The sequence below is a fragment of the Amphiura filiformis genome, chromosome 18 (genome assembly GCF_039555335.1).
Source record: "Amphiura filiformis chromosome 18, Afil_fr2py, whole genome shotgun sequence".
Classification (NCBI taxonomy): Eukaryota; Metazoa; Echinodermata; class Ophiuroidea; order Amphilepidida; family Amphiuridae; genus Amphiura; species Amphiura filiformis.
Genome location: NC_092645.1, coordinates 14,419,136 through 14,491,224, shown reverse-complemented (window position 1 = coordinate 14,491,224; position 72,089 = coordinate 14,419,136). Strand labels below are relative to the sequence as shown.

General features: G+C 36.1%; 1 protein-coding gene and 1 long non-coding RNA gene across 2 annotated transcripts; one reads left to right on the top strand and one right to left on the bottom strand.

Moving 5' to 3' along the window:
* Positions 1-12,941: 12,941 nt before the first annotated feature.
* On the top strand, positions 12,942-20,671 carry LOC140139375 (uncharacterized). The gene is made up of 4 exons (XR_011857099.1): positions 12,942-13,255; positions 13,297-13,462; positions 13,870-13,965; positions 19,416-20,671. It is a non-coding gene; the product is annotated as an uncharacterized lncRNA (long non-coding RNA).
* Positions 20,672-22,373: 1,702 nt separating this feature from the next.
* LOC140139903 (transient receptor potential cation channel subfamily V member 5-like) lies at positions 22,374-45,101 on the bottom strand. The gene is made up of 18 exons (XM_072161675.1): positions 44,963-45,101; positions 43,071-43,286; positions 41,722-41,866; positions 40,955-41,098; positions 39,548-39,791; positions 38,137-38,477; positions 36,965-37,190; positions 36,417-36,532; positions 36,040-36,159; positions 35,481-35,588; positions 33,934-33,985; positions 33,014-33,113; positions 31,522-31,631; positions 28,503-28,621; positions 27,331-27,492; positions 26,527-26,711; positions 23,370-23,553; positions 22,374-22,528 (listed from the first exon to the last, which is right to left on the bottom strand). The coding sequence occupies exons 2-18, from the start codon at positions 43,259-43,261 to the stop codon at positions 22,406-22,408; spliced, it is 2,670 nt and encodes an 889-aa protein (XP_072017776.1). The 5' UTR covers positions 43,262-43,286; positions 44,963-45,101; the 3' UTR covers positions 22,374-22,405.
* Between the last annotated feature and the right edge of the window lie 26,988 nt (positions 45,102-72,089).

The window sequence follows — 72,089 nt, the reverse complement described above, 5'->3', positions numbered from 1 at the left end:
ATCTACATTCCAACAATAGGCTTACAACCGCGATTTTTACTTGTTAAAAAATTAATAATTTCTTAACAAGTAAAAATCGCGGTTGTACAAATAACGGTTACAATGAAAGCTTTTTGGGGGTATAATTATTGTATTATAATAATAGGTTGGCTCCCCCACGTCAACAAGCAATATCCATAAAAGAATTTCACAAGCAACACGAACACTTGCACCTGCACTACCTTATTAGTCATGAAAAGTGTCTTATTTGACTAATCAATTAATAACTAGTCATTACAAATTAAAGATTGATCACCCAAGAACATAATTGGACTTTCTGAAAATAGCTGAAAATTATTTATGATCATTTATAGCCAGGTGACAAATCACTGTTTTCGAGCAAATAAAAATGTACTCGACTTACCAAAATAATTTGTAATAATCATATGTTAAATTATATATTTTCAGCATTATAAATCATTTGCAGACTTACAAATATTTTATTGAATGATACATATTCCATTTGTATTGGCTAATTATAATGATTACTCAAATAAGACACTTTTTGTGACTAATTAATATTATCAGTGCATGCATTTGTCTTTTAGTCCTTAAAATGCCACAATTAGGAATACAGAATATATTTCGATTGTGCTGTGTCTTACCTTGCTTACATTCTGCATATTGTAGCACATAAATAACTCTTACATATTATATACCCATAGGTTTAAACACTAAATAAAACAGTAGTAGAAAAACATTTATATAGTATAAGTATTAACGCTATAAACGGAAATGTTAATAGACGGATAACGTTTTTTTAACACTTCAACACATCTATAAAAGAATGAGATGTGTTGCTTACTTACGATTACCATAATAACACGTTCACAAGGGCATTTTCGCCAACAGTTACCAACGCTCCAACATGTTAATTTGCTGAAATAAACGTGTTATTGTTAATTGTTAGCAACGTCTCTTATTCTTGTGTTATATTAACACTTGTGACATATTAACACTTGTGTTCTATTAACACCTGTGTTATATTAACACTTGTGTCATATCATCACTTGCGTAATATTAACACCTGTGTTATATTAACACGTGTGTTATATTAACACGTGTGTTATATTAACACGTGTGTTATATTAACACGTGTGTTATATTAACACGTGTGTTATATTAACACGTGTGTTATATTATAACTTGTGTTATATTAACACTTGTGTTATATTAACACTTGTGTTATATTAACACTTGTGTTATATTAACACTTGTGTTATATTAACACTTGTGTTATATTAAAACTTGTGTTATATTAACACTTGTGTTATATTAACACTTGTGTTATATTAACACCTGTGTTATATCAACACTTGTGTTATATTTAAAACACTTGTGTTATATTAACACTTGTGTTATATTAACACTTGTGTTATATTAACACTTGTGTTATATTAACACTTGTGTTATATTAACACTTGTGTTATATTAACACTTGTGTTATATTAACACTTGTGTTATATTAACACTTGTGTTATATTAACACTTGTGTTATATTAACACTTGTGTTATGTGTTATATTAACACTTGTGTTATATTAACACTTTTGTTATATTAACACTTGTGTTATATTAACACTTGTGTTATGTGTTATATTAACACTTGTGTTATATTAACACTTGTGTTATATTAACACTTGTGTTATATTAACACTTGTGTTATATAAACACTTGTGTTATATTAAAACTTGTGTTATATTAACACTTGTGTTATATTAACACTTGTGTTATATTAACACTTGTGTTATATTAACACTTGTGTTATATTAACACCTGTGTTATATCAACACTTGTGTTATATTTAAAACACTTGTGTTATATTAACACTTGTGTTATATTAACACTTGTGTTATATTAACACTTGTGATATATTAACACTTGTGTTATATTAACACTTGTGTTATGTGTTATATTAACACTTGTGTTATATTAACACTTGTGTTATATTAACGCCTGTGTTATATTAACACTTGTGTTATATATATTAACAATTGTGTTATATTAACACTTGTGTTAGTAGTGTAGTATTGAAACATAATTTTTGTAGTTCATTTTAAAATAGGCGTATACTTACAATTATGAAGTTGCCGCTATAATAATTCTGTATGATACCATTAATTGTTGATATTGTTTCCATATCGCTGAAAATGCTTTCAGTATTATCAGTCTGTAATTAGGTATTGCTATAGCAGTCTGCCGCCTGGACAACCAATTCTTTAGAAATGCTTAGTCGCGCTAAAAGTCGATCGATACATGTAAAAATCAGCACAATTCAGAGATACACCTTTTTGCTATGAAATTAATTTTCTCGGTCAAATATAAAGCAATATTTTTTTTTCTTCAGTAATGTCAGTTAAAAACTTGGTGCTTGGATATACATTTTTTTAAAATCCTGGTGTTAAAATTAAGCATCAAATTGTGTCTTTTAGTGTGATATTTTTGGCCTTGAATTCGCCTGCGAGCTTTTTACGGAATTCATGTTTTAGCGTCTCAAACTAACATAGTTTGCTAAAGAAAGATATTTCCCACCTCTGTAAAGCACATCGTGTGGGTCTATATGTTATAGTTTTGTCAGAATTTCCGTTTTTGTTTTACCCTATTTCCATTGATGCTCCGAAAATGTCAAACTAAGTAAAAGTAGGCAATGGTGAGTACTTTTATCTCGAGAGCAACCAGCAGAAATAGTCGATATTTCCTTTGTTGTTATCCAGGTCAATTTTTCATTGAAAGCAAATTGCCCGACCAGCGATTAAATCCCCAATTGGGTGTTCTGGTTAAACATGATCAGTAGGAGCGCTATTCACCATCGAAGTGGTTACGTAATTCCCTTGGTTACCGGATCACGCTATTTTGGTATGCCTTCGAGTGCTATATACTTTACGTGGTGATTGTTTCGATCGTGGTTCACTACTCAAGTGCGTGATCTCGTTGACATAGTAACATTACGTAACTTCGATACTGAATTATAATAGGTCTGGGAATTTCTTTGCTATATTGAAGTTCTGGCAACACTATAGCCATGCCGGTATTCCTATTAAACCCAGGGATATCGATCCACAATGCTAGTACTAGCCTTTAGATTTCACGTGTTGATTTAGAAATTTTTCAGCCGACAGTGAAAGATGGTGAAATCAAAACGGAAATTCTGACAAAACTATGATATATAGCTCACGGTGATGTGCTTTAGAAAGTTGGGGAAAATCCTTCATTAGCGAACTATATTACTTTGAAAAGCTAAAAGGTTGATCCAAGAAAAAGCTCGCGGGCCGAGCTGAAGCCTATAAAAATCGAATATCTTACACTAAATGACTGAATTTCAGGCCTAAGTTTAACACCAGGATTAAAAAAAATCAGTATCAAGCATTATAGTTTTTCCAGCCATTTACTGAAAAAATGAAAATTATTGCTTTTCATTTGGCTGAGAAAAAATTTTTACACTGAAAAGGTGTAACTCAAAATTTTGCTCATTTCAACACCAATTTCGATCGTTTGTATTGCCTCATTAAATGACTGAGTGAGCCTTGCAGAACAAAAGAATCGGTTGTGCAGGTAGCTGACTGATAGAGTACTTTACCTGCAATATGATGTGAATTGTACATGCTTGCTCTGAAGCGTCATGTATCCAAGACGACCGGGTCAGTTACAGCCGCTGTAAAATTATGCCTGAATCACTTACATAGAGCCAAAACCCTGTTGCATTTATTTCATCTGACTGTCTATTCGATAAATTATAATTTATTTATTATATTTTCAAGCCCTTAATGGCTCTGGTAGCAACGCTTGGACAGTATTTTTATTGGACATGAGAGCACATCAGACATATCGAATTGCATTCTGAATACGAAGAATGTCCTTCTGATAATAATTTTGATTTTTTTTTAAATCCGCGATATAATACACATTTTATGACAAATGATTAAAAATTGATATTTTAACAGTCCTCGGAGTAAACTTAAGGGCTGGGGTATGAACGTTTGGACAGTATTTATTTTGGGACATTAGAGCACATCAGACATATCGAATTGCATTCTGAAAACGAAGAATGTCCTTCTGATATCAAATAATTTTGATATTTTGAAATTCGCAATTTAATACACATTATATGGCAAATCATTAAAATTGATATTTTTGATATTTAACAGTACTTGAAGTAAACTTTATAAATCTGATGATTTATACTTAAAGTGTATGTAGGTGGGATAAAAGCCGACGATCAATTGAAAATTTTGACCTTTCGTATGTATATATGATATTTTTTCCAAAAACACCAAAAAAATTAGGTCTTTTTGGGAAAAATCCATATCTTCAATATGAAAGGTCAAAATTTTCAATTAACTGTCGGCTTTTCCTCCCAGCTACATACACTTTAAGAATATATCATTAGATTTATATAATTTACTTCGAGGACTGCTATATATAAAAAATATTTGAAAAATATCAAATTTTTATAATTTGTCATAAAATTTGTATTATATTGTGATTTAAAAAAAATGAAAATTATTTGATATCAGAAAGATATGCTTCGTATTCAAAATGCAATTCGATAGGTCTGAGGTGCTCTCATGTCCCACAAAAAATACTGTCGAAACGCAATAAACGGTCATTCTAGATCCCTTAATAAATGAATTCTGATGAGTGTATGTCGACCTAGTCTGCTGGGCTGGTCTTCATGAAACAACGTTGTAAACAACAATGCTTTAGTAAACCGCCAAGTTCACTTTAAATACAAATCTAATGATAATGTACTTAAAGTGTATGTAGCTGGGATGAAAAGCCGAAGATTTTGACCTTTCGTTTTGAAGATATGGATTTATAAAATACCAAAAAAGTTTAGGTCTGTTTGGGAAAAAATCCATATCTTCAATATCAAAAGTCAAATTTTTTAATTGATCGTCGGCCTTTCCTCCCAGCTACATACACTTTAAGAATATATCATTAGATTTATAAAGTTTACTTCGAGTACTGTTGAATATCAAACATTTTAAAAATATCAAATTTTAATAATTTCTCATAAAGTTATTATACCGCGAATTTAAAAATATCAAAATTATTTGATATCAGAAGGACATTCCCCATATTCAGAATGGCTTTTAATTAAGCGAAGTCGAATTAAAACTAAATTGTCAATGGGGAGAAATTTTTGGCCAGGTGTAAAGATGGGAGTTTTTTCCCCCTTGTGTATAATATGGGTTAAGCCGTTGATCCACTTGGAATTATGCACATCAGTGATTTCAGTTATGCGTTCACCCGTGTTAAAACAGGTGCATGGTTATAATGCAATCATAATGGTTTTGTTAAATGCTTTTGTTGTTGCTATGATGCAACCAATCACTTGGCATAATTGTAGGTGGTCAATTGCAAATGGGTTTTTGACTCATATCATGTTTTATCATCGAGAGATCAACTTCTATTGAAAAATGGTTAAAGCATCTATGGTTAAATAGCTGCATGTCAATATAAAACAGTGGCATGTTTAATGCTTGCATTCGCTCTATGGCAATGTATAGGAATCTCCTAACAGGATATTAACAAAATGGCAACAGTAAAACAATCAGCAGAGTGATCAGGGTATCGAGTGCAAGTAGAATGTTACATAGATTGTGATTGTAAAGAAGGACGGGCGTCATCATGGTGGAATCTTTGTCTTTCGGCGGTATGGAAGAGACAGAGGACTTGAGTAGGCAAGTTATGATTAATCTGTTAATTATACTATGAAATAATAATGATAATAATAAATAACAGAAATGGCAATAAGGAGGATCACCACGAAGGACAGCGATTAAGTTATACGGGTAACATACATGTAGCAAAAGATTAAGCAACTATTATACTTATCTCGTATCGTTTGAAAATTTTATTAAATGTAAGCCTACTCGAATAACATCTATACGCGTATAACATCTATAAGCAGTGCCAAGAAATGAGCGCGTAAAGGCATAAGATAGGAGTCGAGTTAATTAAAACATTAAATAGTGCCAGCGTGGGCATTTCAGTTGATCGAATAATTATGAATAATATGAATTAATATTATTATGTGGTTAAATAGATTAATTTCAAACATGCTCAAAATACACGCGAGCACATGGTATGTGTAAGACGGAGGGCAAGTAGTAGGACCTATAGCTATAGTACCTTCTGTACTGGGGGATCAAATTATATATATACAAATGCACGGTCAGATTCATCTTCGAGTTATTGCGAGTTGATAGAGTACGTAAAAAACCCGAAATAGTATCACACAAGTTCGAAGTAATGACGCTTCAGATTGACATGGTTTCGTCAAAAAATAATAGGCCTAAACACGAATATTTCAGGATATAAAAGTTGTATTAATTATGGTAGGCAATAAGTACAAGGATAACTAGCGGGGAACAAATTTAATTAAGCAACAAATGGTAGGGTCAAGGAGGCTATACTAAATTCATGTTTCTATTACTAATGCAAAACAGAATAACGAAAAAGGAAAACTATTGGTTATCAAGGGAGATAGACCAGCTCTATATAATGGCAGAGTCGAGATCTCATCAAGTAAATGAAAAAAAAACCAAAAAAAAAAACAAAAAAAAAAACAAAAACAAAAACAAAAAAACAAAAAACAAACGGGAAGTAAAGAAGGCCAACAAGAAAAATATCTTATTTTTCTGGAGGTAAACAAATTGGGATGGTCACTTAGGAAATAAAGAATAGGCCTAACATAAATATAAAAATAATAAGCATACCAGATACAGTAATAGCATCTACGTGTATTTAGTGGATTGAAATAAAACACATTTGTGTAGGTAATGATAGATATAATATATATATGCAGTAAAATATATAAATAGTCCTTCAAATACATAGATTAGTAACACGGTAGAAATGACCGATCAAATTAGTGGATCTGCATTATACAATTTAATATAACAATATCAAATAATACATACAGGTAATATAATGGAAAAAAATAAAAGTAATTAAATAAATGGAAGTGAGTATATTAGGTTTAGGCCTAATATCAAAAATTTATAGTTTACATGCGTTTAAAGAGATTCCTTTGGGTGGTTGTCAATTAATACCAGTTATATTGAGTTAGTGCATTCACACAACTCCATCGATGGTTTAAGACGTTTGAAGTGCAAGTATAGGGTAGCGAGAGGCCTAGTTAAAAAGAATGAACAAAAACTGTCTTGTACAATGGGCAAAATATGAAAACATTTAAGCTTATTACAGTGTTAGCAGATACCTTATGTACTGGCTAAAATATGGAACATAGGCAGATCACATGACCAGGTTAGCAATATTGGAATATATTCGTATCATAGGCAAGAAATATAATTTTGAGTATAGGCCTATACTAAAAAATGTGAACTTATGTAGTTAGGCATTCATTTATAGGTGGTATTGTAAAATATGCTGACACATCAAATATGCAAAGGTATATAAATGTAGGCACGAGCAAGGAATACATGATTGTATAAAGTAGATGAGAAACAGGTTGATTTTAAGATGGAACAAAATAGGAGGAGCAGTAGATGAGGAAGCCACAAATTGCATAGTGCGTTCTGATGTTGACCCCCCCCCTTTACATGATGGTTAAACAACTAATGCAGTAAGAGAACAAAACAAGTAGTACGTTTGCGAGTTCATATATGCATTCAATGTTAAACAAATTGATAACAAATAGGCGTTTCAAAAATAAGGAGTAGGCCTATATTTACAATTATAGGTGCAGCTAGACGTATATCAAAGAAACATGGCTGAACAGACACCAACAGACAAATCATATCTCCATAAATCATAAAACAGTAGTATAAGACATACAGTGTATAGCATCAGTCGTCTCTTGCTGTGTATTTTTGTTTCATTTCAGAAATTCATAGTGCTGAAGTTGTGGAATTAGCGTACTTGGTGGGATATGGCAAAATGTGTAGTGGACATCATGCATGGTATACAGTTCAGTCTATAACAAGCGACAATGGGCGGTACCTCACAAGGCAGAGCTCCTGAGCTCAGGGAAATTAAAACAAATTCACGCATAACGCATGAACGCTTGGATCAAACTGCGGAGGATATCAGCATTCAAGTCTAAGGCCTACAAGAAGTTAATAATACCGAAGTTCTTGAATAACATACCACTGAAGATTATAATACGAACATGGATAATGATGAACAAGGTATGGCAAAACGAAGTTCCTAAGCTCATCGAAATTAAAAACAATTTCATGCATGAACACTTGGATCAAACCGCATTAAGGCCTACAATGTACAGCTCATACTACTACTACAATATGGGCTTAAGGACAGACGCGGTATTGGGGTCGAAGCAGCCAAAATATTGATTTCGTTATCTAAATCAATATATCATGGAAAAATAACACGTTGATGTTTTGCAAAAGTACATTCTACAAATCATATACCGGGAAAACGTGCCGGATTATTGTATCGTTGTTAAGGAGTTGGGTACGTTTTACAAAAGTGTTGTTGTTTCAGCACTCTTTACAACATAACTCAAGAAGTGCACATGATATATCTGTGATAATTAAATTCTTCTACACACTCGCTATGAAATGATGAATGCTATTTTTGCAAAAGCCCATCCACCAGTTGCAAGATGCTGTGAACTACCAAATCGTAACGGCCGGAGGTGCGAATGTGTCTCAAATGTGCAGCAATTATACTTGCTTAGGTGATGTTGTAAACCGTTAAAATCGAAGCACAGTCGATAAATGTATAATATTAATAGCCGCATCAACGCCGCATCATCAACATAATTGTCAGGGGTGTGTCAGCATGGAATTGGCATTTGATGAAAGCTCAGATAACAAAACTTGAACCAATGCAAGTAGTTTGTAGTCACAAAACAAAATCAAGCAAACTTTATTCTGGAAATGGCATGATCATCACCAGAGTTAAACAATGTCCACAAAAGTACAATGAACTACAAGTACACTACAGGGTTAAGCAGTCTTAAGATACATTTAATTGTTTTCCCTGGGGATACAAAGTGAAACTTAATTTGTCAAATGCATAAAGCCAGTAGGTAACATAACACTCTTACTATGAACTTGACAGTTGGCAAAGGCGAAATGATAAACCAAGTTCATAAAAGAAAAATTGTATATAGATCCTGTATGGAAATCCTTGGTAAATATTGAAACGATACACGCTGCAATTGGAAGGTTTTCCTGCTTTTATCCCACGAAGGTTTTGATTAGGTTTTTCTACGTTCCAATTACATCTATTCGGTATCAGTGACAGTATTAAATCCAACGGATTGGTATGGGAATTTGTAATTGTATGAATTCAAAGTATGGGTTTAATTTAGTCAACAATTATTTGAAAAGCCGTTAAGAAAGATAAAATATACAGTAAAGCATTTAGCCACTCCAATGCTCAAAATCAGTTCTCGAGGTGCTAACCGCTTAACCCACAAGTAATTTGGGTATTATGTTGGGCAAACTTGTGGCATTCTAAAGTCACAATCATCAACTTATGCTCCACAAGTTGAAAAAAAAAAAAGTATCATCCTATATTAATCTGGATAGTGCCAGCTAACTTCAGGCTGCATGTTTCACACGGCATCCTGGAATATTGAATCATTGAAATTGAAAAAAAAGGGCGGGGGTTAAGCAACTTCCTTCTGAAATGAAGGAACTTGTTTGGCAGTTATTTTTCGGCTTTCAATGATATTATGCATTAATTATATGCATTTATGACAAATCATGGCAAATGACATGATCATTATTTGAAATCTGCGTAAAGTTGGAACTTTGAGGCTTTGGTAACTTGGTGCCCTTAATTAGTGCAAATTATGGTCATGTTTGGCTTTGGGGCATTATATAGGGAATAATATGTGCCCTGAAATGGCTGCGGATTATGGTCTTGTCCGGGTCAAGGGTCACTTTCCCATGGAATCTAGAAGTGTGCCAATTGGCGAATATTTATGGTGAACAATGGTAACTTGTGCCCTTAATTAGTGCAAATTATGGTCATGTTTGACTTTGGGGCATTTACCATAGGGAATAATATGTGCCCTGAAATGGCTGCGGATTATGGTCTTGTCCGGGTCAAGGGTCACTTTCCCATGGAATCTAGAAGTTGTTAAATTAATAACGTCATAAGAAATAATGTGCCTTCAAATACGCGCAGATTATGGTCATGTCTGGTGTCGAGGCATTTTTCTTTGGTATGAGATACTTAAGAAATCCCATAGAGGATATTCTTTATATATAAATAAACCAAATGATCTCTCGGTTGGTATAGAACATGACCACCACAAAATTGTGTTGTCTCCCATGCTTGTTTTTGAGTCCAATGACAATGGCTTTTAATTAAGCGAAGTCGAATTAAAACTAAATTGTCAATGGGGAGAAATTTTTGGCCAGGTGTAAAGATGGGAGTTTTTTCCCCCTTGTGTATAATATGGGTTAAGCCGTTGATCCACTTGGAATTATGCACATCAGTGATTTCAGTTATGCGTTCACCCGTGTTAAAACAGGTGCATGGTTATAATGCAATCATAATGGTTTTGTTAAATGCTTTTGTTGTTGCTATGATGCAGCCAATCACTTGGCATAATTGTAGGTGGTCAATTGCAAATGGGTTTTTGACTCATATCATGTTTTATCATCGAGAGATCAACTTCTATTGAAAAACCCACCCTCCACACCCAATAAATGTACATGTATTAAGTGCAAGTAAAGTAACAGCGAGTCATGTATAAGTTAACATGTTTTAGCGGAAAATTAGTAAGAATAATCAATTGGTCATAAGTTTTACATAACTGTCAAAACATGTTTAATGCTAAATTATGCGGCTTAAATTTACACAAGCATTAAATTAGTAAGAATAATCAATTGGTCATAAGTTTTACGTAACTGTGAAAACATGTTTAATGCTAAATTATGCGCCTTAAATTTACACAAGCATTAAATGTTTTATCAGAGCGTTAAACGTTTCAATGTTAATCATTTGAAACAAAAATACCTTAAGAAATGTCAAATACTCACAAAATGAGTTAAATTCGAAGTCATGCATAACAATATAAGAATTGAAATCAATATTAACAAGCCGTGCAGGCTTAATGGAAATTAAGTTAATGCCTTAACATGTTTAATAAAACATGTTTATCATAATAAGTGGGGACACGGATAAGATAATAACTCGCAAGTCAGCAAGTTATTATAATTTTGAATTCAAGTTTAAGTCTTAAAGCTTCCACTTGTATATACTTGAGCCTTAAACACTGCATATAGCGGTCGTGTTAAACTAAGAATGTCTCCAAGCGCAAAACACTGGAGAAAAATGGTTCACAATGTAAATAGAGAACTAGCTGTATAGACATAAGATAACAAGAGTCAACAAATTCAAAATAAGTGTGATATGACGTTGAATTCATAGCAAATTCTGAAGTCTGAGACTTTGTATGCTAAATAATTCCACAAAAAGAATGTTTCTGTCGGCATCAAGGAGGCACTTTATCATAAAATCAAAAAGTAGAAGAAGAAGCACTTTACCACATAGTTAAAAAAATAAATTAATAAATAAAAATAAAATAAAATAAAAACCAAAACAACCAAAAATGGTTGTTGACGTTAAAGACACAAGCCAAGTATGTGACTATGTCACCATTTCCTAGGCAGGGTGGTAAATACATACCAATTAACTGTGCCAAAGATGGGAAATAAATACATGTATTTGAAATAAGTGAAGCAAAACTTTTCATGTCTATAAAAGAAGACGCATATGTGCAGTTATTTTTCGGCTTTCAATGATATTATGCATTAATTATATGCATTTATGACAAATCATGGCAAATGACATGATCATTATTTGAAATCTGCGTAAAGTTGGAATTTGGTGTTATAAAATACACTTTGAGGCTTTGGTAACTTGTGCCCTTAATTAGTGCAAATTATGGTCATGTTTGGCTTTGGGGCATTATATAGGGAATAATATGTGCCCTGAAATGGCTGCGGATTATGGTCTTGTCCGGGTCAAGGGTCAAGGGTCACTTTCCCATTGAATCTAGAAGTGTGCCAATTGGCGAATATTTATGGTGAACAATGGTAACTTGTGCCCTTAATTAGTGCAAATTATGGTCATGTTTGACTTTGGGGCATTTACCATAGGGAATAATATGTGCCCTGAAATGGCTGCGGATTATGGTCTTGTCCGGGTCAAGGGTCACTTTCCCATGGAATCTAGAAGTTGTTAAATTAATAACGTCATAAGAAATAATGTGCCTTCAAATACGCGCAGATTATGGTCATGTCTGGTGTCGAGGCATTTTTCTTTGGTATGAGATACTTAAGAAATCCCATAGAGGATATTCTTTATATATAAATAAACCAAATGATCTCTCGGTTGGTATAGAACATGACCACCACAAAATTGTGTTGTCTCCCATGCTTGTTTTTGAGTCCAATGACAATGCAATTCGTTATGTCTGGTGTACTCTCAGCTCCCACACAAATAGTGTGCAAAGATTAATATCCGCTAAATCCAAATTAATTAGATTTTTGGATCAACCGTCAATCCTTGGTGGATAATAATTATACAAATGTTTTAGCAATTTTGTTAATTAAGGAAATGTAACGACAATAAATGTCAAATAACTTTGAAATGGTAAATAGGACAGATATTTAATGACCTTTTCATTATCTTCATGAATTTGAAAGTTATATATGGTGTTCAAAACACCGTATGTCGTGTAGAAAGGACATGACTACCGGTACCTACCGGTATAATAAGGTTAATACAAGAAATCAATGAAAAAAGTTTGTTTAGGTAAATGAGCATGAGCAATTTTTTGACCCCTGTGGAGGTCAAATCGTGACCTTTAACCTTTTTGCTCCAGATAGGTAAAGGTATACCGTACTTTTTCGGGATCGTCATGACAAGAAGAATAATTTGGGGAACTGTTCAACAACAACATTTGAGCAGTTTGAATTTTGACCTGTGAACTTTGACCCGTCATATCTCACAATGCTCAATGCTGACAAAGGTCCAGTAAACTTATTTTTGAAGTTGGTGGTCTTGAGAAGCAATATCTATCAAAAACCAAAACAAGCTTCTGTGGCAAAATTGAGTTTGGCAGCCGGACTATTTTGACTCTTGTGGCTTGCCATATTCGTCGCTCCCAGTAAACGACAGAGACTTGATCAATATGGTGATTCGTTTCTTATAAACTGTGTGCTGGGAAAGAACGGCCCATTTTATTGGTCAAAAACAAGGTGCTGGGAAAGAACGGCCCATTTTATTGGTCAAAAACAAGGTGCTGTTGAAAATCTGATTATAATTTTCTGGCTACATAAATAAAATATTGAATAACGGTAACATCAGTGGCTTGAAACTACCGACACAATAAGCTTCAATTCAGCTAGAATAGACCTACCTCGGTTTTCAACTTATCATCTTAACTGGGACTACCACTGGTTACGGTAGGTGTATATCGCATTGGTTTTTTTAAGTAACATTTCGAGAGGGAATCGTCAGATTTTAAGAGTTATCTTTATGAGATTGTGATGAAAGTTGAACTAGGCTATATGTCATATGAATAGTCTCTTTATTGCAAAAAAAAATTCGAATGACTATCAGAGAGAGACATATATTACAGGCACGGAGAACACATCGAGAAATGAATGAATGATTGAACGATAAAGAAAAAACTTGAAAATGACCAATGTCATGAATGTACACGATGTTAACTGCCCGGGTTAACTGCTATGCGTTATGCTCTGCATAAAAAGTTTTGAGATAAAGTTTTGAGATATTTAACGGCACTGTAACTGTTTTTCACGTAGTTATCGGGATTACTTTCTTGTTCTTTTTTAATACTGACTAATAGAGGCTTCATTTACCGCTTCACCAGCACAAATACTCAGCTAGTCAAAAATCATTTGATGTACACCAGTTTGGAGTTCCATTATACTCTGTCAACATGGTAAGTTACCTAAATAAAGTTGATTTATTTTTATATATTATCAAACATCACTTGGCAATGTTATAAAAATGAAAGGTAAGTGTAATAGGCCTATTCACTCGGTCGGACATCCGGGAACATTGTCTCCTTTGCCCGCACATAGCAACCAACTCGAGAAAGGGGGACTGCACATGCGCACACTGGTTTTACAAGACTTTTCCCCCTGTGTGACGTCAGCCCGACCAAGAGAATACTATGTTTTCTGGCCAGCTATGAAAAAAATGGATGCTTAATTACTTTTATATTCTTGTATTGTGATAAAACCAAAAAAGGAATTTATTTTGCCCCATTTTTAGAATAGCAGCATTCATACGTTCCCAACGAAGCAGACAGCTTTAGAAATACATTAAAAGTTTGAACAAAAACCTTGAATCTGTTTTAATGTTAGTATTGAGTGCGCCTAGATTAATACCAATCATTTCAACACCTTTCAAAATTCTTTAATAATAAATTTACGTAACCTGCAAAATCAATGCTTTCCTCCCTATAAACATACAGCACTACATTTTGGGGATTAAAAAAGTATTATCCTGTTTTGCCAAATTAAACATGGTTAAATCCTAATCCTAATCCTTAAGCTAGTTCTAACTGATAATAAAAGTCAAATTTTAATATTTTTTGCAATCTGAGGGAAAACGGGCCTAAAACGTGCATTTTTGCACGTTTTCTTACAATTATGGTGACAAAATTCTAAGACTGGGCACAAGTCTAAGGAATCAAAATCTTGAGTATTAGACTATGGGCCATGCATCTCTACGGCCCTTGGTTTTTCCACTTTTGTAGTCCCCTCTTGGGCAGAACATGAAAACACAACAAATCAAGAGTAAAGATATGTCTGAATTAGTATCCAAAAAGTTCCCACGTTTTACTTTGCACATTTAGGAGTTATTTGGGGTTAAAAATTAGTTTTTCGTGTTTTTTTTCCATTTTTGCCAAAAAAATGTCAAATATTAAAATAGCTGTAACTTTCAAAATAAATTGAGTAGAAATTTCATTTCTATTGTAGATGTTACATATCACATGGATGTCTAACACTGGTGAATAAAAATGTCACAGCACAACTCTAAAATATAAAAAAATGGCAAAATCCATATTTTTGTGCTATTTTGGCAATTTTTGAGCTAAAAATGTAATTTTTGCATGGGGAAAAAAATAAATATATATTTTATTGATTTCAAAAATATGTCATTATGTCAACCTAGTTATTCTGAACAAAAAAGTTAATGATGGTGAATGTCTGTGACCTATAGTTTTTGATCTATGGCCCTTTCAAATTCACATATGGACTAAAATAGCATGTTTTTGTTCAATTTTTCCAATATTACCCCAAAAATGGTCCTTTATGGCCATTTTAACCAACTCGTTAGTTTTTGGAAAGTGGAACTTCACTTAATAATATGAACATGTAATTGTACTTTAATGTTAAGCTATTTCAAGATCCACTAGTATGCCCGCTACCGTGGTAGCAGCATTTATCTACTTTCAATGCAGTAAAATGATGACTAAAATGATTTTGCTGCATTGAAAGTAGTAAAATTGACGATATAATTGCTTCTGCCATGGAAACCGAGCTACCAGTGGATCTACAACTAGCTTAAAATGAAAGTACTATAATATATCCATAATATATGTGAAGTTCCCACTTTCCAAACACTGAAAATTTTGTTAAAATTACAAAAAGTACCATTTTCAGCCTAATATTGGAAAAATTGACATAAACATGCTATTTTAGTCCATATGTGAATTTGAAAGGGCCATAGATCAAAAACTATAGGTCACAGACATTCACCATAACTTTTTTTTTTTGTTCAGAATAACTAGGTTGATATAATGACATATTTTTTAAATCCAGAAAATATATATTTATTTTTTTTTCCCATGCAAAAATTACATTTTAGGTCAAAATGGCCAAAATAGCACAAAAAATATGGTTTTTGCCATTTTTTTATATTTTAGAGTTGTGTTGTGACATTTTTATTCACCAGTGTTGGAAATCCATATGACATGTAACATCTACAATAGAAATGAAATTTCTACTCAATTTATTTTTAAAGTTACAGCTATTTTAATATTTGACATTTTTGGGCAAAAATGGAAAAAAATCACGAAAAACTCATTTTTAACCCCAAAAAACTCCTAAATGAGTAAAGTAAAACGTGGGAACTTTTTGGATATTAATTCAGACATATATTTACTCTTGATTTGTTATGTTTTTATGTTCTGCCCAAGAGTGGACTACGGAAGTGAAAGATAAATGCCCATGTCTCATAGTCTATATAGGCTAAGAGTTGGCTCATAATTTTAATATTTTATGTTATTTTTGATAATTGGTCATGAAAAAGATTAGAAAATGTGTTTCCAAAAATTAGAATGCATAACTTTTAAAATTTATTCTTTGTACAAGTCTTTGGGCTTGATTGTCACAGCATATGAAAAACGCATGTTTTTGGCTCTAATTTCCAAAAATTGACCAAATATTAAAATTTGACTTTCAATGCCAGTTAAATAAAGGATTATGATTTAGCTAAGTTTCATTTGGCAAAACTGGATAATATTTCTTAATTAAAAAAAAAATAGTGCTGTATTTTTCTGGAATGGGGAGTAGGTGCTGTATTTGTGACAAAATTATTCATACGATTGAAATATTTTAGTGGAACGCGTGTACGCGATGTTCTTAGCACATGACTTATGGTGTACGAGATGCTTATGCATACATCAGACCTCCGTCAAGACCGACGGAGTGACACGCATATTGGTGACATCGGCCTGAAATTAAAAAATTTTAAAAATCGATTCGACAGTGAAAACTAACATTTAGTAGCAAAGAAATAGGCATACTACAAATTTTTTTTTTATGGAAACGTTAACAATATTGCTCTAATTTCGTATCTGTATCTACAGGGTGTCCCAGAAAAAATAACCGAGTGAATAAAATTGAACGTAAGTCGAGAAATAGACATCAGAATCAAAACAAATAAAATGTAGCGCATTGCCTATTTTATTGTGCATCACATACGAAAATTATATTTGATTCGGTTGACTGGTTGCGAAGAAATTAACGATTACATAATGCGGGCATTAATGAAGTTCATTCCAAGTTTGATCAACAGGTGCTTTTTCATACTCATTCACCACTTCCAAAAATGTGTGTATCTCATTGAATTAAGTCCACATTATCTATTTTATAATCCGACGGCGTTATGTTTTTCATGCTTTCACTGAAGATAAATAACAGTTTGTCCGAGAAAACTTTAATTTCTGTAATTGGAAGCTTTCCAACTTTAATTCTTTAGGTTGTACAAATATGTTATATTTTAACTTTCCAAAGAACATTTGAGCCAAGAATGACAATGATCAGGTGCTTACAGTTTTACGTGTGATATTTGATACCATGCAACATTAATGTTTTGTATTACAATTTCTTGGAAATATTCCAAAAACATTGATGTGTTTGAGAAATCTTTAAGCCAGCTGGAATTCTTTATACAATAATTCTTTACGAAACATTTATATCAACATTAACGAAAAAAAGATATTTACAAGTACAATACCGAGCATCATCTTATATAATGTACATGCAAAGGTTTCATTTTCAATATCGTGCAGGTTTTCAAATTTGAACAAAACCTAATTAGATGTTTTGAAAGAAACAGATTGTTTAAAAAGAACGAAAAGGATTTCACCGAACAAAATATGAAACCCATTGACAGTGTTAACCACTAGTGCGCATTGTGTTGAATGATCTTTCTTTCAAACTTGTAATGAAGTGAATTGAGGCATGCGTTATGTAATCGCTCATTTCTTCGCAATCAGTCAACCGATTCCAGTAAAATTAGCGTATAAGATGCAGAATAAGATGGGCTACACGATGTTTAGATATTTTGATTCTGATGTCTATTTCTCGACTTACGTCCTAATTCATTCGCCCGGTAATTTTTTCTGGGACACCCTGTATACTAGGCCATCTGGCTCAAAATCAAACATTAATTAATCCCCGGGTATTGAACTCTCTCTATGCGGGTGTCGAATGCAGACAACAAGTTTAATTTTTTTTAATTTCAAAATTTCAGAAATGGTCATAATTGAAATTAGAAATGCATTAAAATGAGTACAAACAAGCCTAGTATTGGTTTAGTGGTTCTTAAGATAGTTCTTGATATTTTGAGAAAATATCATAAAGGTTGGCTAGCACGCAGCACATTAAGCGTAGTCTGGTCCTATTGATAAATCCCGGTGATAAATGCCAACAGGAAGTACCGTGCGATCTACAATCTACGAAAAAAGTCCTTGGAACGCTTGGTACACTCTGTCGAAATGTCGTGCAGAATTTTATATGATCATGGAAATGACGTATATTTTGCCTGGGAACAAGCATGACATCTACAACAATGATTTACCCTTCCCCTCTCCCCATCAATCAATGTTGGAACACATTGGGAAACCCCTGAAGACTTTGGTATTTCTCAACATTGCACGGGGGAGAGGGGGTGACAGTTTTCCGTTATTTACACGCAAGCGTTCCAAGACATTTTTCGTTGATTGTAGGAAACTGTAACCATGGTAACGGTGTTTTGGGATCTATGGTCTGATTCGCTTGCTCGAGGGAGTGGCGTCATATAGTGACTAGTCGTTCGCGCATGTAAAAAAAGTTCGTTCCCCTTGTATTAAAAATCGGCGAAGGTAAATAATGCCGGTCTTGGTTGAGACTAAGAAGTAAACATGACCGGTGAACACATTTTTTATATTTTAACAGTCTATTAAAATCTGATGAGTGTAGTCGACCTAGTCTGCTAGGCTGGCCTTCATGAAACAACGTTGAAACAACAATGATTTAGTAAACCACCAAGTTCATTTTAAATATAAATCTAATAATGTTCTTTCAATATGAAAGGTCAAAATTTTCAATTGGTCGTCGGCTTTCATCCCAGTTACATCCACTTTAAAGAGGAAGCCCCGCTAGAGCAGTTCTTTTGGGGTGAACCAAACCTGCCTCAAATTAATCAGTGACAAGGTTATCTCTGAATTTGACAGGTGCTAATTGATGTTTTAATGTTATTGCATCAACTAGTACCTGCCAATTTCAAAAATAACCTTGTCACTGATTAATTTGATACCCAGGCAGGTTTGGTTTACCCCAGAAGAACTGCTTTGGTGTGGCTCCCTCTTTAAATACATATCATTAGATTTATAAAGTTTACTTCAAGGACTGTTAAATATCAAAAATTTAAAAAATATCAAATTTTAATAATTTGTCGTAAAATTAAACAAAAACCAAAATTATTTGATATCAGAAGGACACAGGATGCAATTCGATGTTTGGTGTACTCTTCAGCTCCCACAAAATATACTGTGCAAACGTTAATATGCGATTCCTTAAGGTCTGTTTTCGGCGTTTTTCTGTTAATTTCCAGGTTTTCCAGATGCTAAACACGTTCTGTGCCATTTCAGTTCTCATCTTCTCTCACAATATCTACAGCGCCCACTCAGACCTCTGTTCCTGCAAATATTCCGCTTTCACCGCAGTGGCGACTGCCATTCAACTTCCAAATAATGGAGATGTTATAGCATTCCAGGAAACCATCACAAACGTCGGAGATGACTTCGATCTTAGCACTAACATTTTCACCTGTCGCCTTAGTGGTCTCTATGTATTTAGTTGGAGCATTCGCAAAGGGGGCGATACCACCCAACCGGATATCGAATTGCAGAAAAATGGTGTGAGAGTGGCAAGTGTTTATCTTCTCAATGAAGGAGACCCGGAGCAGAATAGTAACACAATCACACTGGAGCTGCAGCCGACCGACCAAGTGAAATTGGTGGCAAATAACTACGGTGGAGGGGCGAGTCGAATCTATAACGATGATCGTCGTTACACTACGTTTACGGGATATGTACTTTACCGTGAGGAATAACTTGTTACATGAGCTCTATGCAATATCGCAGTAGGCCTACTTATTGTAGGCCCTAATGTAGGCATGCGTAGTTTTGTTTCGGAGGATAAGAAAAGCTACAGACTATTCCTTCCTATAATTAGCATTATCCTGCCGTTGGGGTGAACATCGATATCATGAATTATAAACTAACGAAAGCGAGGACAAGAAAGGCGTGATATCGATGTTCACCCAATCAAACGGCAGGAAAGTGCTAAATTATAGGAATGGTCTATTATAGTAACACAGACCGCAAAACATTATAATAGAAAACATTATATTTTGTAGATTAAAAAAACAAGGTTTCTCGACCGAAAAACCAGGTTTTCATAAACATAACTGTCTCAAATCGACAAAACTGGTTTATCGAATTTGGAACAACCTGGTTTCTCGGCTGAAAAGCCTGTGTTTGAAAGACCGTTGCATTAAAATCATTTTAGATGTCTTCAATATGTATTTTATTTTATTAAGGGATCTGGAATGAGCGTTTCGACAGTATTTTTTGTTGGACATGAGAGCACATCAGACATATCGAATTGCATTCTGAATACGAAGAATGTCTTTCTGATATCAAATAATTTTGATTTTTTGAAATTCCCGATATAATACAAATTTTATGACAAATTATTAAAATGTGATATTTTTCACATTTTTGACATATAACAGTTCTCGACGTAAATTTTATAAATCTAATGATATATTCTTAAAGTGTGTGTAGCTGGGAGGAAAAGCCGATGATCAATTGAAAATTTTGACCTTTCGTATTGAAGATATGGATTTTTTCCCCAAAAAGACCAAATTTTTTGGTGTTTTGGGAAAAAAAATCCATATCTTCAATACGAAAGGTCAAAATTGTCAATTGATCGTCGGCTTTTCATCCCACCTACATACACTTTCAGTACATATTATCAGATTTATAAAGTTTACTTCGAGTACTGTTAAATATCAAAAATATCAATTTTTACTCATTTGCCATAAAATGTGTATTACATTGCGAATTTCAAAAAATCTAAATTATTTGATATCAGAAGGACATTCTTCGTATTCAGAATGCAATTCGCTAAGTCTGATGTGCTCTAATGTCCCACAATAAATACTGTCCAAAGGTTCATACCCCACCCCTTAAACTGATGATAAATGCAGCGATTCGCCGTAAAAGTGATGATGTAACAGGATTAACTACCTTGGCAATATATCGCCCTGCACTACAAGCAGGATGAACTCATCATCTGTGTATATCTGCAATCATAGACTGAACAATTATAATACCGCTCTTTTCAAAATATTAATCTTACAGGTTCACGGTTGTTTGATGGCATCTAGAACTGTATTAATTTTTAGCAAAGTTGAACACTGATGGTGCTATTTATCTTAAAACTTGTTTGGATCTTTATAAGGGTAAACACTTGTAAAATGGCATTAAAACATCATAAAAATGAGTAACATATAGCAAAGAAATTTTCAAACTACTTTTTATCATGAATGAAAGGAATAACTCATTTTATTGGGCTAAATGAAATTTAAAATACATGTAAATACTAGTAGCACCCTCAATTTGCACACAAATATACAATTTATAAAATAAAAATCACCACAAAAAGGCAGAAAAGGGTGAACACTGGATAACGAAAAGAAATCTAAGTTAAAATAGCTAAAAAACATATGTGCATATTACTATTGTAAAGGTCTAGAATTGAAAATTATATAAATGATCCCATCAAACAAGCGTGTGTTGTCCATTGTTGCTTAACATCTATGGTTCAATGCAGAGGTACCGCGTGAATGTACTAGTGCAGTGCGATATATTCAAAAATTGTATTCACCTATTGCTATGGTAATCCTGTTACATTATCACTTCTACGGCAAAATATCATAATATTATATTATCAGACAGCTCTTGCGCTTTGCAAGCTTGTTTAATAATGTGCTATATTAAAGGCAAAACAAACTCTTTTGCGTCATTGATTCATAGGCCATACTCCGTATCCTTTAGTGTCATTGGTCCATGCATACTATCTTTCCTATGTCATTGATATCATAGGCCATACTTCCTGTCATCAGGTGTTATTGATATCATAGGCCCATATTCCCTTTCATCATGTGTCATTGATATCATAGGCCATAATCCCTATCCTTATGTGTCATTGATATCATGGGCCCATACTCCCTTTAATCATGTGTCATATGCCATACTGCCAATACTCATGTGTCATATTGGTATCACAGGCCATACTCCCTATCCGTGTGTCATTGATATCATAGGCCATACTCCCTACTCATGAGTCATTGGTATCGTAATCCCCCTTCCTCATGTGTCATAATCATGATAATTGGTATACCCATAGGCCTTCTTTCTTTCCTCGTGTATCACACGCCCTATCCTCATGACAGTGTCAAAAGCCATACTCCCTCTCCTGTGTTATATTGGCATCAGGCACCCACAGGCTTACAACTTATCAATGGCCCGTACTTTATTTCCTCAAAACCGATGTCATTGCCCTGAATGCTACCGACTGATCTTTTCTATGATCACTGCTGCCCTGGGTTCCAAGTAAATCTTTACCTTCTTTCTCGTTGATTATCTCTCGCACGACCTGCAAAAATAACAATATTATGCTATTAAAAGAAAGTTACAGAGGGTCGGTGTACAATATCAATCATTGTAAACATGGCAAACGACACCCTATTGCACATGCACATAAGACCTGTACTTGGTGGCTAGACAAATATAAGACAATTATAAGAACAGTTAACTCTAGGGTAATTGGTATGAACAAGACTCGAGCAGGGTTTATTTACAAGGGTCGTGATGATGACTTGCTGAACGCGACGGTTGAACATGAACACTTTATTGGTGGCACAACCAGTCAACATGGTAAATGTTTACAGTCAACATAATGAGTCAAGTTCTTGGGAAAATTTTCTGGACACGTGACCAATGCGTATCAATGTGAGTGTAGCCTCGAGCCTAATCCCTGGCCCCCGGTGGTAACCCCCGGTGGTAACCCTCGGCGGCGACCCCTGCGGCGCTATTCAAGTCTTATTCATTTTGAATTGGAGTAGTATTCTTGGCCGCAATTTCGATAGAAATTCTTGCATAGCAAATTTATTGAATATTCAGCAATCTCAATTTCTTCACAATATCATCAAAACGTAATTTCAAAAATATCTTTCTACGGAAAAAATATTTATCTAGGCCCTACTCTCACCATAACAAAATGATAACATTAATAACTTGCGACAACTTGCGACAAGTTACTTATTTTGCAATAAATGAGGAATTCTTCTTATTCAAATACATTGGTATAGACCACTCGCTGTGCTCGGGGTTATATGCCATAATGCTAATATGTCTGCGCCCATGGGTGTCACGTGTCCAGCAAATTTTCTGTTGACTGGTTTAAGTTGTACAGGACGGGAAATAAAAGTACTTACATTCCAGTTATATTTGGCGCGCTTTTTCGTTTTATTTTGACACCTTTCCATCGATTTCATAATAAGCAATGCTTTGATAGTTATGGGTGGTTCCTCTTTGATTTCATCGTGATTCGACCAGGCTTTCTTGCTGACGGAGTTGTTTGTAATTAAAGTTTCTCTGCTTCCCGTTATATCCTCGTCCCTGTGGATATAACACAAAATTCGTTATGATTTTGGCGGAATGCCGAATATCGATTAAACATTTTGTTAAAATCATAGACGGTAGAGATACGGAGGAGCAGTGGCGTTATCAGTGGGGTCCAGAAATCACGTACCGGCGCTACATCACAGGTTGTCCGTACAAAATGATGCCCGGGCCGTGTTTACGGATAGTCCAGGGCAATAGCCATATTTGTCTACATACTAAACAAATCTACGATGTGCTTCTTCCCCTGTTTTGGTCCAAATTTTGGCATAATGCTTAATAGCAGACGGGTGCCCATAAAGCAAATAGCCATTCAACTAATTGGGTCAGCCAGAGGTGACTCTCAATTTCGAACAGAGTACTGGCGGAAACTGATGATTGTGATAGACATGAATTATAATAGGTATGACTCTCTATACACGGGACCACGGACTTATCGTCCCCTCCGAAGGACGGAGTAGTCTCATGTTTAATTTACTCAATTCTAAATCAAATGAGGCCATTGTGGTCCATAGTGTATGGGGGAGGTCGCTGACGTAATATGCTTGACACAAGAACACTCGTCGGTGATATCATGGTTTTTGTAGGTTATACATTCACAACTTTGTACTCGATCCTCCTTTTCTGAAAAACAGGCTGTGCCACTACGCCAGTGAGGAGGTAGACTGGCCCCCAGTCTCGGTTCGGTTCCATCTCTGGATAATGTAACAATAAATAATTACGTAATGCCCTATGAAAAAAATGCCAACTCCCCCCTTATTTTCTTCAATGCCAAAAACCCATTCCTCTTCATCCACAAATCGACGCCACTAATTACACCCACCACAGTCAACCATGCAGCAATATAGAAATATACTCGTATTATAAGTGAACGCGAAAGTCCATTGAGCGCTGATTTTTAATGCTATGTAATCTACATTACCAGTCGTTCTCCACGGACCCGAGGGAGGGTCTAGTGAGGAGGAGGTCAGCATTATGTTTATCAATAATATTTAACGGTTATTCAGCATGATATGTGCGCTCCGGAGCGCGGCATAACATGGTTAGTTAACAGTAGGCTACGCGGTACAGTGTCATGTTGTCTGATCATAGTGTGCAATTGAATACGGAAGCCATGTGTAACATGATTTTAACAAACAGACGAATGGATATTCGGCATTCTGCCAAAGTGATAACGATATTTTTATGTGAATGCTAACTTTTAAAAAGGTTTTATATCATTAGGATTCAAATAAACAAATAGAGAAGCTATTAATCAGCCATGTGTCGTTTGACAGAGAGGCAGAGTTTTTGTTTGACCAGAAGTAAATTCATTGTAAGTTCAAACTTATTCATTAGGTATCACTGCCTTAACAAAATTGATCATGTGTCACCTCCTTTTTCAACCAAATTGACGGTAATCAACATCAACATTAAACCACAAATTGCCGCAGGCAAATCTCACTTCCTGGGAACTAAATACCAGACAAGGTCATTTTTATGCAACTCATTGACCCATGTGTATCATATACTGCCTCTAGCTATAATGATCGACAGTCTGGTGATCTGGGCAACTCATTGACAGATACCATGCTCAGGAAGGAATTCAATTTTTGTTTGATCAATTCACTTCAGGTAGTGAAACCTAATGTTGCCGGCAGTTGATACTAGTACCTACAATTACGAAAATTTCATATTAAGTTTATTCTTGCGACGATTAATAGAATAAGTTTACACCAGAAAAAATACAAAGGAACAGCCCATAGCAAAAAGAAAAGTTTCCCGGTGACCACCCGGTGACCATTCGGTGGTCATCAGAAACCTTTCGGGTACCTTTTCCAGAGTTATCCGAAAGTTCCCGCTAGCGGATACCTTGCGGATACCTAACTAAGTTATCCAAAAGTTTTCGGGTAGACATCCGGAAGTCTCCCAAAAACTCAAATATTTCCAATGAGTTACCCAGAAGGTTCCCAGAAACATAGATTCTTTAGCAGGAGTTACCCGGTGGTTATCCGCTTTTAATTTGACCTTGAAAATAGCATAAAGCATCTTAAGAATCCATTGTGGGTGGGTATATGGTCAAAGGTCACTGAATGAATTCAAAATGGAGCAGCTAGCTGTTGGCAGTTGAAATATATTTGTGCAGAATATTCAAGTTATTTGTGGTCCAAAATGTATGGATTTACATGTAGGACATTACAAGATGTTTACTAATTAATCTGGAACATGCTGTAGGAATGATAAAGCATTGATTGATTGATTTCATATGATAATGCAGGTAGGAAAATGTGTATGAAATGATTTGTATATTGATGCAGTCTTTATACATGTACCTAATATATATCACATTTGAATGTTTTAGTATATCTTTTCTAGTAAATCATACATGATTTTGACAGTAAATTAATGTCAATTAAATTACTAATCATCAGCTAATGTGTCAATTAACTGATATAAGCTATTTGTTGTAAATAAATTTTTGTACAATAACTAGAATTTACATTGTTATGTACACTTTCAAGTTTCTTATTGCAAGTAGCACTTTATACACTCAACTGCCATGCCTAAAGAGTTGTATTTCTCCAAAAACTACAATTCAAATAATAAGCTTACTAACTGTCTAATAAATTTGTGCATACTCATGAATTTGTATTTCTGCATTCCCCAAAAGGTCAACAGGAAGTCTCCAAAGAGGTCACCAGGTATATTGTCACCAAAAGTTATCCGCTAGGTCCCCGAAAAGTTATCGGGTAGTTATCCGCTAGTTCCCCAAAAAGTCACCGGGTAGTTACCCGCTAGTTTCCCAAAAAAGTCATCGGGTAGTCATCCGGTACCTATTACCCGAAAGGTATCCACTATGGTTTCCCAAAAATTTATCGGGTAGTCACCCGCTACCTATCTAATTTGCATGTGAAATTTGCCGGTGTCTACCCGGTGACTATCGGGAAGTTATCCGGAAAGGTCTCATCAATAGAAACCTTGCAAACTTACAGCTCATAAACAGGGTTAATATGTAGTTCCGCGTCTTGACGTAGTCTCTTTCGATGACAAGATGCAGCCGTTTTAGTTTGATCAACCCAGTGAGCTAAGGGGATATTCACACTATATTTAGACTGGTGATAGAGAAGTGTATCTTTTCCTACCGCGCCTTCCATGATTAGGATGATTCTCGTCCACTGAACATGACACAGAAATAAAGAGATAAATATTCAATTCAATTTTATTCTGAAGTCTTCAATTTATCTTTTATTCATTTTCTAAAGTCGAATCATATACGGTAATGTGATAATTAAATCTCGTCAGTCAGAAACACATGTGTTTTATATTAGAAGGAATTGTCGACGTTGCGACAACAACTCCTCCAGGAGTATTTTATTCGGTATTAACATAATTAAGCTGCTGAGTTTACTCGTGAATATCTTACACTAAGGACACGTACACCAAAACTTTGGTCTATGCTGAGATCAGGTCACCAACTTCCTCGCCGAATGACCTCGGTCATCCTCAACCCAGATCATCCACCCAGCTGAAGATCAAAGGTTGTTTTTCTTTTTTGTCGCATGCACGTAATTGACGCGAGTGAAGTGAGGAAAATAAAATAAAAGTAAAATATTTTGCCAGAAGAGGTGTAAGATTCAAAAGACGTCGCAGAAGGGGTAGGTCAATTTAAATTTCCTCACCTTGAAAAGCTCCCTTAAGTTTCATTCAATAAGTTGAGGAAATAAAATCGCATCTTGCCGAATGAGGCATTGGGATTCCCTAATACAAAAGCGACACACAAACAAAACTATGTACCTGTCGCCTCCATTCGACTCTCGCCCTTTCCTTGACATCCTCATACGTCCTTGCCATCATAGCAATTAACATGTTGAGTAGCAGAATTGGTGATAGCAGCATAAATATGATGAACAGGCTTGCCGCTAACCAGTTAACACGGCTCTTGTAAAACTCTGTATACTGCAAAATGAAAATTATAATCCATTCAGTGTAAGGTGAAACATGCCATATACCAAAATATGGAGAGGGCAAAGGTTATGTTGCCAACTTAATGGTAAAACATACTTACAATTTGTTACTTCATTACAGAGAAAGATGGAACATACATGGGCTTTGGACAGGAGCATGAGCATATTCCACCTTATATTGGACAACTATAGAAAGCCCGGATCAAATTTGATCTGGATCGCATATCGTTACCATAAGCTTATCTGCATGCTGCATCCAGATCATTTTTGACTGTAATTCTACGCAAATGTGATCTAGAACGAATCATTTTTCATCTGAAATGGATCAAATATTAGTGTAATTCTGAATCAAACTGATCTGGATTCAGATAAGCTGGTCGGGAAGTTCGTGCATATCCCGGCCCGGGCATCCCGGTCCCGGTCCGTATCAAATTTAATCCAGGCTTTAATTCTAAGACGAGAAGAAAACGAAGAATATGATATACATAATGGGCTATCCATTTGAAATCCATACACCTCTATAGAAGACATGACCTTAACCTCCCACACAGGGGCTGTACATTTCAAATGGAGTCACCCATTCTCAATCAGGTAACCCCATTCTAAATTCACACTACCTGTGTGGAAGATTAAGGTCATTACTTCCATATTAAAAGTAACACCACGGTTGGAATCAGTAGAGGACCGCACCAAGCGGTGTTATTTTTTAAACACATTTGGTGTTATTAATTGTTATATCTTCCAGGTGTCAAAATAACACCAAGACAGTGTAAAGATAACACTCGAAAGTGTTCAAAATAACACTTTTGGGTGCGGTCTTCTATTGACTCCAACGAGTGTTACTTTTTAACACCCGAGATTGTGCAGTGTAGGGGTGTATGGATTTCAACTATTTCCCAATGGATTGAATTGACAAAATGACAAAAAGCTATATTTCTGGTTGTTATCATTTGATATCATTGTTTACAATTGATATCATTGATTTATATTCTGTAAACTTACATCAAAGTTGCCGAACGTCATTTGAAACATTGAAATAAAAGCTCGCCAAGGTTTTGAGAAACCTTCATTTTTTTCTTCTTCTATGCTGAGATCTCCCTCCAGAAACAAATAGTAAAACACTGAAAACAATATGATAAAGAAGTTCAAGTCGAATAAGATAATTATAGTGTGATCAGCTCGTAATCGGCGGGAATTGTTAGGCTTTTATTACTACGCTGAAAAGTAGGCCCACGTTAGGAGTGATATAGTTGGCCTGTCTGGTCTATATTTTGGGTGTTAAAGAAAGAAGACAAAGTATATGACTTGAATTAATAATTTGTGATGCTTCTGACGAGGTGTCACAAGAGAGTTCTCGAAATATTAGGGGCCGGCTGTGCAATAATTATGAGCCCCCGGGGGAATTTCCAAACGGCTCGCCAAAAATCGCTTGCCTTCCCCCTCTCGGCCCGCCAAAAAAATCTTTGCCCCCCCCCCTTGCACATGCCAAATTTTTGGGATCCCAATTTGCAAACCTTAAATGGTGTGTATACATGTTGCGAGCGCAGCGAGCAGGAAAATGTGCATATTTAAGCGTTTCCGTACGGTTTTCCTAAGCTTTTTTAGAGCGTTTAATTTAAAAGGCGCCCCAATGTATGCCAAAAAGTCCGATGGTTCCTTAGTCCGAAGGTTCGCTAGTCCGAACACATAATTTACCATTAATTTGCTAGTCCGAATTCTGAAAAAGGTTCGCTAGTCCGAATATCGGGTTCTCTAGTCCGAGGGTTCGCTAGTCCTAATAATAAATAAGGTTCTCTAGTCCGAATATATAATTCGGCTCGCCTAACCATAACCATAACACTAACCTTAACCTTAACCCTAACCCTAACACTAACACTAACACTAACCCTACCCCTAAGCCTAACCCGAACCCGAACCCTTATTCTATATGGACTAGAGAACCTTCGGATTAGCGAACATAATTTGGTTTTCGGACTAGCGACCCTTCGGACTAGAGAACCTTCAAACTCGTAAGGGTGACACGTCACTGACAGTTCTTGACGCAATTTCGCCATTTTGATTTTTCACAGACGACTTGACCTTTTGAGGTCATTTAGTAGACTTTTTTCACCCAGGCTTCAGCCCTGGGTGATATTACATTCAGTTTAGACCTTGTCCTTTGAACCCAAATTGGCTACTTTGAAACGAAGTATAGCCAAATGCATTTGCTTCGTCCTCATTAAAATTATTTTACAGGATAATGCAGAGTATCTAATGGATCTGCAGGCTACTAAAAAACTAACCTCACTCCCCACGACAAAATTCATAAAACTATATTCAGTAGAGCTTGACTTTACCCAGGGAATGGGTGGAATATTAACCTCATTCAAGTCCCCATGACAATTATTCCTACAGCTGTTCTGTAGCCTATGAAGTTATTTTTTGACATATAGGGATGATGTTGCAATATGAAAGTTGACCGGTGAATGGCCATGGCCACTAATTCATGAACTTGGCTAGCTGGCTGGCTGGTCTGAGGTCACACTTCTTAAACATCTATGATTTGAATTGCATTGTTGTTCTCATCACAGACTGAATTAGAAGGAACCATTAGAAGGAACCTATTATAATCGGACACTAAATTAATTGTAAAAAAATCCTCCTGCTCCCATCATGCAAGTTATTCCACTTAGACTGTTTGATATAGGCCTACTTTTATCAAAATAATTAAGTATTGATTAAGCATTTGCCAGTAAAACATTCTCACTCACAAAAATCACAGATACTCAATATGAGAATCTGTGCAATGTTTGACAGAGAAGGTCACTAAATCTGGCCGTCACAAGTTCATAATTAGTTTTGATTGATCTTCATGTACCAAATCATTTACTTTAAATTGATATCCTAGCTGTGACCTCTGAGCCAAATGTTCTATAGCATAGTAACACCACATGCATTCATATATGTGACGTGTCATGTCAAAAGGAGACACTTTTGGGCAGGTTATCAATTTTGAGTTTTATACATATCTTAAATATAGAGATAGTTTGCTCTACAACGCCGTTTTCCCCAATGAAATCGGACATTCCTAAGTGAACATATTGAGTTCGTAAGTTATGGTACTATAAAATTGGAAACTGAGATATCGGCCTTTAAAAATATTATTGACAATGTTGAGAGTAGGAATTACCTTTAAAAATGTCTCAAAAAATACAAGATGCCAGTTATATTCCGGTCTGAAACTATCAGACAATATTTTTAACATTAATAACATCACAAATTTGCAACAAACCCAAATTGTGAAAAAATCACCCCGGGCAGATTTTTGGCTATTTCTCCATTTACGATCCTGCCCAAAAGTGTCTCCTTTTGACATGACACGTCACATATATACATTTATATACAAACATATTGGCATAATGGGGACTGATGTTCTCTGACTGCAGTCAGAGGGCAACATGTAGTACTAGTATGGCTAGTAGCATACAGGTAGTTCATATACTTAGGCCTATTCAGCAATCATAGCTCAGTTGTGGAGTACTAGTTCTTTGGTTGAATCACCACCTTCTTGACTGATCAGAAGACCTGTGTTTTATATAGGCTTACTGCATACACTGCCTACCTCTTTGCAGCTATGTGGAACTAAGGTGGGGCAGTCCGGGGGTGGGGGGGGGGTTGTCATGTGACCTCCGTACGGCCTGGGTATTCCCTTTTAAAGGGATTTTTATTTACCAGTCGTTTTGTTTTCGTAACAACAGTTCGCCCTTTGAACAGTGAACTTCGACGTACGTGGTGCGAAACTTTTTTGCTTCCAGTCGCCAAGTTTTTTTACGGTGCTTCCCGTAAAGTTCTGAATGTGTGGTTGAGCAGTGCATGAGCAGCAATGGCAAAGAGCACCAGGGCACTAGCTTAGCTGCCTTGGTAGATAAGTTGTGGAACTCGCCATGGCATAAATTATTATTGTTAAACCTAGGGATATACCTTTGGTAATGTGTCTAATTTTCATTTATATCATCTACACTTTGCCGATTCAATGACTCACCTGTAGCGAAAACACAAAGAACTACGGACATAATGATCCAAAACCTAAGTATGTCACCACTCAGCATCTTGCCAATCATTACAACGTAAGGCCCCAGTGACTCAGTCCCTCTGAAACATATAAACACATACCGAATATGAACATAAATTTATAAAGTAGATTTCTGCTGCTTGCACAAGCCGATTAGAGTTTCCATTGGGCTGCTTATCTTACATGTCTTAGGGAGTCAACTCCCATATTTTGATATGACTGAGTAACAAAATGTTGGCCTTTATAGGTGTTTTCTATGGATCATAGGCATAAAAGTCTGGGTTACCAGCTGAATCTATTCTCTACAGGGGGTCCCAGCATGGGGTTACATGGGGACAAATTGATCGAATCTTGTTTTAAATCCCACCACAGTATTTTTCTGGGCAAACAAATTCATAAAATGTATACTTTGAGAAGGTTCTGGAGTCAGAGCCGCGGGATTTATCTTTTTGGGGCCCTCACAATTTGGAGGCCCCAAATTAATCGTGAGGAAGGCTTATACACCACTCTTTGGTAAGGTTTTGATTTATGCCGCGGGAGCACTACAATTTAGAGGGATACGAGCATAGATTTGACTACGATATTTGCGCACGAAAAATTTCAATTTTAGATTATTTGAGCCTAAAGTGCAGGTAAATTATGACACATAAAGTGTCAGTGCGCGCGAAGGGCGCAAAATTTTATAATTTTACACTATTTGGGCCCAAAATGGTTTTTTGAGGGCTAAAAATAAAGATAGGCCTACACATGGCAATTTGGGGCTCCAAAGTTTGGCCCAATGGTAAATCCGGCCCTGTCTGGAGTTATTAGCAAAAAGGACAAAGGCCAAATGTTGACCTTCACATTGGTAATTTAAAACAAAAATGTCTCAAATTGTAAATTGGTGTAAATAAATGGTAACGGTAAAATGCAGTATAATTGGAAGAGATTGCGAAAACAGCTTTGAAGGTCAAAAGCATGTCTTATAAAGCTGCTGCGCTCATTCGTTTTGCAGTGCGCATTTATCTCATTTATTGTCCCATCATATTTATTTTTACCACAATGTTGGTAGAATGTGTATTAAAACATCTGTTGGAAGAAATATGTAATTAACACTTGAACAGTGAAAATATTTCATTCTATGTTTAAAAAGAGTACCGTATGGTTTGAAAGTTTCAAGCATCTTTTCTCAAACTTATTTTGACTAAGTTTTAGTCGAAATTAGATTCTAGAATCTTGGCAAGCACTGAGACGTACTTTTTGTTGGTCTAAAGTTGATTTATTCTTTATACCTAATTCATACCTTCATTTTGATATAATTCAAACTAACCATGAGTGTTTTAAAGTCCATCGCTGTGAGCGACGGGCAATTGGTTTTTAGCTTTGGCCAATAAGGTATAGAGCGCGTTTTGTTGCAAGCTACCTCATTGGTCAAATACCAAACGCTCGTCGCTCAGTGATGGGAGTATAAACTCAGCCTTACCTGTAGAAGAAGAATATATAAGTCCATGAGCACGGAATAGCAATCATCAGCGTCATATCTTCTAATGTGTAGCGACCAGTAAGGCGAAATATGGCACATAGGGTAGGTGCAGGTAATATGGGACAGCAGGTAATATGGGACACCTGTTTTCATTTTAACAAAAAGTAGCTTAGAGAAGGTAAACACTTTAAGTTGATTTGTTAAGTGTTTAGAGACATCAATTGTGCTTCTAGAAATGCAGTTTTGGAGTCTGTGTATCAAACTCTTGGAAATCAATGCCAAAAAGAGTGAAATTGCCCAAAAAATTATGTGGTTTTTTTGGCCTGATATAAAATCAATGACGTCACATTTTATGATTGTGTATCCAAAAACTCTGGTACTGAGGGGGCATTTGTCATTTTTTATGATCTTTAGGTGATGGGTTAAGCTTATCAGCAGGTAAAATTCCACTGACAAGTGGCACTTTCCTTTTATAAATGATTATTTTCTCTGATTTTCAACTGAATGGGTGCAGGTAATATGGGACACATAGGAAATTGTGTGCATTGTCAATGCGAAAATCAAAACTATTTAGAAAATTGAATTTTCTTGTAGAAATTTGCATTTAACATTCAAAATCATGTAACAAAAATGTTTTTAGAACAAAAGAGTGATTTTCTGAACTTTTGATTTTCACCATAGAGATAACACAGTGTCCCATATTACCTGCACATGCAGGTAATATGGGACACTTTGACGATGACGTCATTTTGACGTCATAGCGTCCAAACAAACATAAAAACAAGGTAACATTGCCTGTTTTATTAATCTTAAAGGACAGGTTGTTCATCATAACAATCTCTTGTGGGCATATCTTCTTTAGTTTTTATGCAAATAAGCTAAACGTCCTTAATGGTCCCATATTACCTGCAGGTACCCTATATAGAGCAGAAAGCATCCTATGATAAATACCAATCTCGCTGGGGTCTGAATCTGGAGAGAAAAGGAAGGAAACCAAGAAATAAACACTACTATAAAGACCAACATTTTGAGATGGTTTGCATGTTTGAAGGTGCAAAATTAACAATAAGCATGATAAGGCGCCCGGCTATACCGCCGCGTTCAGCAAGTCATCATCACGACACTTGTAAACAAACCGTGCTCGAATTTGATTGACAGATGACGTCAGACGCGATAAATTCTTTTTATCTCCGTCTTTAATTATAGTGCATGTCAGCATCCTTTATGAAGCATGGAAGGAGGGAACTCCACTTTTGAAGTAACGGGTATCTTTGTCTGTCAATATAGCCCCCTTTCTGGTGTCAATTATACCAGATGACTTCCTTTTTTGTAAACCCGACGACCCCCCTTGTTTTAAGTTGGGTTACCACCTTCTTCCAGAAATGTGTCATTAAAATGCCAGTAAATTTCAGCAAATTTGTATTGTAAGTCTGGCAAATTGGGAAACAAAATAGAAGCTTTCTACCCGATGACCCTTCAAACAAAATCATACCAAATTCTAAATTGTATACCCGATGACCCCGTTTTATTTGTTTATACCCAATGACCCCTCCTTTTTTTAAACGACTGAACTTGTGACAAAATCTGAGATCTTTAATAAAATCAAGAGATTACAATTCTCATTTTGCGATCAAATTAGGTCGTATTGGAACATTTCCGAACTCGTTCAGACCAACCGATGTCACACGTGATACCTCTAGACTAGACTAATTTGAAATGTTGTCCGATTACTCAATGTTTAATCTTGATGATTTAAGGAAGCCCCGTCATGCACTGCAAACGTGTTATCACTCGAGTTTCAACTGCCACTTTACTTTTCAAATCCCATTGAATTCTGTGCAAAAGATGTTGTTTAAGAATTGTGCGTGCGTCATTATTACCTGGTCGATTTCATTTCAGAACAAAAGTGATGTATGCATAATTCACACCTTCTGTAGGAAACATAAAATGTGAAATCGAGTAGCATTTTGAATGCGTTTTTATTGTAAATATATCAGTCCAAATTCAAATTTAACCATGCCCGTCAATGCAATGTGCGAGCAGTGGTGTCATGTTCACTCACACAGCTGTATACTAACCGCAATTCAACACAGTGGCGTGATGGGAAGTGCTTAAATCATCCAGGCGGTGATGGAAGCGATATCGCCAATTTTGAGGTCGCCATTGGATTAACACATAATCATGAAATCTTCACAAACAATTCTAAATTTGTTATGTGGTGTCAAAGCAAAATTATCTTACTCTAAAACCGTCGGGCTACGACAATGTACCACACTGCAAGTATGTTAATTTTCCATTTGTAATTGCTAACCGTGTGTTTGGAATGGGGCTGCCCTGTATCTTCGCCAGCCTCGTACGTCACGTGTTGCGCTTCCTATGCCGCCTGAAATCATCCTCTGATGTGGGTATAAGAGTCATAATAACTAAAAGCTACTAAGTGGCTGAAAAGGAAATAATTATAACTTACCAAATTCTGAAAGTACCGCTTTGGTTTCAGCAGTCTCAATTCCTTGAATTCAACGATAAACGTTGCCGTGCATCCTATCAACATGCCCAATTCCATTATGTATCGCACCTATCAGTAGAAAACAGCATACACAAAATCTGATTGGACAATCGCATGACTTCGGATGTCGCCTGTCACTGTGGATGTACCGACTATTTTGATAGGGTGGGTTAGTTCAAATTTCCTTACAAATCTATATACGGTATTCATAAAAAATATATATAAGAATGAGAATAAATAATACGAATTGTGGCCTTTACTAGTCCTCTATCTATAGCGCCGGCACTCGCTACTCAAAATATTTGACCTGTCGGCAATGTATACTTTATTTATCAGCCAATCAAAGATAGATAAGCTGAAGTCGTTTTGGCGTTAACACGCGCGCATTAAAACCCTTAGGGGTACCCTCTCGTTTTAATTTACATTGAAAGAACACAAAATTGTTGTAAAACATTTTAAACGGCCCAACAATGCATGAGAAATTTAATGTCAATATCGCCTATTGACCATGTTGACTTACAATTGACTTGGTGTCCGTTGGTCCTAATAGATTATCCCGATTGGCTGGTCTGAGTTGTGTAGCAATGTACAGCAGAGTGAGATGCAGCAAAGCCCAGCAAAACTTAAACACAAATCGACTCTGTTCAAGAGGACAAACAAATGCATAAAATGTCATTATTATATTTTCAACATTTGCCTTTGTTAAGACATTGAAAATCAACTATTATCTTGTTGAGCTTTTCTTTCTTGGTTCCATTGTGTTCCACCTGATAGAAGAAAATTTAATACTCTATCAGTTCTTAGAGGTCGGTTATTCTCTCGGTACATATAGTGTGCGCTCGCGAGGTTAATGTCCTTAAAAATCCTTAGAAAAGCATAATATTATACAGTACTAACCCTGACATATCTTTTCCATTTCTCATCCAATAGTCTAGCAACTACATCGCTCTCTAACATTTTGAAATGCCCTGCTGTGGTACCTTTTATGATCAAATTTAAAGCTGAACCTTCGTCTGAAAGAGAAGATAATTATTTCAACATTAGTAAAATCATCCCGGAATAACATCAAGATACTTTAAAGACTTTAAATACTTTAAATTACTTATTTTAATACCCTCCTTGATTGGTTCAAAATTGGACACAATATTCATTTTGGCCAATCGGCAGGTAGTTCTCGTGGGATTAACAAACCTACAGCAGAAAAACAGCAACATTATGTTTTAATAGAGGCCGTCAGCGTGACGTCATATGCCGCCATCTTGTGGGTACACGCTGCGATGGTCGTTCGATCTCAATGCGTGAACAGCAAAATCACCGTGTCGATGCGCGATAACAGCTGCGTGGCAAGCTGCACCCTGCGCGTAGTGTCCGACGCATGCACACGCGTATCATTTGTACCCACAAGATGACGAAAGGCTGACGGCCTCTATCTCAAGCAAGCTTACTCTTCTTTCCATCTGAATTTACGCTGTCAAGAATATCCAGAGGACACGCTAAGCACGTAATCTTGCCATATGTCCAAAATGGCCGACTGCTAAGGTCTAAAATGACATCAAACATATCGCTGTGCCCAAGCCTACAAGCCAGCTGCAAAGGCGTCATTCCCATCTTGTTCTTGATATTCTGGTCTGCTGGAAAACTTCGATGTTTGCATGCATCTATGTACATACTCTATTTGGGATATAGAAAAGAAAAAACCCCAGAAAATTACTGTAAGTTGGATAACCCCCTAATACCGTAATTTACAGTGGATAAGCTGTATTCTGTTAGAACCAGTAAAACAGTTTCGAAGGGGTATATTGAATATTAGCTAATTATGTACACACTGTATTTATGATGTAGAAAAGATTAGGCATTATTGACCTCATAATACCGTAATGTACCGTGAATAAGCTGTGGCCTAACCAGTCCGATGGGTCCGAATGAGTGTACCAACTCTAGCAAATCATTTTAGGTTCTTTAAAAACAAAATCCAATATTACTCATTCTGGTCCAATAGCAACAAGTCTAATTACATTTCGTCATGTGTAAATAGCCGCGTTTTGTCAATGTGTAGCACTGTTAAGGTGTCAAGTCTGAGGGTGGTGGGACTTAAGATGCTTCCAGGAGCAACTTGAATCACTTCATGAATAATTTCAAATCCCAATGGATAAGAGATAAATATGTGCCAATGTTTTGGATATTATTCTGCAAATGTAATTTCGAAATCTAACATAATGCCTCTATTGCACATACGATTAACAGTATGCCTTGTGTGTTAGAAAAATAATAATCAAGCATGAATCACATGGTTTTATTCAAAACAAACTCATATTGATCATAAAAACGAATCAAAACAATCGGCTCTCAACACGCGATATTCAAAATGTTATTATTTTGTGCTCCATTGTCGTCGGCCTTCATTGTATACTGAGACGTCATTGCACGTTCGGCGCCCTGGAATTTTTAATATCGCGTGCTGAGAGACGGATGTTTTTATTCGTTTTCATGGTCATTATGAGTTTGTTTTAAATACAACCACGTGATTCGTACTTGACAATTATTTTTCTTACATATAAGGCATAATGTTGTGATTGCCGGAGCTTCCTTTAAGCTGAAGAAACGAACAACAACCTACCTTCTGTTTGTGGATAACACACAAATGCAGCACCGTATTACCAAATGTGTCTTGAGCATTGGGATTAACCTTTCCCAAAGACGGGTTTAGCTCACTCTGTCGGATAAAATAGTCATACATTTGATCCAAACCCAAGCTTGCGGCGAAAGCTAGTGGGTATTCACCATAATATGCAGTTCCCATGAAGCGTGTCTTTTCCTTCTTGCATGTACCTTCCTTGAGATCAGTTGGAAGGAAAAAGGTTCCTCTGGCGCGGGCGACAAGACTGACTCCGTATTGTACTAGCAATTTGACACTTTCCATGTTTTGTCGTACGATTGCAAAATGAAGAGCATTTTCTCCTGTTGATGAAAGAAATATGTTATCATTATAAAATAAAGCCGACGTCGAACATGGTTGTGACCGTAAATAAAATAAATGTATAAATTAACGCCCAACCCCGGGGCGATGATCACACCGCAAGGCAGCACACTTAACAAAGAGTCGCTGAGCACAGTGGTCAATAGCATTCCATTAACCATACCATGGAATGCACAGTTCAAGTGCAAACCCTATCTACTGACATTAATCATCGCAACCAGAATCAGCTTTTTAAAAAAGTATCAGAGTATCGTACGGGTATAAACCGGGAAAATTAGTAGTAAGTTCCTTGTCCAGGGGATTTCAAGCTATCTCAACTTCACGGGAACAAAATTTAACACTGCTGGGTCTCGAGCTCGTACTGTCACACACCAAAGGCAAGCGTATTACCAAATGAGCTATTAAACTTGGCTACATGCTTATACGTTATACTTGTAGGCTTTGTGAGCTGAAGGTTTATCATATGATTTCTTAGACCATCGAAAAGGAGAAACTGTACAAGTTCCACATGTCAATGCAAATTTGGAAAGGACAACAGTTTTGCAACTGAGCTGCTGTCAGGTGATCTGAGGTGCTGGGTTCGTATCCCGGGCGGGATCACTTTACATGTTTCTTACTTTGTTACTGATGTTTTTTAATTCCGGTTTTTAAAACATGTTTAATCCGAAATTTAATCACACCAACAAAAAATTGGTATTGCGGTGAAAACCGAAATGTACCCAATTGAAATGAAACTAGATAAATGCAGTGTAAATTACGCACGATACCAATAATTAAGTTGTGGGAACAGGATATTTTCTCAAGAGGCAAGCGAAATCTGGTGTGGGCAACAATCGTAAAACCAAAAATTTGCCAAAAATGTTGCATTTTTGGCTCAAAATAATGGGATTTTTGGTGATTTTTGTTGGTTCGGACTGCGTAGAAACCTGGGAGGAGGACAAAGCCGAAGTTTAATTATTATTTTTGTGGGTGTGGCCCGCATGCTACCTACCCCCGCATGATGCCCCACCCCCGTTGCTCACCCACTGCTGATAACAATAGCAATCCTTACCAAAGAAAGTTGTTCCTTCATAAATATCATGCGCCAGATAAGGGAATTCTTCCAGCATAACTTTCGCAATAGCTAGATCATCTTCGGTACTAGACAAGAAGCATATATGCAATGGAGTCTCGCCGACTACGCCACGCATCTTCAGATTCCAACATGCTGGATGATGCTTGACATCGGCCACGTCATCATCTTCTTCCATCATGTATTCCAGTGTTGAATCTGTGTGCTTCAGATGTTCTAAATCCTTGATAAATAAATAAATATAAATAAATAAATAAATAAATATAATTTAGCTGCCACTTATGTATGAATCATCTGCTCGCATCAACTAGACTGGTTGTAGCCGAACCAGGCGCAAACCTATCCGCACTTTAGTAGATAGTATTCACCAATTATCTGTTCAGCTCCCAAAATTCCATTGGGTGAAGAAAGTTTTTCAAAACCAAACAACTGGTCACCGATTTTGAAAGCAGGAGGATTACCGGAGATCCCGGATAAAATCTGCGAGAGCGAGCATAGATCAGGATGAACCAAGTCCACATACAGTCCTTGGGCACGGGTCGGCATCACCAAACAATCAAAAAGTTATATATAGGCCGATTTGGTTATAATATCTCATGTAACCAACTTTGTCTGCCCATTCAAGAGACTTCAAGCCGATCGCTCAAACGTGAAGTATAATACTAGAAGTACAATCTTTGCTTTTATGAATCTTAAAAATATCATCACATTCGTCGGACCCTACTTTTTATGGGACACCCTGTATAACTTAAACTTCGTATACATGTATTTCAATACCTTGTCTACCACGATAAATGACGCAATCTCACGGTTATTTGATTGCATGTAAAACTACGTTATCTTTAAGAAAAGGTGAACACTGATGGCGCTATTTATCTTAAATCATATTTGCATCTTTACAAGAGGTAGACACTAAAACATCAGATAAGAGCAACAAATAGCAACGACATTTTCAAGAAACTTTTTATCATGAAATGTTTTTGTTTGATACCCGGATTCTATACGGATATTAGGTTCTCAGTTACGAAATATCAAAACGAGCTTATACGAACTTAAGCCTTCACAAGCTTGCAAAAAGCATGCGTCTGTCTGCATCATGTCTATATAAGCTCGCTCACACATGCTTACCTCTTTACAGCTGTCACAGAACCACAAGTCATCCGGAACTTTAGAAAGTAATGGATTGAGACAGAAAATGTGAAATGTACATCCGCATTCGTCACACACCGTCATGAAATGTTTTTGTTTGATACCCGGATTCTATACGGATATTAGGTTCTCAGTTACGAAATATCAAAACGAGCTTATACGAACTTAAGCCTTCACAAGCTTGCAAAAAGCATGCGTCTGTCTGCATCATGTCTATATAAGCTCACACATGCTTACCTCTTTACAGCTGTCACAGAACCACAAGTCATCCGGAACTTTAGCAAGTAATGGATTGAGACAGAAAATGTGAAATGTACATCCGCATTCGTCACACACCGTCATGTGTTCACGCTTGGAGTCGCAGTTACAAATTTCACATGCCTAAATGTATGGAAATACAAATCAATTGTCAAAAGGTTCTAAATATGAGACCTTTCGTGTTCGTGTTCTTAATAGAAACATAGGTAGCCTACTTCTTAGTCCCTTTTGGAAAATTCATACTTCAATATCATTTCATTTGACAATGATAACGTGAACCATAAAGCTGAACCATGGGGCTTCAATGTATGTTGCAAGAATGAGAGAGTGAGTATTGAAGTGACTGGTAGGCTGGATTTAAGGTCCAGCTAAACGTTTCATCCGTCATCTGAAGTATATTATTAAGCGGAACGCCTGGTATACAATGGTATAGATGCATAGCCAGCAACGGCCGGGGACCTGAGTAGAAAGAGTCAAAATTATAGTGATTTGTCGCACTGCATTACATTTACTACTCACTGTACAACAATTCTTTATTTTAATCATGTTTGCATGTCGAAACAATTGGCAACATTTTTTCAAAAATATTGTCGATTTTTAGGTTTTCTGATATTTCAAGATCTTCAGCAGAGTTATAATCCAAGAAATGCGCGACCTTTCAAATTCATACATTTTGCAACTTCACTGAATAGCGCCAGAGACAAATTAAAAAGCATCAATTAAATGATATGATGAGCATGACTTACCTCCGTCTCTGCTTTCTTTGATAAACGATGCCTATATCTGGCGAATTCCAATTTGGTAATGATACCAGCTTTCCTGCCATTAAAGTATAGATACTTGGGCAAAACCATTTTAATATGTTCACGGAGAGCCTCGGCACCATCATTTCTGTAAGTACAATATCAACAATATTTTTATAGTCTGTAACTAGCGGGTACAGTGAAAGTGTGTAACTTTGGCAGCTTTTTGCAGGTCCCTTTTTTCAAGTTCGACTCTATATAAATCTGATCAGAAATTGATTTTCTTTCAAGCAAAATCTTTCCGAACAAAATCGATTTCTGGTGATTTATATAGAGTTAATTTCGTAAACAGCATTAGAGTAGCCAGGGTGCAAGAATTGAGATATTGCACCCGCTCTTGCCCCCCTGTTGATCGCCCTAATATTTAAAATTTTAAAATTCTACAAATAGGCCTATGCAGTCTGCACGATATTTCTTGTGTTATCTATATCTCTGAGACCTACAGATTCAGGATTGTGAGATGCTACCGTGGACGTGGATTATCATGATTGCCCAGAGAACTATCATACAGTGATCAAAATTAAAAGTGCTCCAATATTACTTCAAAGTATATTTATTTATTTATTTATTTATTTATTAGACTCTATACACTGGAGATTGCACAATATCATAATAACAGTAAAATATAAAATAGCAAAATACATTCTGAAAAGATTACAATAATATACATGTTTAAAATACGAATTAATACCAGTGCAGAGAATGGGACGAACAGGTGCGTATCACCTCTAAGACCATCCCACCTCAAGACCAAAAATAAGCCGCCCATGCCCAGTCCCCTCCCCCCTTTAAGTAGACCTGCACATAGTGCAGCTACATGAAGAAAACCACGTGCACGTACTGTTGGCTTCGAAATTTGAATCAAATTTTGAGTTTAAAAAAAGAACCGCATTAGTTTTAAAAATAGAAAAAGATAAAGAAATAGAAAAGATATCAAATCATTCCTCTATAGTAAATTATTTCTCATCACTGTTACCAAGGTTCATAAGTTAACTGGCTTTATAGATTGGTTTAGTTATATATGGATCCAAAATTAAAGTAGTGCTCCTGCTGCTGTCATGTACCCAATGTGGTTTAGAAAAAGAACAGTTTGTACTATCTACATTGTAAAGTTATCGAGGCCATTCGATCCTGTAAGAGTGACCATTAATAATATATCATAAGATTTATGTATACTGGAAACGGTAAAAATACTAATCAACGATTTTATAATTTTTCACTCGTCGGAAAAAAAAAGTGTAACAAAACTGGTAAAATGCATTCATTTCCAGTCAAGTGTATCGTATACATACCTGTATATTCGTTGTAGTTGGCCATTGTGGGTGGGTGAAACCAACTGATAAGCGACGTTTTTCCTGGCTGCATTATTCTGACGTTTCCATCCTGTATCGGCATCTGCTTCTACTAGACCTTTCCTTGCACATGGACAGCGCGTCAACAAATTACGTAGCCAACCAGCACAATGTGAGAGTTCCGTTACCATAGCTTAAAAGAGATTTTCAGTGATTCTGCGAGGACATGGACAAATGTTGGAAATATACTAGAGTTAGTAATAAATAAAGAATAAGTCTCATTGAATTACATTAAAGTACAATTTCGTCTATAACTTAAGACCTGGATGTCGGAGACTGGTCAAACTATATCTTTTCTGAATCCTTATGATGAGAGCAAGACATTGGTATGGTTTTAAACAAGATTTGACCAACTTGAAATTTCACCCCCGTATAAGCGGCCATTTTGGATTTTGCACTGTTATACTTAGACTTTTGGGGTCTTTTGATAATTTCTTTAATAGGCTATACTTTTCTGAAATGAATGGAGATTAAATGGTTTCTATTGATTTTCCTTAATTTGCTTGGCCTATAGCCTAATTCAAATCGCACATTATGACTTTTGGGGATTTTTTTTAAATTTTCTTCAATAGGCTATACTTTTCTGAAATGAATGGTGATTAAATGGTTTCTGTTACAATTAGTGGTAGGTTAAGCCTTGATTTTCCTTAAAAGATTTGACCAACTTTGAAATTTCACCCCATTTCGGCCATTTTGGATTTTGCAAATTAAGCACTGTTATGGTTAATACTTAGACTTTTGGGGTCTTTTGATAATTTCTTCAATAGGCTATACTTTTCTGAAATGAATGGTGATTAAATGGTTTCTATTGCAATTGGTGGTAGGTTAAGCCTTGATTTTCCTTAATTTGCTTGGCCTATAATTCAAATCGCACATTATGGCTTTTTATAATTGTGTACCCCCACCGGATTTCCCCTCAAATCACAACCATGAATGTTCGCACATGATGGTTAAACAATTTAAAGGTCACCTCTCTCTCCTACATTCGGACATAGGGCCCTAAGCCTATAATTATCATAGTAAATTTATAAATGTTTAGTACACCTACTAAATTAGATTGTATAGGCCCCTAAACATTGCAGAACACGATCAAGTCAGTAACTTTTTATTTGTTCTTGGACTGATTATTCTGACTAATAATAATATAGGCCTAATTAAAACATTTTTTGGAGGTTCTTGGAGGGGAATTATTCCGTCTAGATTATCGTGAACCACAGATTTTAAATTCTGTGTGTGAACACATTTTAATAAAACATGGTATATAGGCCTACTATATATTGATCATGTTGATGTATGCACAGTCTAAATAAGATACAGGAAAATCGTGTCCGAATAATCAGTCCCAGAACAAAATATTTATTTCTGACATGATCGTGTTCTACAGAAAAACTATGTCTATATAAATATAAAGAGGGGAGAGCGTGGCCTAGCGGTTAAGGCATAGGACTGTGAACCCAAGGGTCAAGGGTTCGAATCCCAGGTCCGGCTCTTTGTGTCCTTGAGCAAGACACTTCACTCTACTTGCTTAGTGCTTCGGAGGGCACTTTAAGCTGTCGGTCCCGTGTACATGCATATTTTCTCACATTATTGTAGTGTGCACGTTAAAGAACGTCACAGGCTATTCGAAAAGAGCAGGGGATCATCCCGGTCATGTTGACTGTAGGCCTACTACTTCAAAATACACTCATCTACTCTAGGTTCCAGAGTAAAAAATAAGTACAGCTTGTCTGTACGCAGTGCGACAATACTCATACATATGAGGGAGGCACTTATAAGGAAGAAGAAGAAGAAGATCAACACAAATAAAAAGAAATGAGACAAGATCACAATACCTTACATCTGCAGAGGTGTGCTTCAAAATATCATGCGTTTGGTAGGCCTACATCGTGGTAACATCGGAAATTATGACATCATTTGTCATAGGCATGTAGTTTTTAATAGTGTGTTTTTCTAACTGGTATTCAGCTCAACCATGTTGACCGGCACTTTTCTCTCAATATGCAGTTCAGTGTTGCCACTATATCATTCGCCATAGAGGGAGGCAGCCCAATGGTCTTTTTTTCCCTTTTTTTTATATTATTATTTTTTTTCGCTATGATATTTTTGTCGGGGCGAAGAAGGTATGTTTAATTATCACAAGACATTACTGCCTTCCTATGCAATGGACAATATTATATTTAAACAACCTACTTGGGAGGCAAAACTAGCAACACCACAAACGATAATCGACATCTATCGATCTACATGCACTTTTATTTTACACAATTTAGGCTATTTACTTTTCTAGTAGGCTACTTGTCTGCATGCAAAATTCTGCTCCGTGGGGCGCTTTGGCTCGAGTAATCCATAGTAACCAATTCATATGGTCAGCGTAACAGCAGCGTTGCATGGCTTACCTACCCATGATGCATTGCAGACGATTGAACCATAGACTTTGTTTAGGCCACATAAAAATTAATTTCAAGTGTATACAGTTTTCCTAAACGTAAAACGTTTTTTTTTAATGTGACTAATCACAGAATGGGAGGGGGACGAGAAACAAAACAGACTAACAGTTAAAAACAAATAAATACATAATAATAATAACACTAACAATAATAATAATAATAATAATAATAATAATAATAATAATAATAATAATATTAATAATATTAATAATAATAATAATAATACTAATACTAATACTACTACTACTACTACTACTACTACTACTACTACTACTACTACTACTACTACTAATAATAATAATAATATAAATAATAATAGATTTTAAATAGCCTTATGGTCTTTGTTCATTGTTTATAGAAAGTAATCAGATATAGCCGACATCTTCATCTTTTTCATCTTCAAAATAGTCAAACTGAGAATTAATTTTGTCAATTTTTTGACAATTTGGCAACTTCCCATTGCACTGCGATTATATGCTGCTTACCAGCAATGCATGATGGGACATATACTTCTGTGCTGTGACCGGTAGGTGTAGAATCGATTGAGATTCAGACTACATTCAGACTGATAGCTTTAATATTGATGTGTGTCCTGATTCAATGTGACTTGACATTATTCTGAAGTTCGAGTAGCCTACTGTTCTTTTAAACAATGTATTGTCTGTGTTGTTTACCAGAGAAGATGTAAGAAAGAAATTATGTGAAGGTCGCGAAACAAACTGTCCTGTCCCTACTTTTATAATTCCTGTTTTTAATCATAAGGCTGCGTTCACATAGAAGTATACTATTCGGGTATACGGTGCACGTTTTGCAGGTTCACACGTATAGCTTAAATCGAGCAAGGCAATTTCATAGTACCGGGTCACATAAGGCTACGATCGCATAGAAGTATACTATTCTGGTATACGATGCACGTTTTGCAGGTGGACGCGTATAGCTTAAATCGAGCAAGGTAATTTCATAGGACCGGGTCACATAAGAGCTATTCGAAAAGGCCGTATACCTGCGTTTAGTATAGTATAGTGGGAATCGCGCGTGTTCGATTTTAGTGCAGCGTATACCGTCCAAATTTTAAAAACCTAAACCATATGTGGGTAAATTCATTTTTTTAATAGATGCACTATCTAATTCTGCACATTATGACACCTCATTGAATGCAATGTGACCTCAAGAAGTAAAGTTACAAGCATTTGATAAGACGAAGAAAATGGTAAACTGACATACTCGCTGTTCGCTATACGAAATACGCTCATTCGATCAGGCTGAGTTCATATAGGAGTATACTATGTGAACTCAGCCTGATCGAATGAGCGTATTTCGTAATGCGAATACCGTATACCGTATACTTCTATGTGAACTCAGCCTTATGTATCAAATAATCTTTATCTTTATTATCGTTATTATTGTTATTATTATTAGTATAATTATTATTATTATTATTATTATTATTATTATTATTATTATTATTATTATATTATTATTGATGGTCCACTGTCAAATTCTCAATGACACACCCCAAAACCAAACGTGAGTAGGCCTACCCCCCCACTGTAAACTATAATACTTCTGAGTACGAATTATGAAAGTTTAAAACTTTATTATTGATGTAAACATTAAACATAATTATTTACCCATGCCATGCATGGGCTTGTTTAATAATTTGTTCGGTTGAAATGTTCTGCGTTTTCCATTCTTTATTTGTATTTTGTTATTATTATTACATGAAGATACCACCCCTCCGCTTTCCTGGTCGAAACTCTCTGCTCAGTCTCACTTCCATGCTGCTCCCGACTGTGAGATAGCGCCGCATATAGTTTATGCCTCGCATTAATGTAAAGGAACGGGAGAGCGCACTTTGGATTCCGCATTCTCCGCGATTATAGAAAGACATGATGCAGTCATGTCTACAGTAGAATTCATCTCGACCTTTGCAGGACTTAACCCCATTAAAAGCTATTAAGTAGTAGATAAAGGGTGAGAAGCAGACCATTTTCATAAATAATGGGCGTGTTGTTCATGACTGGTGAGATGTTAGTTGGTTTGAGGTTGAGACCCCGATAGGGGTCGAAACCTCAAACCAACTAACATTGAGCCAGTCATGAACAACACGCCCGTTATTTCTGGTAATGGTCTGTTTTGAACCGTTTATCTTACATATACGGCGAGCAAAATTAAATTGTTTGCATCAAAATATGTATAGACGAATCCAAATACACGCATTCCTACACCTGACTAGCAGCCTTTAGTTGGGTAGCCGTCGGCTACAATGCACTCAAAATGTGAAATGATTCGGCCTTGGCGGAAATTTTAAACTGCATTCCATCACCCGTTTTACACCTTCCGCGAAAACACAGGCAGACAAAAGAATAACACAATACAGTTCCTTCGACAAAACACACAGCATGGTCTATTCGCTGTTGAAGTGACATAATAATCGGATTAATACACGCGGTATCTATGCATTGATGTACTTGCGAACAAAAGGGCTATATGTATGAATAGATGCGACGGGATTACCTGCGGAATTATCTCCATTATATATATTATTAGCTATTATTCTATTAACCCTCCTCGTCCTTGCATCTTCTATAGGTGTTAGGCGGCTTTTATTTGCACAATTGACGCTCAAAGCACCAGGTTGGTGCTAGCGGCTACCCAAAGATGTCCGACCAAATCCTGACCATGACTTGGCTACTTGGATTCGTCTATATATAATTCTTTAAAAATAAGTTTAATGCCAAACTTTACTTTCTTAAATTAAAAACACTAACACATCAGACACCAGCATTATCAAATCAATAATAGTTATTGATCTCAATTTACATCTGTATTTGAAGTGGTTTGGTAGGTTATTAATCCGCTGGAGTGTATTCACCCCGTGACCATTGTTATTCAAATGATTAATGAATAATGCAAAGAGTTGTCAACGTTTGTTCTACGGTTTCAACACCATGACATTTATATCTTAGAAAAATGTGAGTAACCAAATATTTGAAACACCTAGTGACGTAGTGTCCAATGGTGCTCCCCATTATGGGTAGGTCATAGTAAGGCTTTGCACCCCCAGCCTCTTGACTTGTAATGAGTACCGCAGGTTAGTTGCGAAGCTCCCCTGGTCGGGTAGTATCCCGGGGGTTCTTGCCTAGTAGCTAATTAGCATGGACCGTTGAGCGTTTTTGGGTTGGGCAAGGATAAAGACAGTTCTTCACTCATACCTCCCGACCCTGAGATCCCCCACCGGGCCCCCCTCACACAAACGAATAAACATACCAAAACACAAGAAATTAGCATTAATTGTCGGTACTGTTATTGACCAGAGCACTACTGTAATGCTCTATGAAGTTGTGTGTTGTAGGCTCCAGCTACCGACGTGAAGTGATCTAACCCCGGAACAACCCTTCACAATCTCATTCCCGATGACGTAATCGTGAAGAAGTTTAATTTATTCTAATTCAACGAGGGCAGTATCAACCGAATAAATTTCCAAATTCCCTTCTAGAAACTAGTGGCAAGTTTAAATACATGTACTGAGTATACATTCGACGAAACGGTTACTTTTCAGTTATGCTAATTAAATTTTAATTTGCATAAATTTAACTATGTTTATTAATTGAGCACCAGTGGTGTTATATAAAATATTACTGTTAATGTTATACGGACTACAGTAGCCCTCTATAATTTTCTCTTGCCATGTAACATTTGCATATAAATCGAGCTGTAAATGCATTTGTTTTGCAAGTCTACCTGAGACTAGTAACCAACTCAGATTCTACATGTATGTTGTGAACCTTTCCATAGTGTTTCTAGAATGTCCATGGCATTCCTTTTGTTTAGCTCGCAGCCCGAGACCGAGACCGTTATCTTGAGCTATTGTGTTGATAATGGTCTCTGGGCAGCTAGCCACCTCCTTTACTCTAGGTAATGGTTGGGGCAGCGAACCATAAACAAAAGAAATACAATGGATAATCTGTGAATAGAAAAGGGCTAGACGTATATACCAAGAAAACACTCATTGAAACAGCTCAACTGATTAAATCGGATCTTCTCTGGTTGTGCACAAGTGTCTGTTTTCATGTGCGATATCGCAATAAAGCTGGTATTATAGCTTCAGTTCGGTAACCGATTATAAAGGAAACGAAAGGAAACAATGGTATGTGTACCTTTGTTCACGAAATGAGACAATGGTCTGCTTTTTGTAAACCAGCATTCTTGAAAATGAGCAACATAATGATTGTTGACTTAACACGGTTTGGAAATAATTCCTTCATATTTTTGGTGTTATCTGTTGTTTACATATCCTTCCTAAAACACAAAAGTGCGACCCTCTCCAAACACCTAAATTAGCTAAAAATTTAGGACATGTTACAAAACTTTATTGTCTAGAATTTTAGAAGAGTACTTTTAATATTGGCCGGTTATTTTTCACACAGCGACGTTAACTAGGCAATGTACTATTACCTATAACATTAACTAAAACACCAAAGTACGAATATTTCCAAACATCTAAATTAGCTAAAATTTAGGACATGTTAAAAACTATATTTTCTAGAACTTTAGAAGAGTACTTTTAATATTGGCCGGTTATTTTTCACACAGCGACGTTAACTAGTCATATCCCCATACTTTTAACGTAGGGCTATTTGTAGAGGTCACGCGTCAATGGGAAAGAGCACTGTGTATTGTGTATAGGAAAACGGACAGTAACTGCAGTATGAGAAGAACGGTAAACATGGTAAAGGCCCTATATAGGTCACTAGATTCAGATTTAATAATGTGGAATTGTATGGAAAATATTGCTTTCTGACTTTTTAATATTTTTAAGTACGATTTAGTTGATATAAAGTAAATATTTTATTCATATAGAGTCGTCTTTGTTTTTGTAGCCTCAACTTTCAATGCCGTTGTTTAATTGGAATTTCATGGATACTTTCTTTTTTGAAGTGCCTCCAAAACCAGAGATTTGTTGAAATTTCCATTAACTTGCAGTATTTAAAGGCAACAAAATTATCTGTCGTGAAAAACCAGAAACATTATAAAAATGAATGCCAGCTGGTCGCCCGTTTTTAGCCCGAAAATTATGTCGTTTCTCAGTTTCAAACCAGAACTATAATGTGACAAAACAGAAAAGTCATGTAAACAAGAAAATCTAAATTGTCATTTAAAATATCCTAAAATTCCTAAATGTAGCTTTGTCGTAGCTTTATCATACACTTTCATTTTTGGGGAAACGCGTATTTTCAACACACATGAAGTATAAATCAAGAAGATTTAAAACAAGAACCTCAATCATTAAAACAAAAAAAATAGACAAAATTTTGATTTAGGAATTCTAATCTGTCTTAAACATGTCCTCTTTTTACAGCTTTTTACCTACAATAATAAGCCTTTTTGAAATATGTCGGGCACAAAAGGAGAGGGCGTACTTTGAAGTGAGTAATTTTTGTCAGCTGAGAAGCATACAAAAGATTACTCACTTTAAAGTACACCCTCTCCTTTTGTGCCCGACATCATTTCAAAAAAGCTTATTTCTTTACTAGCCCTTTCGATTTGCTCTATGTCAATTCTAATTTTGTCGCTGGCAGTGGGCGAGTACGATTACTATTTTAGACGTACACAAATATAACGCAATTTTGTCAGCTTTTGTCGCTCTCTGCTAGCAATTTGACTTTAAATCAAATATTCAGGGCACTGTCATTTAAGCACCGGTATATCCCAAAGTGGACTAAAAATCGATGAATTTCAGAATAAACAGAGGGCAATGACGTTTAGTACACTACTGACTTAGTTCTTGAGATCTCGGGAGATCTCGGGAGACAATGTTTCGTCCAAATATCTAGGTTATTTAATAACGCTAATGACGTCTGATCGTGGCCGCCATATGTATAGACATTTGTTGCACATTTCCTTAACATTCAACGCTGTAATGTACGATTTCCTTCACATTTTAAATTCGTTATTCTATTATTCTAGCAATTTGAGTATAATACTCAAAATGCTGAAATAATACTAGTAATAATAATTATTGTCTGGAAGGGTTTTTGTCCATTTTGAGCTGAAATAACAAGGGAAAGTGAAAGAAACCCTGCTGGTTATTTTGACCGTTTAATATGCAGTTCTATTGGAGGACATAAAGTGATCCTGACTTTATGTCGAACTTTGCTCTGTTGACCTGCAAACACAACAAATTTCTCACACAATTTTAAAATTTTGCCTACCCCTTTTGGGGCCAAATATTTATCATGCTTATTGCACAATCCCGCTTAAATTGTTCTATTACCCGACTTAGACATGAAGTAGTTCCCACTACTGACTGACTGGCTCCTCGGTTTAATTACATCAAATTCATATTTGACCGGAAATTGAATACTCTTTTAATGTATATTTGAATAGTATAAATGCCCAATTTAATCAACTCGAATTGCATCAATGACTGTCTGAGGAAAACACCTACATTGTCAACGTTAAGCCTCCGAAAATAGCCCAGATATCATGAATTTAATTGATTCAAACCCTATCGTGTCTATAGGAAGCAGACTCCGAGTATTAGACGTATAATATTTGATGTAACATATCTACGTTATTTAATCTTGTCCCAATCTATTTCCCGTAATGTTTAATTTCTAACGAATGTTTGATGACGTAAAATCGATAATATGTTACGTATAATATCTGGTAGAAATATATTATCGATTTTACGTCATCAAACATTCGTTAGAACTTAAACATTACTGGAAATAGAATGGAAATATATAAAATAACGTAGATATGTTACATCAAATATTTTACGTCTAATAAAAAGTCTGCATACAACCTTAGTGCGCGGTGGTGTGGTAGAAACAATGTTGAACACACTCTTTAAACTGACAAACAAGTGTTTATACATATTTTTAAATAAACTTCAATTATTTTGTTCATCCGTAACCATGGTAACGTAGGAACCGTAAGTCTACTTGCAATGGAATTTCAGCATTATTATAATGTCAGTTGAAAAATGATATTTGATTATGATCGACTAAATAAATCGTTTGCGAAAAGTGAACGAACTCAACATTTTTAACAAAGTCTGGCATTGAATAAAAGATTTTCGTAAGATAATCTAACATGTCTAAAATTCAAGCAGTTAATAAAGTGGTTAAATTAAATTAATGCTTAAAATTTTGTCAAGTGAGTCAAACTTTTCACTTACAGCACTACACATTTTCTTGAATTGATCAATTATCTACTTACTGCTAATAGTTTTTGAATTGGACAAAACTATTATAGAACTATATTTGGTATAGATTGACAGGGCTACTTTTAGTATTCTAAATATAATTTATCTTCTAAAAACTTACTACATGCTTATCAGATGCACCTTACAGAAAATATTTGCCAATTTCTTCAAAATATTGTAAAGATACCTTGTAAGGGATCGATCATATCGACTATCCCCCTGATCTATCTCATTGTTGATGAGTTTTTGGTATCATAGTATTCTATGATCATATTTTTCTCATTACCATGCTGACATTTGACCCTTCAAATGTATGTATTTCCGAAGAAATCGTGAAAAACAGTCGATTTGTGATTAACAATTTAGCGAAATTTCACACGCCCGGGAATTGTGGGTAGCCAATGTATAAATTCGACACGTTTCACCCCGATACCAGTTCGCCCTCAAAAATATACCAAACTATAGATGGCGCTATAATGATATACGGTTAAAACAAAAATAAAGAAATACTCAAGGGGTGAACAAATTTAAAAAAAACATGAACTATCTTGTCAAGCATGATACGAGAAACATGAAAAAGAGAGCACCTAAAGCTACTCCATTGCATAACTAGTTCAAAATCAAAATAATAAAGAAAAAACATGAAATTGTGAAATGGGCATGATATACACGAAATGGTTGTCAGTGGTATGGCGAATCCGTCATGTCAGTTTCCATCGGGACATGCACTCGAACGTGAATACGATACGGCACACAGTAATTCACGCGTACCAACGTGTTGGCTTGCTACATGATGCAGTCATGTCTACAGTAGAATTCACTTCGACCTTTGCAGGACTTAAACCCCATTAAAAGCTATTAAACCAAGATAACACTCATTGAAACAGCTCACCTGATTAAATCGGATCTTCTCTGGCTGTGCACATGTGTCTGTTTTATATGTGCGGTATCGCAATGAGCTGCTATAATACAGCTTCAGTTGGGTAACCGATTATAAAGGAAACGCAAGGAAACAATGGAAACAATGACCTTTGTTCACGAAATGAGACAATGGCCTGCTTTTTGTTAACCAGCATTCTTGAAAATGAGCAACATAATGATTGTTGACTTAACACGGTTTGGAAATAATTTCTTCATATTTTTGGTGTTATCTGTCGTTTACATATCCTTCCTAAAACACAAAAGTATTCTCCAAACTTCTAGCAAATATATTTCTCTAACATGACCTAAAATTACAGCTAGGTTAGATGTTCAGAAATAGTCGCACTTTGGTAAAATATGAGTGAGGGCAAGGCATAGCTAGCTCATAGCCAACTCCCCGTGTTAATTGAATGGAGATTTGACCGAAAGTATTGTAACGGACCGCTCACTTCTGAAGGATGCCACAAAAAAAACGGTACAAGCTACATTTAAAGTATTCTAAGAAATTCTAGAAAATATAGTTTTGTAACATGTCCTAAATTTTTAGCTAATTTAGGTGTTTGGAAGTAGTCGCACTTTTGTGTTTTAGGAAGGATATGTAAACGACAGATAACACCAAAAAATATGAAGAAATTATTTCCAAACCGTGTTAAGTCAACAATCATTATGTTGCTCATTTTCAAGAATGCTGGTTAACAATAAGCAGACCTTTGTCTCATTTCGTGAACAAAGGCCCACATACCATTGTTACCTTGCGTTTCCTTTATAATCGGTTACCCAACTGAAACTATAATACCAGCTCATTGCGATACCACACAGATAAAACAGACACGTGTGCACAACCAGAGAAGATCTGATTTAATCAGTTGAGCTGTTTTCAATGAGTGTTATCTTGGTTTAATAGCTTTTAATGGGGTTTAGTTTAAGTCCTGCAAAGGTCGTGGTGAATTCTACTGTAGACATGACTGCATCATGTAATGCTTCTAAAAACGTACAAATTCAATATCAAAGGTAGAATGAAATATTAATTGCGACATGTTATCACCTTAAGGTTTCCTAAATTCATTATTTCCACTCGACACCAAGGTCCTATAATGTAAAGGAAGGACGTCTGTAAGCTATCGCATAAAGTAACGGTGTATATTAATTATGTCATCTATTCACCGGCAGAACATTAAACATGTGTCGACTCTTCGTTTATTTAGATTAAAATTGTATTTTGTAAGACATGCGTGTTATATGTAAATATTAGGATTGATGACATAAGCCCTATGAAATGCTCTCAGACCTATATACATTAATAAATGTGCAACTAACCCTTATCCCGCCGGCTTATTCCTGTGCCGACTACATTCACAACAAGTTTAAACATTTCCCAAAAAGAACGTCATGACTTACTGCAATAATATTTATGTAACACGACTCAATATATTATGCGATCAAACGTATCGTGTAATGGTTTTGGAGCTTTTTTTGAATACAATTATTTTGATCAGTAAAATACTGTCAAGAATATAACCACCTTTCTTCCGGTGTGAAAAACATTCAAATCTGTAAGTTAAGTACAAGTTTAACATGCATGTAAGTAGGGCCTTAAGTACCGGAGTATCTTGCTATAACATTTGCGTCAAAGATGTAAGTCACATAAGTAGTGTCACAAGATAACCAACTACACAAAATGCACCAATTTAGAGGTTAACCTAATCGGCGTATACTATGCTCCGTATAATGAGCAAGTGTTTATACCCTGCTGTACTTAAATCAAAATGAATGTAACATTATGATAGCAACAGATTGAACAGCTTTCTCTTGCAAGTGTATAATAAAAAGCGGGTTATAGTGGGGGTGTGAGAGAGCAAACATTTTGCCTATGTAGGGCGATTACTGAAGCCACGCTTACCAGATCACTTCGAAAATAATACTGATAACCGTAATGGATAAGATTTGTTCTTTCCACAAGATAACATGGATAAGATGCTTACATTTCCGTTAAGGGATCTGGAATGAGTTTTGAGCATTTCGATAGTATTTTTGTGGGACATGAGAGCACATCAGACATATCGAATTGCATTCTGAATACGCAGAATGTCTTTCTGATATTAAATATTTTTCAATTTCACGATATAATTTGATATTTTTTACATTTTTGATATAAACAGTCCTCGAAGTAAATTATATAAATCTAATGATATATTCTTAAAGTGTATGTAGCTGGGAGGAAAAGCCGACGATCAATTGAAAATTTTGACCTTTCATATTGAAGATATGGATTTTTTCCCAAATGGACCTAATTTATTTTGGTGCTTTGGGAAAAAATCCATATCTTCAATACGAAAGGTCAAAATTTTCAATTGATCGTCGGCTTTTCATCCCACCTACATACACTTAAAGTTTACTTCGAGTACTGTTAAATATCAAAAATATCAATTTTTAATCATTTGCCATAAAATGTGTATTACATTGCGAATTTCAAAAAATTCAAAATTATTTGATATCAGAAGGACATTCTTCGTATTCAGAATGCAATTCGATATGTCTGATGTGCTCTAATGTCGCACAATAGATAATGTCCAAACGTTCATACCCCACCCCTTAATTGTGAATAAATCATTGTGCTGTAATCTGCTTACATGGTGAAGCGGACTGGTGAATCAACACACTGCCATGACATCTCGAAACACGACCCCAATACGCCGTAGAAGTGATGTAGTTAATCGGATTAACTACCATAGCAATAGATGAATACAATTTTGACTATACCGCCCTGCACTACAACGTTCACGCGGTACCGATGCATTGAACCATATATGTCAAAGAAAGGCTGATCACTCGCACCTGTAAGATAAGTATCTTTGAAAAGAGGGGTATTGTATTCAATCTATGTTTACTGACATACACAGGTGATTAGTGCAATCTGCTTGTAGTGCAGGGCGGTCTATTCAAAAATTGTATTCATCTATTGCTATGGTAGTTAATCCGATTATGACGTCACTTCTACGGCGTATAGAGGGAAGACCATTTAATTTGTGCCCTTTCCGTGAGTAACTAAAATTGAAATAAAACGAAATAAATGAGTGGTTAGGACTCACAAGCTTTAATGCTGGGGGCACTTCAATATTGGTGATGACGCATACGCATATATGTTGGACTGTTAAGGGCCCACACCGCTGTCACCTAGAAGTGCCATTGTTAAAGTGTACTTCGTCACCCAAAGACCCTTTGTTTATCCTGGAGGAAAATCCAAAGGCCTTTTTGGTCCTTCATAAAGAAGATCCGCCAGGAAGATACAGGAGTAGCTGATCTGAAAGTCAACAATAAAATAATCAGTGATGATCTTGGTAAGGCTGAAGCCCTTAGTAACCAGTTTGCAGGTGTATTCACCAAAGAAGACACAAGCCGAATACCATCACTGGGAAGAAGTAGCATCCCTGACATTCCAGATCTCCGGATTGGTGAAGAAGGCGTGCTGAAGCAGATTAACAACCTGAGACCAAACAAGGCCCCCGGTCCAGATGGTATACCACCGTGGACTCTCAAAATGTGTGCTGAAGAGATAACCCCTGTTCTCACAGACATCTTTCAACAGTCGGTAGAGGAAGGAACTCTACCCAATCAATGGAGTGAGGCAAATATTTGTGCCATTTTCAAGAAAGGGGATAGAGACAACCCTGGTAACTACAGAGGCGTATCTCTCACAAGTGTAGTGAGTAAAATTTTGGAGCACATAATACACTCACATGTAATGAAACACCTGGAGAAACACAATATTTTGGTGGACAACCAACATGGTTTCAGAGCCAAGCACTCCACTGTCACTCAACTAGTGTTAACCACTCATGACCTTACTAGAAGTATGGAGAATGATGAGACAGTTCATATGGCCATCCTAGACTTTGCCAAAGCATTTGACAAGGTCCCGCACGAGAGACTCCTTGGCAAACTTGATCACCATGGTATCAGAGGATCCCTGCTGAAATGGATTAGACACTTCTTGACTGAAAGATCTCAGAAGGTGGTATGCAACGGCATGGTATCGGCACCAAGGGAGGTGCTTTCAAGTGTACCTCAGGGTACAGTTCTAGGCCCCCTATTGTTCCTGTTATTCATAAATGACCTGCCAAACAACATCAGGAGTACTGCTGGATTATTTGCAGATGACTGCGTCATATATACATCTGGGAAGACCAGGAGAGAGATGGACATGCTGCAGAAAGATTTACACCAGTTGGAAAAGTGGCAAGAGGAATGGGAGATGTCATTCAACCCAGCCAAGTGTTCAGTCATGAAGCTATCAACTAAGAAAGAAGCGCCCGACAGAAGTTACAACTTCTGTGGACAACCGAGCTGCAAGAGGTAGACTCTCACCCATACCTTGGTGTCGAAATTGATAGCAAGATGAGCTGGAAGGCTCAATACCAGAAGTTGACATCCAAAGCCAACAAAGTTCTAGGTTTCCTCAAGCGTAACTTGTGGTTTTGCCCGAGAGAAATGAAAGAGACAGCTTATAAAACGCTGGTACGACCAATCCTGGAATACGCTGGTTGCTCATGGGACCCGTACAAGAAGAAGGACATCGTAGCCATCGAGGCGGTGCAGAGAAAGGCAGCAAGATTATGTATGAATGACTACAAGCAACTCAGCAGTGTCACAGAAATTACCAGAGAGCTGGGATGGTAAGCGTTACAAGACAGAAGAAGAGACGCCAGAATCCAGCTCATGTATAGGATCATGAATGGGGAAGTTGGAATCAGAGCGGAAGACTATGTTCATCAGGTTGGAACAGCGGGTTTGAAAACAAGAGGAAACAGCAGGAAACTCAAAAGGGAGCTGATCAGGAAGGATGTACACAAATTCAGCTACTTCCACAGAACGACGACCGACTGGAATGACCTCGACGAGACGACAGGGACAGCGACAAGCGGGGAAATGTTCAAAAATAATCTTCATTAATTAGCTCTTTTCGCGACGCGACGCCATTAAATGCGCATAGACCTTTGACGCGAAGTTGGTGAAGTACAGCATGTCTGGCAATGCCGACTCAACAAGAACCAGAACCAGAAAAGACGTCAGAAGTGCACGAATTATTAAAGTCCTCTACTTTGCCTACTTTATTTAACACACACAATTACAGGTCAACTATATATATATCTATATTTCTATTTTTCAGCGCAGTGGTAAAAGTCTAACATTCCCCGCCGATTACGAGCTGATCAAAGTATAGGTACTTGGGCCCCACCAAAATTATTTTGGGCCCCAGCCCACTATCTCGGAGCAACTCCCAGTGTATACGATCATGTAAAGCTCATTGTGCCTGTAAATCTCCATTTCAATAAAGTACATAATTTTGGTGGGAAATAGCTGTAGGACGTAAATGAAGATTAATCTTCTTCCTAATCAGTTAATGTAGTAGCACACAGTGTCATCGCCCCGATATCTTCATGGTAGAAATCGCCATGGTAGGTTGAATCTACAGCCACGCACGGCCATTTTATTCCACCTTTAATATGAGACGCAGTAGCCAAGTGACCTGACTAAGGCTATTGACAATAGCCGGGGTTTTCTCGATGTGTGAGTAAGCTTGTATACGACATTGCGGTCAATGGTCATACTGCCTCCACTGGAGTAGTGAGTGCAGCTATAGCCTGCGCGCTGATGTAGTCCATACAGGACCAACGCAATATAAAATTAGAATTTGGTCAGATTTTGAGTTCAAGACTCACGGCCTTTTCTCAAAGCGCAAACTAACGACTATAATATCTGTTCAACACGTATTTTCAAGTGTATGAGACCAGATCTGGTTTCTTGAGACGAAATCATTTACGGGAGATATTCATCATTTTCCACCCCGGTATCCGAAGATTTTCGTCTGATATCAAAATCGTGCATAGCAATTCACGTGTATCGATCCCGTGTATTTATTTTAGTATCTCTGCTGCACCAAATAATTATTAGTCAGGCGATGTCGGTGTGTAGCAGTGATCTATCACAGTCAATGATAAAAACCATAAGACTACATCAATGAATTTAAAATGCTGCAAATGGATTCATTGTCTTTACTTTATGAATCTGCTAAAAGATCATCGTATCTGAACATGGAGACAAATTGTTCATATTATTCTATAGATATTATCATTATTGTCTGTCCAAATAACTAGACACCCGGTTTTTAGGATATATTTCGAAAAGTTTTCACTTTGGCAAAACGTCATGAAAGAAAAGTGGCTAAACACGGTCAGACCTAACAGAAATTATTAGTAAAGCGATAAAAAAACATTCTTCCTTGTCTACTTTTATTCCATTTTGACCAATTTACAGCAAGATATCTGGGTCCAGCCGAATATTCCTAAGGCTGAGTTCACATAGAAGTATACGGTATACGGTATTCGCTATACGAAATACGCTCATTCGATCAGGCTGAGTTCATATAGGAGTATACTATGTGAACTCAGCCTGATCGAATGAGCGTATTTCGTATAGCGAATAGCGAGTATGTCAGTTTACCCATTTTCTTCGTCTTATCAAATGCTTGTAACTTTACTTCTTGAGGTCACATTGCATTCAATGAGGTGTTATAATGTGCAGAATTAGATAGTGCATCTATTAAAAAAATGAATTTGCCCACATATGGTTTAGGTTTTTAAAATTTGGACGGTATACGCTGCACTAAAATCGAACACGCGCGATTCCCACTATACTATACTATACGCAGGTATACGGCCTTTTCGAATAGCTCTTATGTGACCCGGTACTATGAAATTACCTTGCTCAATTTAATCTATACGCGTGCACCTGCAAAACGTGCATCGTATACCCGAATAGTATACTTCTATGCAATCGTAGCCTTATGTGACCCGGTACTATGAAATAGCCTTGCTCGATTGAACTATATACGCGTGCACCTGTAAAACGTGCACCGTATACCCGAATAGTATACTTCTATGTGAACGCGCAGCCTAATGACTTGAAACTTTTGATGGGATAATCTATTTACAGTAAGGGGTGTTTGAACATTGTAATCATGCATATTGATCAGTAATTCCACCCTTTTTTTCTTTGATCCTTTTACTAATTCACAATCATGGCGGTCTACTCAAATGCATTCAACAAAAGCATGTTTGGAATCTACCGCGAGAGGTCGTCACACGCATAACAAATACACTACGATCAAATAGGTTGATGACAATATTTGATTGAATGGACTACACTGTGCCATGATTTCGGTGAAGGACACCGGTTCAAATCCTTTGTTTGGAGCCAATCAATAATTTCATGCACAACCTCTGTAACTCAAAAGATGTCACAGTTGGTGCATTATAACAAATGATAGGGCAAGTTACTATGCGTCTGGAGTGTATTGTGAATTATACTCCTCACCAATAACATCAGAACATTCATATGGCATACAATTTGTATTTTCTTAGAATTGTGCCAAGCCAAAAGCATGCACAGAAGAAGATTCAAATACCGCGCCGAATTGTTGTAATTGGTTGAGGGACAGCTGGGATCACTGAGTTAATACACTAAGAATAAATATATGCCAATTAGAAACACTGTCTGCATTTTATGACCTGAATTATATTTTTCATTTTTATAAAATGTTTTTGGTGAGGAGTATAATTAATTTACTATTCATCCATTCACTATCCAAAATCACCATACCTACAAATCTGTTTAATGAGACCTTCCAAAAAATTGGTACTCAAAAGTGTTGAGAACAACCTTCCAATTTCAATAGAATTTCTGATAAACTCTCACTCAATGCTTTGGAAACACAAAAATCCCGTTAGGTTTCAGCGACTTTTAACACTTTTCTTTCATGACTTTCTTTGAAAGTGTATATTTTTTTTCAAATAAGTAACAAAAACTGGGTGTCTAAGTTAATTGGACCATGGAAGAAAGAGATGAGAAGGAACCACAACGACTTCGATCGGCCAAGTTTTAATCCGCTTATCTATTGACGCATGAAAAGAAAAGCTATCAATGGTACCTCCTTTTATGTATGATCCATTTACCGCGATCGTTGCTTGGCGAAATCATTACTGAAAAAAAACTATAACAAACCCATCCACGAACAAACAAACGCTACCCGGAAGTAAGATTCTGGAATTTCACTGATGCTCTGAACATGTATAGTAGCTTTGTTTGGGATCTACAGTCAAACTTGTTTCTTGATCGTATTGTGTAGAAAATGTCCTTTAAAACATCGAAAAGGTCGTCAAAATCGGCCGTTTTTTTGCTGAGTTTCAGCTTTAGCAAATAAGGTAAGATTTTGGTGACTTTTTCGATGAAAAATAGATGTAAAATGTTCTTAAATAATGCACAATGTTCCGGTTGAGTCCGGTACATAAAAACTGTTTAATTTAATAGTTTATATGTGTATAATCGTAACTAGCTAACTCGTTTCAGTGCCAAAGACTGCCAACTCTGAGAAAAAAGTCATCAAAGTTCGGGAAAATTGGGCAAAATGGAAGAAAAAGATGTAGGCCATCAATGACCGATGATCACGTCACCTGAAAAAATCCTATAGGGTGCTTGTACGGAAGGTCATTAGTTCAAATCATCCTTCAGACACGCTCCAGAAGACATGCAAATACATGGAGTACAATACCAATCACCTATTTAACGCGGGGTATTGATCAAAGTAAATCCTCATGAATAACAATGTCAATTAAATGTCGGTAAAGGGAGTGGACAAAGTGAATGCGTTCGTTGTGGTTCCTTCTTATCTCTTTCTTCCATGATTGGACAGACAATAGTGCTCAGGAGAATACCAGGAATAATAGACAAAGGGATAGGCATCCTAGACTGCTGCCCTCTGTTGAAATATGTATCCTAGGTCTAGACAATAGGCGGATTAGCGGCCATTTTGTCTTCGACGTGATTTTATGCACGTGTCCTTATACTTAAGTACACAAATATACAAGTTAACAGGTTTACAATATTAAAATTATATTTTGAATATACAATATATTCTGTAGTAAATCGATCAAATGACGGTGATTGTTCAGGTATTATATGCTTGTAAAAATTAAACTGTCTGACCAGCTAGTATTCTCCTCCGCCGTCAGTGTGATTCCAGACACTCCACGTACCGTGTTGCGAAGGTGGAGGAGACTAAAGCTGTATTAACGAACACGCATGCGTTAAAAATGATGTAGTTTAAGTCGAACAATAGAGTGACGTAGTTTCCGGCATTGTTCCTATGCACTTTCACCCTCCTGAGAATACCTTCAATATTTCACAATTCCGCACGATTGCATTACGCATGCTAATTAGAGTTTGAATAAGTGGATTGGATCAAAATGATTGATTGGTCAAGTGGTCTCAGCGTAGCACAAATCAGCGACCGCGCACAGTGTCATCGACCCTATATCTTCATGGCAGAAATCGCCATGGTAGGTTGAATCCACAGCCACGATTGGCCATTTGGTTCAGACCTTTGAAGCTCTTTGAGACGAATAATTAGTCGAGGGACATGACTAAGGCTACTCACAATAGCCGGGTAATTGATCTTGGTTGTGCGTGAATAAGCTTGTATACCCCATTGAGGTCAATGGTCATCGACTTTTATACTGCCTAGTAGCATAGATGAACTCCTGGATGGGGCAGCTTTCATTAGCATGAGGCCGCATTGATATGTAAATAGCGTATTGTTATTTAAATTTGTGCAGACGTATTGAGGGCGACAGTCATGTTATCCAGACGGAGAATGGCTGCATATGCCGGGCATGTTAATTTGCTGAGTGAAGGCTGATAATCACCTTTCTGTATAGGTAATAAGCTAGTATATTTCGTGTACCAGTTGGTTATAACAAAAAATTAGTATCATATTAAATATATTAAATGTATAAACTTTGAAATTTACATGAATTTGAAGAGCAGAGCTTCGAAATGTAGCTAAGTCAGGTGATGTGAAATTCTGCTGCGTGACCCCCTCTGCGTGGTAGAATTATATTAATAAAACATTGAATTTAACAGATATCATGGGCAGACAACCACGATTTATCAGCTTTTAAAATATATGTTAATTAACAAAGATAAATAATAAAGAGTACAAATGGCAATTAACTAGTAAACAAGCCTGAAATCTTAAAATGTTGCCACGTGATTTCCCGAACACATGATATTTTAACATGTGACCACTATTCAGATTTACCGTAAATATTTGGAGTATGCTTGCACATCATGCACATACACTGTGCATTTCTTTACTTCCGTATAAAATCAATAATTCATGCTGGGAGCCAAGTAACATTGTCTGCTCAGTGCAGATTGGTATTTTATTCTACTTGAGAGCATAATAGAAATACATAAAGACGAATAAGGCGCTATGATGGAAGGTCAGGTCGGGTATCAAAGGTTATTATAACTTTATTATAACAGCAAGTCCTAATTTTGACTTTGCTATTGCAAAATGTCATTTCATATCAAATTAGTAGACTTTCTTTGAAAAAACATATCACTGGTGCCTGATGGGAATACCCGTCCGCCATTTCATTAAACTGGATCGTTTTCGCCTGTTTTGTGCCCAGATGTATTGGGGGCGCGCTATACTCTCATTGAACAGGCAAAGTTCGCAAAACTAACAACGTTGTAATTTGCCAAACTCAATTAACATGATCCAAGGGGTCGAACATGATATTCATAACGAGCTATAACGGATCGATAACTGGCCTCACTTTCTAGCTAGTAAACCAGCTGAATTTTTCATAGATTTTGCGTTGCTAATAGAACAACCGTGAATTTAGTGTCACCCCCTTGCTAGTAGTGAGTGCAGCTGTACTACACGATGTAGTCCATACAGGACCAACGCAATATAAAATTAGAGTTTTGGTCCAATTTTGAGTTCAAAGCGCACGGCCAATTTTCAAAGCGCATTCTAGCGACCATCATATCTGTTCAACACGTATTTTCAAGTGTATGAGACCACATCTGGTTTCTTGAGAAAAATTCATTTACGGAGATATTCATCATTTTCTAACCCGGTATCCGAAGATTTCGTCTGATATCAAAATCGTGCATAGCAATTCACGTGTATCGATCCCGTGTATTCAATTTAGTGTCTCTGCTGCACCAAATAATTATTAGCCAGGCGGTGTCGGTGTGCCGCGTAGCAAATAAACGCTATATCGCTCCTGAGATGCCGACGTATGTCACGCTGCAATCATGCCGCAGATTTCAGTCAATCGGATAGATATTTCGGATAGCACGTTTTCCCGTATTTCCCTTTCTTTCTTTCTTTCTTTCTTTCTTTCTTTCTTTCTTTCTTTCTTTCTTTCTTTCTTTCTTTCTTTCTTTCTTTCTTTCTTTCTTTCTTTCTTTCTTTCTTTCTTTCTTTCTTTCTTTCTTTCTTTCTTTCTTTCTTTCTTTCTTTCTTTCTTTCTTTCTTTCTTTCTTTCTTTCTTTCTTTCTTTCTTTCTTTCTTTCTTTCTTTCTTTCTTTCTTTCTTTCTTTCTTTCTTTCTTTCTTTCTTTCTTTCTTTCTTTCTTTCTTTCTTTCTTTCTTTCTTTCTTTCTTTCTTTCTTTCTTTCTTTCTTTCTTTCTTCCTTCCTTCCTTCCTTCCTTCTTTCTTTCTTTCTTTCTTTCTTTCTTTCTTGATGTTCCACTTTTGTCTAGTCAAACATATAATAACTCGTCTACATGTTTTACTTAATAACATAATTCACGACTGTGCAAAAGTAAAGTGACAACCGTTTCCTTGACTGATACATCATTTTGTGAACCAGGCTGAGTCTTTGAACCTACTTTAAACTCTTATAATTAAGCATGATGTACAGGGTGTCCAGAATGGTGAAATACTTATTTAAATAAATAAATATATATTATATAATCTATAGTGTTTCGAATTTTAATAACCCGCAGTACATTGTATAATGATGCGTACATGTCACCTACTTTTTATTCTGTTAATTGAATTTCATTTAATCGGTGTTGGTATAATTGGTATAATGAGAAACCTGCCGATTCTTTTTACATAAAATGGAAACCATTTGGATGTGTTTGTTTATTAATTTTCTGTAAAAATGTTGAACCTCATTCTCGTGATATATCACATATATATAAAATACATCAAAACCAAACGTTATTTACTGACCTGACAGTTTCGACCATCTTGGGCGATGGCCATCTTCAGAGTGATGTTTTTCTCTCCAACTTCAATACGTTTTGTGTCTAAAATGGAAAGTCATGAATATGCCTATTTTGAATAATAATATTGTACCATAGTTATTAAAGAATATGTAATTAAAACATGACGTTTGCACAGTATGTTTGTGGGACATGAAAGCACACACAGGCACGTCAAATTACATTCTGAATACAAGGAACGTCCTTCTGATATCAAATAATCTTTGATTTTTTTTTCAAATTCGCGATATGATATAAATTTTATGCAAATTATTAAAATATGATATTTCTTAAACTTTTGATATCTAATTTTGAGTTTTTGGAATGGATGACTCCCGGACGGTGTGTGAGATTTTCATATGAGGTGTATGGATTTCTCCTGGAATAGCCCATTATGAAATATTGACCAATACTCAGCATTTTTGTGGGACACCCTGTACATCTGACCGTCTGATATACTATTCGTGTTATATACATACTTGAGTTGAAACTGATTCAAATATTGGTTCTTTAAGTTCATGAAGTTGATCAATCATTCCGTCAGCTGAAAATGGAAACGTGTTTGCTTCTGCTATAAAATGAGTACATCAATTAAATAACATTTCTAACTTAGCTTTAACATATTTAGGGCGGGGTTTATGCAGGAAGGATAATTTAGAAGCTGGTCAAATCTGACTGACCTCACTTTGAAAATCGTTCCGCCTCCGCTGTTTGTGTGGTGTATTTGTCGTCGTCTTCAATGTTACAGGAACATAATAATTTTGTTGTACGATTAGTAAGATTTTTGTTTTCCTATTTCATTAAAGAGTGAAAAAAGAAGACATATAAAAAGCCATAAGTCTTGAACCATACAAATGGTTCATTAGATAGTGACAGCAAACAATGCTAATAAAGTAAGTATTATCTGAGGAGGAATATGGAAGGCTTTAAGGAATACCAACTTCCATTGACAGTGACTTTTCGTCGACTTTAAGAAAGCCTTTGATTTTCTGTAGGGCGACCTTACGACACGAAGCCCCGACCAGTGCTATTTTTTGGTCTGAAACAAGTCAATATACGTTTAGTACTGCTATTATTATGCGAATTCGCCGTAGAAGTGACGTAGTTAATCGGAATAACTACCATAGCAATAGAGGAATACAATTTTGACTATATCGCCCTGCACTACAACATTCACGCGGTACCGGTGCATTGAACCATATGCGTCAAAGAAAGGCTGATCACTCGCATCAGTAAGAATAGTATCTTTGAAAAGAGCGGTATTGTATTCAATCTATGTTTGCTGAAATACACAGGTGCAGGTGATTAGTGCAATCTGCTTGTAGTTCAGGGCGATCTATTCAAAAATTGTATTCCGGCGTATTGAAAATATCTCAGCTAGTGTTCTCCAGAGTTATGTTCTACATGTAGCTCCAGTCATAAGCACTGATGTCACCGTCCATGGACCGTGTGATCATTACATTTTGCCTTAGGTAACACTCAATGCTGATGTCTATAATTTTGCCGAATTATGTACATCATCTATGACGAGCATGAACTGTAATAATTGCACCAACTTGAGCATTTCTTACATCCGCTGTTAGCATTTGCAACAACATCTTGTCCATCATCAATTTAAAAGCTTTAAATTTGACTCCCCTTAACTTCAACTCAACTTCTCTTTTCCCTTTTTAAATATTGTTAAGAATGTTTCAATATGTTTTACCTTCAATAACCCCTTCGCATAGGTAACATAATACACAATAATTCCCATTTAAATTTGCTAAGGTTATAAATGGCACACACTTCAAAACTCTCTTATATTTAACAAAGCAGTCTAATATAGAAATTTTCCAAGGTTTTTGTAAGGCTAAAACAGGTCATGATGTTTGCGTAGGAGACACGTACCCTGACACTTAGTTGATGGAAATGACGTTGTAGCAATTTGTCAAATGAGTGTAAGAGAGTCGTAAGTGCAATATCTGCCTTTTGTCATTTAAAACCTGTGCACTGCAAGATTCCTATTGGGGCCGCATGCACAGGTACACCGTCGCTATAAAGGTATTTGGTTGGTAGTACTGTGCAGTACCAGGGAAGTTCCAGCCCAGCAAACACAAAACGTTTTCGACATCATTCGCAAAAGGTTATAGAAGGTTGTCAGAAATGTTTAAATGTCGGGTTATATAAAGGGTACATGAAGGGTGTAAAACGTTTTCAAAACATTAAAAAACATTTTTTAAACGTTTTTGTTTACATTTTACCTAAACCAAAATCAAAAATATTTGTGTGTTTGCTGGAAGAGTTCAGTGCAGTAGCACTGCTGTTGGGATCTGTGCAGTAGCAGCATTGGTACTGTGTATGTATTCTCTGTACACCAGTCAGGTACATTAGCGTGTACCTGTGCAGGTGGTCACAATAGGAATCTTGTAGTGACGTCCCAGCAAACACAAAACGTTTTCGACATCATTCGCAAAAGGTTATAAAAGGTTGTCAGAAAACGTTTAAATGTCGGGTTATATGAAGGGTATATTAAGAGTATAAAACGTTTTCATAACCTTAAAAAAACATTTTTTGATAATCTACTGCTCAGCAAACACAAATGTTTTACAGAAAACATTTAAATGTCGGGTTATGAAAAGGGTATAAAACGTTCTAATAACATTCTAAAAACATTCTTGAAAACTTGATACAAAATATTCTAAACAGAATGTTATTTTGGGGTTGAAAAAATATTTTGCGAAAAATGTTTGCCCAAAATATTTGCAATAACGTTTTAAAAACGTTTTCATGACCTTTATATAACCCGACATTTAAATGTTATTAAAAGGTTTTGAAAAAAACATTTTAATAACATTTCTTTGTTTGCTGGGTTCAAATATTTTAACATAATGTTATTTAAGGGCGTACTACACCCATATATTGGTTTGATTGGTCTAAAAAAATATTTTTTTCATTTATAGCGAGGCGATATATGCACGGATCATGTGAAATAAAAAATTTAAAAAATAAATAAAAAGGTGTTTTTAAACCATTGTATAGTAAGTCATTTTAGCCCTATATATTTTTTGTTTACCGTATCCTGGTAACTCAGATGCGTGTTTCATAACAAACCATAATTTATTCTTTTCAACATGTTCAAGTAGGGTACATGAATAGAATACATTAAATCCTTTGTTATACTCTCTATAGAAAATCTAGTGGTGCATGCAAAATATAACACTGAATAAATTAAATAAACACTTACACAATGGATGCATAGTCATTAGTCAATTTAATACTATAATGTGTTGTTAGGAGAAGAAAAGGCTATTAGGTCACCGTATGTCAGGTTATAGGTCAATTGGTTCAGGTCAAATTTAAGCATCAATTTTGAATACACATGTGAGAGTCTGTGATATCATAATGAGGCATAATTTTGATATTCTGTCTTTAACTGGATATAAATCGAGAAGTGCAAGGTGGATATACTAATATACCTTGGAATGTAAATGGTGAGTACAATTTAGAATGCCTAGTTGAGATGGATTTCACAAATAAATATAAAATAGTTACCAAAACCACAAAAGTTAAGCTTACGGAAAACTACCCAATATGGTGGTATAGGTGACAAGAAATACAATTTTTCAACATTGCTGTAGTATGGTTGTGGTAACCTGTTACCTATGGCTTAATTAAGTTTCAGTGAAATAATGTCGCAAGTTAAAAATACAAAATATAGCTCAACATTGAAAATAGAAGCATTTTAACCAGTTCCTTTTTTGATAGTTGTGGAGCACCAAGTTCATGAAGTCATAAAAGAAATCAGGAACCACTTATTCCCATTTTACATATCAACTTTATTTCCCTAACGTGTTAGCAACACATATCCAAAATTTTAACGAAATCCGTTGATATTAAGCTTTCCAAAATGAAGTGAATTTAAATCATCAGTGATGTACCACCTTTTGGCTTCTACTTTTAAAAGCATGTAAGCTACGTTGATACCGATGCCACCAATAAAACGAGAAGATTTGCCCCTTCATTTTGCATACCACTTTGTCCAATTTTTTTTGTAATTTCTTCACAAAATGCAAAAAAATGCAAAAAAAAATCAATGGGTGTAGTACCCCCTTAAGTATTGACAAAATATTTGGCAAAAATGTTTGCAAAAATAGTTTAAAATTACATTTTTTGAAAACATTTAAAAAATATTTTTGTAGTGTGTTTTCATACAAAACGTTTTAAAACGTTATCATGACCTTTATATAACCCGACATTTTAATGTTATTAAAACGTTTTTAACTTAACCAAAAGCCAAAATATAACTTATTTAAAACGTTTTTAAAACGTTTTTGTGTTTGCTGGGGTACTAAGGTGTCAATTCTGAGGGTATGGACCTGAGATGTTTCCAACTATAGTAATCCGATGAACAATCTCAAAACACTTAAAGTCACGTTAATAACAGATCTGGAAACGAAATGAGAATATAAACTGACCAGTAGATATTGTAGTCAGAGTCTATGATTAAATGCATGGCATCATGACATTTTGGATGGCCTAGGAGAAAGTTATTTGAAGGTGAAATTTACTCATGTTACTCTCAGCCTACCGTCTGCAATTTTCCTGGGAAAGGCTATAAATTCTTGATGTGGGGCTTAGTGCATAGACCTGCTTAGTGCCTGGAGAGATGTACATGTATCAGGTTTTTGGATTCCTCTGCATGTAGTTTTATAATAGGATACGAGGCAACAATTGCACATACGACTATGCTTGCATTGACACAACGAATTGTAATTGGAAGTCTTTTACCTGATCTCTGTCAATATTTGAATTTCATAACTGATTACGTAAGTATGGTAAGTAAGGTTTGAATATATCAAACAAATGAATATCTCATATTTCAGACATATTTATCGTTTTGATCACACATTCAAGCATGTGATATGATAACAGTCATATGATATTAAAAGGTGCATGTATATAATATATGACGACATCAACTATTTGTTATACAAATAGTTGATGTCATCAGATATTGTAGGTATTGCGATATTAAATAAGATCTTTAAATGGTTTCTTCAGAGAAATACTTGTGTTGCTTATAATAATATACTCTGATTAAGAGATCACCTTTACCCCAAAACTCAGAACTTGTAGTGTATATGTGATGCGATCAAGCAAAATCAGTCGGAACTCGGGAATATTGATTTTGAGATATAGGATAGTAAAGATATTACCAATAACAGAGTTTCCAAAACAATAGGAAACAAAAGGAAATATTACCTTTGTTTAGCTATATCTCAAAATCAATATTCCCGAGTTCCGACTGATTTTGCTTGATCGCATCACATATACCAACTGGACATACAAAATATTACCGCCCCCCCCCCCATCATCCCCTTCATTCGAGATAAAAACTCAAAATCTATGCATTAAAGTTTAAACCTGAAATAGCAGTAAGAAACCCAATTTGTTTCTGCACATTTGGATGCCTCATTTGTCTTTGACATGGTAGCTCATGGTGACCTTTGGACAGCACAAGTGTAAAACCATTAAAATGGTTTATAAATTGCTTAACAGTGAAGCATAAGTAATTCATATTGTCATTGGTATTTTTGAAATGAAACATTTGTCAAAAAACGAAGAAAACAGAAGTATTGACGAAGTTGAAGCTTAATACGTGTAGCTAATTTATATACTTGGAAATATTTATTTTGAGATATAGCCAAACAAGGAAAATATTTCCTTTTGTTTCCTCTTGTTTTGGAAACTCTTTAAGGTGGTACTACGCCCCCTGATAAATTGTGTGACTAATTTTGCATTTTTCTCAAAAAATACCTACACACTGGTAACAAAGGCTATGTATATTATAGGGGCAAGGAATCCAATTACTTCACTGATATTTCAGTGATTCAAGACAGGTGGTTCATTATATGTTAAGAAATGAGGTACATTCTAGCGGTACCTCTTTTCTTATTATAAATAACGTACCGCTTGTCTTGAGTCACTGAAATTCCAGTGTAGTAACTGGATCCGGGAACTGGATTCCTTGCCCCTATAATATACATAACTTTTGTTACCCTGCAAATTGAAATTCTCGTCTTACGGTCTGCTCTCCTTATTGCACATAAACATGATAAAAAGTCATACTTTGTAATCGCAGCTGGTTTCTTAACGAATAGGCCCCGAATAGGCCTATCTTCTTGTTGATCCCGGTTGTATATTTATGGGGAGCCCTTACATGTGACCTGGTTTATAGGTCAGTACTCATACGCTGTTATTAGAGACGGGTTA

Bases quoted from the DNA above. Each gene is read 5' to 3' on its own strand.
- LOC140139903 (XM_072161675.1), bottom strand. From the start codon at position 43,261: ATGGTAACGGAACTCTCACATTGTGCTGGTTGGCTACGTAATTTGTTG. The intron at 37,191-38,136 runs GTAGGTTGTTGT...TATCCCAAATAG, and splicing joins GTGTTATCCACAAACAGAAG to AGTATGTACATAGATGCATG. The intron at 36,533-36,964 runs GTAAGCTTGCTT...CTTCTCTTTCAG, and splicing joins AAATTCAGATGGAAAGAAGA to ACGAAGGTTCAGCTTTAAAT.